We start from the raw sequence: 72,089 nt of genomic DNA on the forward strand, positions 1-72,089 counted from the left end.
CGCTTCTGTTGTACGGTCTACAAGGGTACGTAGATCACACATCCCCTCTCGTAGATGGACATCACCATGATAGGTCTTCGTGCGCGTAGGAAATTTTTTGTTTCCCATGCGACGTTCCCCAACAGTGGCATCATGAGCTAGGTTCATGCGTAGATGTCTTCTCGAGTAGAACACAAAAGTTTTTGTGGGCGGTGATGTGCGTTTTGCTGCCCTCCTTAGTCTTTTCTTGATTCCGTGGTATTGTTGGATCGAAGCGGCTCGGACCGACATTACTCGTACGCTTACGAGAGACTGGTTTCATCGCTACGAGTAACTCCGTTGCTCAAAGATGACTGGCGGGTGTTAGTTTCTCCAACTTTAGTTGAATCGGATTTGACCGAGGAGGTCCTTGGATTAGGTTAAATAGCAACTCATATATCTCGGTTGTGGTGTTTGCGTAAGTAAGATGCGATCCTACTAGATACCCATGGTCACCACGTAAAACATGCAACAACAAAATTAGAGGACGTCTAACTTGTTTTTGCAGGGTATGCTTGTGATGTGATATGGCCAACGATGTGATGTGATATATTGGATGTATGAGATGATCATGTTGTAATAGATAATATCGACTTGCACGTCAATGGTACGGCAACCGGCAGGAGCCATAGGGTTGTCTTTATACTAATGTTTGTGCTTGCAGATGCGTTTACTATTTTGCTAGGATGTAGCTTTAGTAGTAATAGCATGAGTAGCACGACAACCCCGATGGCGACACGTTGATGGAGATCATGGTGTGGCACCGGTGACAAGAAGATCGTGCCGGTGCTTTGGTGATGGAGATCAAGGAGCACGTGATGATGGCCATATCATGTCACTTATGAATTGCATGTGATGTTAATCCTTTTATGCACCTTATTTTGCTTAGAACGACGGTAGCATTATGAGGTAATCTCTCACTAAAATTTCAAGACGAAATTGTGTTCTCCCCGACTGAGCACCGTTGCTACAGTTCGTCGTTTCGAGACACCACGTGATGATCGGGTGTGATAGACTCAACGTTCACATACAACGAGTGCAAAACAGTTGCGCACAAGGAACACTCGGGTTAAGCTTGACGAGCCTAGCATGTGCAGACATGGCCTCGGAACACATGAGACCGAAAGGTCGATCATGAATCATATAGATGATATGATTAGCATAGGGATGCTTACCACTGAAACTATACTCAACTCACGTGATGATCGGACTTGAGCTAGTGTAAGTGGATCATGAACCACTCAAATGACTAGAGAGATGTACTTTTTGAGTGGGAGTTTAGCGAATAATTTGGTTAAGTTAAACTCTAATTATCTTGAACATAGTCCAAGTCCACTTTGAATATATTTGTGTTGTAGATCATGGCTCACACGACAGTCACCCTGAATTTTAATACGTTCCTAGAGAAAGCTAAGTTGAAAGATGATGGAAGCAACTTTGTAGACTGGGCTCGTAATCTTAAGCTAATCTTACAAGCTGGGAAGAAGGATTATGTCCTTAATGCTGCGCTAGGAGATGAACCACCCGCTACGGCTGATCAAGATGTTAAGAACGCTTGGTTAGCACGTAAGGAGGACTACTCAGTAGTTCAATGTGCAGTCTTGTATGGATTAGAACCGGGACTTCAACGACGCTTTGAGCGTCATGGAGCATTTGAGATGTTCCAGGAGTTGAAGATTATCTTTCAGAAGAACGCCCGGATCGAGAGGTATGAGATCTCCGATAAATTCTATGCTTGCAAGATGGAGGAGAACTAGTCTGTCAGTGAACATGTGCTCAAAATGTCTGGGTACTCAAACCGTCTAGCTGAGCTGGGGATTGAACTCCCGCAAGAGGCTATCACTGATAGAATCCTTCAATCACTGTCGCCAAGCTATAAAGGCTTTGTGTTGAACTACAACATGCAAGGGATGAACAAGTCACCCCGCGAGTTGTTTGCGATGCTGAAAGTCGCAGAGTATGAACTCCGTAAAGAACATCAAGTGTTGATGATGAATAAGACCACCAGTTTCAAGAGAAACGGCAAAGGCAAGAAGGGTAAATCAAAGAAGAGCGGCAAGCCTGTTGCCAATCCAATGAAGAAACCCAAAGCTGGACCTAAGCCTGAAACAGAGTGTTACTATTGCAAGGGTATGGGTCACTGGAAGCGCAATTGCCCCAAGTATCTGGTTGATAAGAAGGCGGCCAAAGAAAAATCAGGTATATTCGATATACATGTTATTGATGTGTACTTAACCGGCTCTCGTAGTAGTGCCTGGGTATTCGATACCGGTTCTGTTGCTCATATTTGCAACTCGAAACACGAACTGCGGAATAGACGAAGGCTGGCGAAAGATGAAGTGACGATGCGCGTAGGAAATGGTTCCAAGGTTGATGCAATCACCGTCGGCACAGTTTCACTTCAGTTACCATCAGGATTAGTTATGAACTTGAATCATTGTTATTTAGTGCCTGCGTTGAGCATGAACATTGTATCTGGATCTTGTTTATTGCGAGACGGTTACTCTTTTAAGTCAGAGAATAATGGTTGTTCTATTTCTATGAGTAACATCTTTTATGGTCATGCACCCAATGTGAGAGGATTGTTCATATTAAATCTTGATAGCGATACACACATACATAACATTGAGACCAAAATAGTTAGAGTTAACAATGATAGCGCCATATTTTTGTGGCACTGCCGCTTAGGTCATGTTGGTGTAAAGCGCATGAACAAACTCCATGCCGATGGACTTTTGGAGTCACTTGACTTTGATTCACTTGACACGTGCGAACCATGCCTCATGGGCAAGATGACTAAAACTCCGTTCTCCGGAACAATGGAGCGTGCAAGTGACTTGTTGGAAATCATACATACCGATGTGTGTGGTCCGATGAGCGTAGAGGCACGCGGCGGATATCGTTATTTTCTCACCTTCACTGATGATTTGAGTAGATATGGTTATGTTTACTTAATGAAGCACAAGTCTGAAACATTTGAAAAGTTCAAGCAATTTCAGAGTGAAGTTGAAAATCATCGTAACAAGAAGATCAAGTTCCTACGGTCTGATCGTGGGGGTGAATATCTGAGTTTCGAGTTTGGTGCTCACTTAAGACAATGTGGAATTGTTTCACAGTTGACACCGCCTGGAACACCACAGCGTAATGGTGTGTCTGAACGTCGTAATCGTACTTTATTAGAGATGGCGCGATCTATGATGTCTCTTACCGATTTGCCGTTATCGTTTTGGGGTTATGCATTAGAAACAGCTGCATTCACTTTAAATAGGGCACCATCAAAATCCGTTGAGACGACACCATACGAACTGTGGTATGGCAAAAGGCCAAAGTTGTCGTTTCTTAAAGTTTGGGGATGTGATGCTTATGTCAAAAAGCTTCAGCCTGAAAAGCTGGAACCCAAAGCGGAAAAGTGCATCTTCATAAGTTACCCAAAAGAGACAGTTGGGTACACCTTCTATCTCAAATCCGAGGGCAAAGTGTTTGTTGCTAAAAACGGAGCTTTTCTCAAGAAGGAGTTTCTCTCGAGAGAATTGAGTGGGAGGAAGATAGAACTTGACGAGGTTGTCGAACCTCTCATCCCTCTGGATGGTGGCGCAGGGCAAGGGGAAACCTCTGTCGTTGCGACGCCGGTTGAGGAGGAAATTAATGATGATGATCATGAAACTCCGGTTCAAGTTTCTGTCGAACCACGCAGGTCGACGAGACCACGTGCTGCTCCAGAGTGGTACGGTAATCCCGTCTTATCAATCATGTTGTTGGACAACAATGAACCTGCAAATTATGAAGAAGCAATGGTGGGCCCAGATTCCAACAAATGGCTAAAAGCCATGAAGTCCGAGATAGGATCCATGTATGAGAACAAAGTATGGACTTTGGAAGTACTGCCTGAGGGCCGCAAGGCTATTCAGAACAAATGGATCTTTAAGAGGAAGACGGACGCTGACGGCAATGTGACCGTTTATAAAGCTCGACTTGTGGCAAAGGGTTTTTCACAAGTTCAAGGAGTTGACTACGATGAGACATTCTCACCCGTAGCGATGCTTAAGTCCGTCAGAATCATGTTAGCAATAGCTGCATTTTTCGATTATGAAATCTAGCAGATCGATGTCAAAACGGCGTTCCTTAACGGTTTCCTTAAAGAAGAATTGTATATGATGCAACCCGAAGGTTTTGTCGATCCTAAGAATGCTAACAAGGTGTGCAAGCTCCAGCGATCCATTTATGGACTGGTGCAAGCATCTCGGAGTTGGAACAAACGCTTTGATGAGGTGATCAAAGCTTTTGGGTTTATACAAGTGGTTGGAGAATCTTGTATTTACAAGAAAGTGAGTGGGAGTTGTGTGGCGTTTCTAATATTATATGTGGATGACATATTGCTGATTGGAAACAACGTAGAGTTTTTGGAGAGCATAAAGGATTACTTGAATAAAAGTTTCTCTATGAAGGACCTAGGAGAAGCTGCTTACATTCTAGGCATTAAGATCTATAGGGATAGATCAAAACGCCTGATAGGAATTTCACAAAGCACATACCTTGATAAAGTTTTGAAGAGGTTCAAAATGGAACAGTCCAAGAAAGGGTTCTTGCCAGTTTTACAAGGTACGAGATTGAGTAAGACTCAGTGCCCAGCAACTGATGAGGATAGAGAGCATATGCGCACCATCCCCTATGCTTCAGCCATAGGTTCTATCATGTATGAAATGCTGTGCACTAGACCGGACGTTAGCCTGGCCATAAGTATGGCAGGTAGGTTCCAGAGTAATCCAGGAGTTGATCACTGGACGGCGGTCAAGAATATCCTGAAGTACCTGAAAAGGACTAAGGAGATGTTTCTCGAGTATGGAGGTGATGAAGAGCTCGTCGTAAAAGGTTACGTCGATGCAAGCTTTGACACAAATCCGGACGACTCTAAGTCGCAAACCGGATACGTATTTATTCTTAATGGGGTGCGGTAAGCTGGTGTAGTTCCAAGCAAAGCGTCGTAGCATATTCTACATGTGAAGCGGAGTACATGGCTGCCTCGGAGGCGGCTAAGGAGGGTGTCTAGATGAAGCAATTCATGACGGATCTTGGAGTGGTGCCAAGCGCACTGAATCCAATAACCTTGTTCTGTGACAACACGGGTGCCTTTGCCTTAGCAAAGGAACCACGGTTTCACAAGAAGTCCAGACACATCAAACGACGCTTCAACCTCATCCGCGACTACGTCGAAGGGGAGGACGTAAATATATGCAAAGTGCACACGGATCTGAATGTAGCAGACCCGCTGACTAAACCTCTTCCACGGGCAAAGCATGATCAACACCAGAACTGTATGGGTGTTAGATTTATTGCAATGTAATTCGTATGATGATGTGAGGGCTAGATTATTGACTCTAGTGCAAGTGGGAGACTGTTGGAATTATGCCCTAGAGACAATAATAAATATAGTTATTATTATAATTCCTGTATCAAGATAATTGTTTATTATCCATGCTATAATTGTATTGAATGAAGACTCATTTACATGTGTGGATACATAGACAAAACACTATCCCTAGCAAGCCTCTAGTTGGATAGCCAGTTGATCAAAGATAGTCAGTGTCTTCTGATTATGAACAAGGTGTTGTTGCTTGATAACTGGATCACGTCATTAGGAGAATCACGTGATGGACTAGACCCAAACTAATAGACGTAGCATGTTGATCGTGTCATTTTGTTGCTACTGTTTTTCTGCGTGTCAAGTATTTGTTCCTATGACCATGAGATCATATAACTCACTAACACCGGAGGAATACTTTGTGTGTATCAAACGTCGCAACATAACTGGGTGACTATAAAGAACTCTACAGGTATCTCCGAAGGTGTTTGTTGAGTTAGTATGGATCAAGACTGGGATTAGTCACTCCGTGTGACGGAGAGGTATCTCGGGGCCCACTCGGTAATACAACATCACACACAATCCTTGCAAGCAATGTGACTTAGTGTAAGTTGCAGGATCTTGTATTACGGAACGAGTAAAGAGACTTGCCGGTAAACGAGATTGAAATAGGTATGTGGATACTGACGATCGAATCTCGGGCAAGTAACATACCGAAGGACAAAGGGAATGACATAAGGGATTATATGAATCCTTGGAACTGAGGTTCAAACGATAAGATCTTCGTAGAATATGTAGGATCCAATATGGGCATCCAGGTCCCGCTATTGGATATTGACCGAGGAGTCTCTCGGGTCATGTCTACATAGTTCTCGAACCCGCAGGGTCTGCACACTTAAGGTTCGACGTTGTTTTATGCGTATTTGAGTTATATGGTTGGTTACCGAATGTTGTTCGGAGTCCCGGATGAGATCACGGACGTCGCGAGGGTTTCCGTAATGGTCCGGAAACGAAGATTGATATATAGGATGACCTCATTTGATTACCGGAAGGTTTTCGGAGTTACCGGGAATGTACCGGGAATGACGGATGGGTTCCGAGAGTTCACCGGGGGGGCAACCCACCCCGGGGAAGCCCATAGGCCTTGGGGTGGCACACCAGCCCTTAGTGGTCTGGTGGGACAGCCCAGGAAGGCCCTATGCGCCATAGGAAGAAAATCAAAGAGAAAAGAAAAAAAAGGAGGAGGTGGGAAAGGGAAGAAGGACTCCACCTTCCAAACCAAGTTGGATTCGGTTTGGAAGGGGAGACCTTCCCCCCTTGGCTCGGTCGGAACCTTAGGGGTCCTTGGACCCCAAGGCAAGGCTCCCCCTCTTCCCCCTATATATACGGAGGTTTTAGGGCTGATTTATGACGACTTTTCCACGGCAGCCCGTCCACATACCTCCATGGTTTTTCCTCTAGATCGCGTTTCTGCGGAGCTCGGGCGGAGCCCTGCTGAGACAAGATCATCACCAACCTCCGGAGCGCCGTCACGCTGCCGGAGAAATCTTCTACCTCTCCGTCTCTCTTGCTAGATCAAGAAGGCCGAGATCATCGTCGAGCTGTACGTGTGCTGAACGCGGAGGTGCCGTCCGTTCGACACTCGATCGTGGGACTGATCGCGGGACGGTTCGCGGGGCGGATCGAGGGACGTGAGGACGTTCCACTACATCAACCGCGTTCACTAACGCTTCTGCTGTACGGTCTACAAGGGTACGTAGATCACACATCCCCTCTCTTAGATGGACATCACCATGATAGGTCTTCGTGCGCGTAGGAAATTTTTTGTTTCCCATGCGACGTTCCCCTACATGATTAGGATGTGGAGACTGAACCTACGGTTAATTCTGATAACCCACACCCTAAGAGATATGATAAGAATGACTTCACTGCTAGGAAGCATGGTAAAGAAAGGGAGACATGAGTTCAGAGACCTATGCCCTTTCCTCCTAAGCCATCCAAGAAAAAGGATGATGAGGATTTTGATCGCTTAATTGAAATGATAAGACCCGTCTTTTTGCCGATGCGGTTAGTTGATATGCTCAAAATGTCTCCGTATGCCAAGTACATGAAAGATATCGTGACCAATAAACGAAAGATACCAGATCTTGAGATCTCCACCATGCTTGCCAATTACACTTTCAAAGGTGGAACTCCTAAGAAACTTGGTGATCTCGGAGTGACCACTATACCTTGCTCCATTAAAGGAAACTACGTAAAAACTTCCTTATGTGACCTTGGAGCCGGAGTTAGTGTTATGCCTCTCTCTCTTTATCGTAGACTTGAACTGGATAAGTTGACACCCACTAAAATTTCTCTGCAAAAGGCCGACAAATCAACTGCTTCCCCTGTTGGCATTTGCGAGGATGTGCCTGTTGTGGTTGCTAACACCACTATCTTAACAGACTTTGTTATCTTGGATATTCCCGAGGACGATGCCATGGCTGTCATCCTTGGAAGAACCTTTTTAAACACTTCAGGGGCTGTTATAGATTGCAACAAAGGCAATGTCACTTTCCATGTCAACGGTAACGAGCATATCGTGCACTTTCTGAAGAAACGATATCAAGTACATTGCATCAATGCTATCGAAAAAACTTCATCGATTCTTATTGGGAGCTTTGAATGCCCTATTCCTCATGTCAAGATGAAGTATGAATTGCTTGTTGGGGAGATACATATCCCCATTGAGGTGACTTAGTGTCTATTCGGAAATTCTCCGTTCTCTCTTGCGATTCAAGAAAGTTTTGTCATAAGGATTTGATCAACCCCATTGATGGATTTCTTTCGATGACCATGAAATGGATGAATCAAAGAGTCACATACCTCTGTTTTAAAGCTTTCACTTTCTTTTGCTTAGAAGAAAAATGATAGAATTAGTTTAGTTTTCCTCTTTTCTGTTTTAGCGTCCCGGAGAAAAATACCCCGAAAATAAAAGTTCTCCGATGGTCGTGAAAATCTAGTATGATTTTTTTCTGGAATATTTGAAAAATACTAGGACAGCGAGCTGGCCTGGGGGCCACCCCAGTGGGCCACAAGCCCTGTCACCGCGGGCTACCCCCCTGGCCACGGGGAGCAAGCTTGTGGGGCCCACAGGGGCCCTCTCCACTCACTCCAGCTCCCATCCTCTTCTTCTTCCTCCAGAAAAAATTGTTTCGCATCTCAAACCCGTGTTCTTGCTCATTTGGCTGTGATTTTCGATCTCCTTGCTCAAAGCATCATTCTTCGAACCGTTTTGGGGAAATTGCTCCTTGGTAAGTGACTCCTCCATAGGTCCAATTATTTTTTGCTCTAGTGCTTTATCCTTCACGTATTCTTGCTACCTTGGTGACCCTGTTCTTGAGCTTGAAATGTTGATTTTAGCTGGTCCCAAGTAGTTTTAGTGCGTGATACAGTCTCTAGGCACTAGTAGGAGTAGTTGCTACAAGTTGGGTTAATCCTTACTCACTTTTCTTTCGAAGTCTCTAAAAATTTCAGAATTTTTCAGAGCTAGAAAAGGAAAAAGATGAGGAGGTTCTTAAGAGGCTCTTCAAGCCGTACTCCCAAGGAGGATGATAAGAACCACCCCAAGTACGTGATTCCTCGAGTTACGGAAGTTCGAGCGTGCGAGTGGCCAAGTGATGAATTTTTGCGCGCCGCCGGGCTTGATGAAGACTTTTGTTACTTGGTGGAGAATGCAGGTGTTACCACGTTCGTTGAAGATAAGTGCTCACAATACCTCCTCCTCACCAATATTTTTGTTCAAAGCTTCAACTTTTATCCGAGGAAGAATCCTCCCATGGTTGAGTTCATGTTGTACGATATCCCCCAATGCATGACACTACAGGATTTTTGCAATGCATGCAAATTACCTTATGTTGGGGATATTCATGATCCTCGTCCACGGGACTTGGAGGATTTCGTAGGTACTATTGCTGTTGGAGAGGAGAGAGGAGTGTCTCGCGCTAGAATTGCTAGCATACATTTTCCTGTGCTTCGGTACTTCTCATTATTTGTGGGAAAATGTTTGATTGGCCGTGGGGAGGCTGGATCACTTAGTTCTCCAGACCTTGCGGTTTTGCACGAAGGCCTTTATAACACTAAGACTTATAGCCTAGGTGCTATAGTAGCTCAGCGGTTGAACACAAACCGTTCCAAAGGTGTCGTCTATGGAGGTATCTATGCTACTCGTCTTGCTAGACACTTTGAGATACCCATTAGACTTCGCGAGGAAGAAGAGATGCTTCTTCCCAAGAAATATCTGTATTTTGACAGCATGGTTCGCCATGATTTTCTGGATAGAGATGCTAGTAGACGGATGATTTATAACCTGGTATTTAGTCAGGGTACTCGAGATACTATTACTTTGCCTGCTCCTTCTTTGTTCGATCTTCATGCAGGCAGGTACATTATTATGCCTTCGGACATCTACGCGTATTGGGGCTTGGCCCAACCACAGGTGCCCGAGCCCGAGCCGCCAGTTGAGTACCAGACGCCAGTTTATCTGTGGGAGTCACAGGAGCTCACACAGCAGTGGCATTCACAGCCTGCTCCGGAGTATCCCGGAGCTGGTTATTTCCCGCCTTGGGAGTAGACCAAGCTAGGACAACAGCCTAAGCTTGGGGAGTACGTGTTCTCACCGATCTTACATTCATGCTTATGCGTTTACTTTGTTCGTCGGTGTTTACACTTTGCCACTGTATTATCCATGCTAGTTTATTTTCATTTTCTTGTTTTCTTGTTTTGTGTCCTTTTGAGAAAACCCAAAAATATTTTCCTTTCTTTTTTTTGCTTGTTGGGAGCTTTCCCGTGTAAATAGTTTTATTTTTCTTTGGGTCAAGGTAGAAGATATTGGTTACAATGTTTAGTGGCTCTTGCATGCATACCTGTTTAGCGTTCAAAGAGCCATATTACTTTGTCTTCTCCTTTGTGTTTGCCTGCAGATTCAGCTTAGTCCAATGCATGAGCACGCTTATTATTGTTCACATCATTCGATCGTGCAAGTGAAAGGCAATAATGATGATATATGACGAAGTGACTGAGACTGAAAAAGCTAGTATGAACTCTATCTATTTTGTTTTTGTAAATATGACTAGCTTGTCGTCCCAGATTCAGCTTTGTTGTGAAAGAACCATGTTTGCAATGACAACTTAGAGATCATAGTTTTTGATGCCATGCTTATTTAGCTAGGAGCTTATAATGGTTTGTCTTGAATGCCAACATAGATTTTGAGATGACTATGATATAGTATGATAGGATAGTATTCTCCTTTGAATGATTTAAGTGGCTTCACTTGGCGCATGTTCATGCATGTAGTTGAAACAAAATCAACATAGCCTCTATGATGTCCGTGTTCATGGTGATTTATATCCTGTTCATGCTTGCACTCCATGTTAGTCAAACTCATTGCATCTTGATGACTGTTGTCGCTCTCTAGTTTGTCGTTTCCCAGTCTTTTGCTAGACTTCACTTGTACTAAGCGGAACACTTCTTGTGCATCCACTTCCATAAACCCAAAAGTTTTTCCATGAGAGTCCACCATACCTACCTATTTTGCGGTATTTACCTGCCGTTCCAAGTAAATTTGTATGTGCCATTCTCTAAACCTTCAAGAAATAATCTGTTTTGCATGCCCGAACCGCTCATGTGGTGACAGGGGGCTATTGGTATCTTCCATGTTAGGCGTGTTATCCTCGACATGTGTTTATTCACTATCATTCACGAGAAAGGGGCCGATGATTGGAATGCCCAGTTCCACGCTTAAATCGAAAACGTAACTGTAAAACAAGACTCCCCTTGGATTGATGTTAGTATGGACGGTACCCGAGGATTCAGCTAGCTGTGGAGTGTGATTGATTGGTGGTGGGGGAGTTAAAACTTTACTTTTCTGTTTGGGAACCGCCTATAGTATGAGTAGCGTGGAAGATATTGAGAACTCTTGGTCATTGCGTTGACAATGAAAGCATGCCACCCAAAATTATCATCTCTGTTTTCAAAGCTTGAGCTCTGGCACCTCTGTAAATCAATGCTTCCCTCTGCGAAGGGCCTGTCTATTTATTTTCCTGTTGAGTCATCCTCTTCTTATATAAGCACCAATTAGAGAGCACCTCTGTCATTTTTATGCTTTGCTTTTGATTGATATTGAGTATGACTATGACTGGATCTTCGTTGCTATGAATTACAATTTTTAGTCAGCCCTTGATCTTTGAAAGTGATCTGCATTTATGTTTTGCGGTCTCAGAAAGAGCTAGTGAGATACCACCTATTCATATTGCTTCATGCTTGTTTTGATTGAATTGTTGGTATCTGAAACTCATTATTATTTGCTCGCTAGCTGATTATGCCATTGATGTTAGTTTACCGTGAGACCTTTGTGTCACTTGCTTATGTGGTTAACTTGTGATCTTGCTGAAATTCTGGTTACGAGTTAGACATGGTTGCAACAACAAGATCAAACAGAGTTTGTCAAGGTTTTTTTTCTTTCTCTCTCAGTTTGTCAACTAAGTTGCTTGAGGACAAGCAAGGTTTTAAGCTTGGGGGAGTTTGATATGTCTCCATCGTATCTACTTTTCCAAACTCTTTTGCCCTTGTTTTGGAGTCTAATTTGCATGATTTGAATGGAACTAACCCGGACTAACGCTGTTTTCAGCAAAATTGCCATGGTGTTGTTTTTGTGCAAAAATGAAAGTTCTCGGAACGTCTTGAAAATTTACGGAGATTTTTTCTGGAAAATATGAAAAATACCTGCGCAAAGATCCACCAGAGGGGGTGGGCCAGTGGGCCACAAGCCATGTTGTCGCGGCCACCCCCCCCCCCCCGGCCGCGGCAACCAAGCTTGTGGGGCCCACGTGGCTCTGCCGCCCCCAATCTGAGCTCTATAAATTCACTTTCGCCCAGAAAAAAATCAGAAGAGAAGATTTCGTCGCGTTTTCGATACGGAGGCACCGCCACGTCCTGTTCTTCATCTAGAGGACAGATCTGAAGTCCGTTTTGGGCTCCGGAGAGGGGAAATCGTCGCCATCGTCATTGATACGTCTCAAACGTATCTATAATTTTTTATGGTTTCATGCTCTTATCTTGCGTGGCGGTCGGGATCGCGCGATGGTTTATACCTACCAACCCTTCCCCTAGGAGTATGCGTTGAATGCTTTGTTTCGACTACTAATAAAACTTTTGCAACAAGTATATGAGTTCTTCATGACTAATGTTGAGTCCATGGTTTAGATGCACTTTCACCTTCCACCATCACTGTCTTCTTAGTGTCTTGCAACTTTCGCCGGTGCACAAACCCACCATTAGCCTCCCTCAAAACAGCCACCATACCTACCTACTATGGCATTTTCAAAGTCATTCCGAGATATATTGCCATGCAACTACCACAATGACTTGTGCCACCACTTCTACATTGCCATTGCATGATCATAAGATAGGTAGCATGATGTTTCCATTAATGTCTATGTCGTGCTAGATCATTGTCACGGTACACTACCGAAGGCATTCCATATAGAGTCATCGTTGCTCTAAGTTTTGAGTTGAAAGTGTGATGATCATCATTGATGGAGCATTGTCCCATGTGAGGAAATAAAAGAGGCCAAAGATGCCCACCAAAAAAAAGAGGCCAAAGAGCCCACCAAAAAAACGAGAGAAAAAGAGAGAAGGGACAATGCTACTATCCTTCCACACTTGTGCTTATTAAGATTGAGAGTCTCTCGTTTTGTCACCACCATATAGCTAGTGGGAAATTTTCATTATATAACTTGGCTTGTATATTCCAATGATAGGATTCCTCAAATTTGCCTTAGGTCTTCGTGAGCAAGCAAGTTGGATGCACACCCACTAGTTTTCTTTAAGAGCTTTCACATACTCTTAGCTCTAGTGCATCATTTGTATGGCAATCCCTACTCATTCACATTGATATCTATTGATGAGCATCTCCACAGCAAATTGATATGCCTAGTTAATCTGATCATCTTCTCCTTGTTTGTCTTGCAACCTCCACCACGCTCCACACCACTTATAGTGCTAAAACCATGGCTCACGCTCATGTATTGCGTGAGAGTTGAAAAGGTTTGAGAAAGTAAAGGTCTGAAAACAATTACTTGGCCAATACCGGGGTTGTGCATGATTTAAATTCGTTGTGCAATGATGATAGAGCATAGCCAGACTATATGCCTTTGTAGGGATAACTTTCTTTTGGCCTAGTTATTTTGGAAGTTCATGATTACCTTGCTAGTTTGCTTGAATTATTATTGTTTCCACGTCAATAGCAAACTATTGTTTTGAATCTAATGGATCTGAACATTCACGTCACATAAGAGGAGTTACAAAGGACATCTATGCTAGGTAGCATGAAAGCATCAAAAATTCATTCTTTATCACTTCCCTACTCGAGGACGAGCAGGAGTTAAGCTTGGGGATGCTTGATACGTCTCAAACGTATCTATAATTTTTGATGGTTTCATGCTGTTATCTTGTCATCTTTGGATGTTTTATGTACCTTTTATATATTTTTTGGGACTAACTTATTAATTCAGTGCCAAGTGCGAGTTCCTGTTTTTTCTGTGTTTTTGACTCTTTTCAGATCTGATTTTGGAACGGATTCCAAACGGAATAAAATCCCCGAAATAATTTTTTCTCGAACGGAAGAAGATCAAGGGGCTTGAGGGCCAAGCCAGGAGAGCTACAGGGGGCCCACAAGCCCCCTGGCCGCCACTAGGGGCGGCGGCTAGCAGGCTTGTGGCCTCCCTGGCGCCCCCCTGACCTAGCTCCTTCGCCTATATATTCCCAAAAATACAGAAAAAATCAGGGAATCCACGAAAACACTTTTCCGCCGCCGCAAGCTTCCGTTTCTGCGAGATCTCATCTGGAGACCCTTCCCGGTGCCCTACCGGAGGGACTTTGGAGTTGGAGGGCTTCTACATCAACATCATCGCCCCTCCAATGACTCGTGAGTAGTTCACTTCAGACCTACGGGTCCGTAGTTAGTAGCTAGATGGCTTCTTCTCTCTCTTGGATCTTCAATACAAAGTTCTCCATGATATTCATGGAGATCTATCCGATGTAATCCTCTTTGGCGGTGTGTTCGTCGAGATCAGATGAATTGTGGATTTGTGATCAGATTATCTATGATTTATATTTGAGTCTTTATTGATTTCTTATATGCATGATTTGATATCCTTGTAAGTCTCTCCGAGTCTTGGGTTTTGTTTGGCCAACTAGATCTATGATTCTTGCAATGGGAGAAGTGCTTGGTTTTGGGTTCTTACCGTGTGGTGACCTTTCCTAGTGATAATAGGAGCAGCAAGGCACACATCATGTAGTTGCCATCAAGGGCAACAAGGTGGGCTTTGTCCTAGATATGAGATTGTCCATCTACATCATGTCATCTTGCTTAAGGTGTTACTCTGTTCTTTTGGACTTAATACACTAGATGCATGCTGGATAGCGGTCGACGTGTGGAGTAATAGTAGTAGATGCAGAAAGTATCAGTCTACTTGTTTTGGACGTGATGCCTATAGATATAATCATTGACATATATGCATCACGACTTTGCGCGGTTCTATCAATTGCTCGACAGTAATTTGTTCACCCACCGTCTACTTGCTTTCATGAGAGAAGCCACTAGTAAACACTACGGCCGCCGGGTCTATTCACACCTATCATTTCCACTTCGCTTTTACTTCGCTTTGTTACTTTGTTGCTTTCAGTTCTCACTTGGCAAACAATCTATAAGGGATTGACAATCCCTTCATACCGTTGGGAGCAAGCTTTTTGTTTTTGTGCAGGCACTTGTGATACTCCTTCACTGTATCGATACCTTGGTTCTCAAAACTGAGGGAAATACTTACCACCGCTGCGCTACATCACCCTTTCCGCTTCGAGGGACCACCAACGCAAGGCTCCAAGGCCACGAGGAAATCCTTTGCATATTTGCCTAGGAAGTCCCTAAAGGCGTAGCCGTAGCAGAAGGATTCCTGGTGCCGTTGCTGAGGAGAATCAAGAGAAGAATAGTCTCCCGTCAGCACATGTTTCTGGCGCCGTTGGAAGGTCTTTTGTTGCAGTAGCGGTCATCATCAAGCTTCTTACCTCTCCAATTCCATGAAGCTCTACATCGTTCGTGAGTAATCTATTCGTAGGCTCGCTGGGCGGTGATGAGTAGGATGAGATCTATCATGTAATCGAGTTAGTTTTGACGGGGATTGATCCCTAGTATCCACTATGTTCTGAGATTGATGTTGCTACTACTTTGCCACGCTTAATGCTTGTCACTAGGGCCCGAGTGCCATGATTTCAGATCTGAAATTATTATGTTGTCACCAATATATGTGTGTTTTAGATCCGATATTGCAAGTTGTAGTTACCTACTATGTGCTATGACCCGGCAACCCCGGAGTGACAATAACCGGAACCACTCCCGGTGATGACCATAGTTTGAGGAGTTCATGTGTTCACCAAGTGCTAATGCGTTGTTCCGGTTCTTTATTAAAAGGAGAACCTTAATATCATGTAGTATCCTTTTCGACCCCGCTGCCACGGGAGGGATGGACAATAGATGTCATGCAAGTTCTTTTCCCTAAGCACGTATGACTACACAAGGAATGCATGCCTAAATCACATTGACGAACGGGAGCTAGCCACATATCTCTCCGTGTTATAACTGTTGCATGATGAATATCATCCAAACGAATCACCGACCCATTGCCTACGAGTTTGTCCCACTGCTGATGTTACTTGTTTTGCTCTGCTGCTACTGCTGTTACTACTGTCGCTTGCTCTGCTCTACTTGCTACTGTTGCTACTTGCTACCGCTGTCACTACTGTTGTTCCTTGCCACTGCTGTTACTCGTTACACTGCTGCTACCTGCTACAATTCTGGTTCGCTCGCCGTTGACGGGAACAGACAATTTCCGTCAACGGGCAACTTCTGGCGCCATTGATACGACCGTTAGAAATAGTCTGCCGTGTCAACAGATCGTTTCTAACACCGTTGTTATCATCCTACTTTGCTGCTGATACTTTGCTTGCAAATACTAATCTTTCAGGTGTGGTTCAATCTGACACATTCAGATGCTAATACCCGAGAGTATTCTCTCACCTCCTGACTGGCGTACCAACAAATATGGGTCGAATACTCTACCCTCGAAAACTGCCGCGAACCCACGCGCTGGTGGGCCGTCGACAACATTCTTCTAGTTTCGTTGCCGGGGAGTGCTAGCAGCATTCTTCTGGTGCCGTTGCAGGGGAAGGTATGTTTTCACAGTAGCAATACACACAAGGCATTCCTCCGGTGTCAGTGAGTTACATGATCTCATGGTCATAGGAATGAATACTTGACATGCAGAAAACAGTAGCAATAAACTGACACGATCATATGCTACGTTTATAGTTTGGGTGTTGTCCATCACATCATTCTCCTAATGATGTGATCCCATTATCAAGTGACAGCACTTGCCTATGTCCAGGAAACCTTGACCATCTTTGATCAACGAGCTAGTCAACTAGAGGCTCACTAGGGACAGTGTGTTGTCTATGTATCCACACATGTATTTGAGTGTCCAATCAATACAAGTCTAGCATGGATAATAAACGATTGTCATGAACAAGGAAACATAATAATAACCAATTTATTATTGCCTCTAGGGCATATTTCCAACAAGAATGAGGGGAGGCGGCCACCTCTGGGTGAGCCCTCCTCCTTGTCCGCACGGGCCTTAGGTGGGAGGAGCATCCAGGCCATCAGGGGCTGGTGTGCCACCTCTCAAAGCCCATGGGGACCTCCGGTGCAGGTGGACCCTTCCAAGTGGACCCCAGAACTTTTCCAGAACCTAAGTCCCAAAACCGGTAACCTTCCGCAACTCTTCCAAAACTCGAATACCAACTTCCCATATATTAGCCTTTACCTCCGGACCATTGCAAAGCTCCTCATCATGTCAGGGATCTCATCCGGGACTCCGAACAACCTTCGGTCACCAACATAATAACTCAACTATACTAGATCATCACCAAATGCTAAATGTGTAGACCCTGCGGGTTCGAGAACTATGCACACATGACCGAGACACATCTATGTTCAAAAACCTATAGCAGGACCTGGATGTCCATATTGGTTCCTACATATTCTACGAAGATCTTTATCGGTCGAACCACGATGTCAACGATTCAGCTAATCTCATATGCAGTTCCCTTTGTCCATCAGTATGTTACTTGCCAGAGATTCGATCGTCGCTATCTCCATACATAGTTCATTCTCGTTACCAACAAGTCTCTTTACTCATTCTGTAGTAAAAGATCCTGTGACTAACTCCTTAGTCGCATTGCTTGCACGCTTACTGTGATGTCGTATTACCGAGTGGGCCCCGAGACACCTCTCCATCACACGAATGACAAATCCTACTCGTGATCTGATACGTCCATTTTGCATCATGTTTTCATGTTGATATTTATCGCTTCTTGGGCTATTATTTCACTTCACGATACAATACTTATGCCTTTTCTCTCTTATTTTGCAAGGTTTACATGAAGAGGGGGAATGTCGGCAGCTGGAATTCTGGCCTGAACGTGGAGCAAAGTTGAGATGCCTATTCTCCGCAACTCCAAACGCCGTAAAAATCAACGAGGATTTTTTTCCTGATTTATAAAAAATACTGGGCCGAAGAAGCGCCAGAGGGGCGCCAGCAGGTGGCGACAAGCCTGCACGATGCGGCCACCTCCTAGGCCGCGCTAAGGGGGCTTGTGGGCAGCCTGCTGGCCCACTGGCCCCCTCTTCTGCTATATAAAGGGTTTCGTCTAGAAAAAATCAGGGAGGAGCTTTTTCGTGGATTCGCCGCCGCCACGAGGTGGAACTTGAGCAGAACCAATCTAGAGCTCCGGCAGGACGATCCTGCCGGGGAAATTTCCCTCCCGGAGGGGGAAATCGTCGCCATCGTCATCACCAACACTCCTCTCATCGAAGGGGACTCGTCACCATCAACATCTTCACCAGCACCATCTCATCTCCAAACCCTAGTTCATCTCTTGTAACCAATCTCCATCTCGGGACTCCGATTGGTACTTGTAAGGTTGCTAGTAGTGTTGATTACTCTTTGTAGTTGATGCTAGTTGGATTACTTGGTGGAAGAGTTTATGTTCAGATCCTTGATGCTACTCATTACCTCTCTAGTCATGAATATGATTATGCTTTGTGAGTAGTTACTTTTGTTCCTGGGGACATGGGATAAGTCATGCTAATAGTAGTCATGTGAATTTGGTATTCGTTCGGTAATTTGATATGTTGTATGTTGTTTTTCCTCTAGTAGTGTTATGTGAACGTCGACTACCTAACACTTCACCATTATTTGGGCCTAGAGGAAGGCATTGGGAAGTAGTAAGTAGATGATGGGTTGCTAGAGTGACAGAAGCTTAAACCCTAGTTTATGCGTTGCTTTGTAAGGGGTTGATTTGGATCCACTAGTTTAATGCTATGGTTAGAATTTGTCTTAATTCTTCTTTTGTAGTTGCGGATGCTTGCGAGAGGGGTTAATCATAAGTGGGATGCTTGTCCAAGTAAGGGCAGTACCCAAGTGCCGGTCCACCCACATATCAAACTATCAAAGTAACGAACGCGAATCATATGAACATGATGAAAACTAGCATGACGGAAATTCCCGTGTGTCCTCGGGAGCGTTTTTCCTCCTATAATACTTTGTCCAGGCTTGTCCCTTGCTACAAAAGGGATTGGGCCACGTTTCTGCATCGTTGCTACTTTTGTTACTTGTTGCTTGCTACGAATCATCTCACCACACAATCACTTGTTACTGACAATTTCAGTGCTTACAGATATTTCCTTGCTGAAAACCACTTGTCAGATCCTTCTGCTCCTCGTTTGGTTCGACACTCTTACTTATCGAAAGGACTAAGATTGATCCCCTATACTTGTGGGTCATAAAGACTCTTTTCTGGCGCCGTTGCCGGGGAGTGAAGCGCCTTTGGTAAGTGGAACTTGGTAAGGAAACATTCATATAGTGTGCTGAAATTTATTGTCACTTGTCACTATGGATACTAATCCTTTGAGGGTCTGGTTCGGGGTATCTTCACCTCGAACGGAAGCACAAAGAGTTGCTCCTCAACCTGCTGCACCTACTCAAAATATTTGCTTTGAATTTCCTTCGGGTATGCTTGAGAAACTGTTGGCTAATCCTTTTACAGGAGATGGAACATCACATCCAGACTTGCATCTAATCTGTGTAGATGAAGTTTGTGGTTTGTTTAAGCTTGCAGGTTTGCCCGAGGATGAGGTCAAGAAGAAGGTATTTCCTTTATCTTTGAAGGATAAGGAGTTGACATGGTATAGGCTATGTGATGATACTGGATCATGGGACTACAATCGGTTGAAATTGGAATTTCATCAAAAGTTTTATCCTATGCATTTAGTACATCGTGATCGGAATTATATTTATAATTTTTGGCCTCATGACAGAGAAAGCATCGCTCAAGATTGGGGGAGGCTTAAATCAATGCTATATTCATGCCCCAATCATGAGCTCTCGAGAGAAATTATCATTCAGAACTTCTATGCTCGGCTTTCTCATGATGATCGCACCATGCTTGACACTTCTTGTACCGGTTCTTTTATGAAGAGAGATATTGACTTCAAATGGAATTTATTGGAGAGAATTAAATGCAACTCTGAAGATTGGGAGCTTGGAGAAGGTAAGGAGTCAGGTATGAATTTCACATTTGATTGCGTTAAATCCTTTGTTGAGACAAATACTTTTTGTGACTTTAGCGCTAAGTATGGACTTGACTCTGAGATAGTAGCTTCATTGTGTGAATCATTTGCTGCTCATATTGACCTCCCCAAAGAGAAGTGGTTTAAATATCATCCTCCTTTAGAAGTCAATGTAGTTAAACCCACTCCAGTTGAAGAGAAAGTCATTGCCTATAATGATCCTGTGGTTCCCAGTGCTTACATTGAGAAACCACCTTTCCCTGTTAGGATAAAGGATCATTCTAAAACTTCAACTGTGATATGTAGAGGCTACATTAGAACACCTACACCCCCTGAGCAAATTAGAGTTGAACCTGGCATTGCTATTATCAAAGATCTTCTGTCTGACGATGTTGAGGGACATAATATTCACTTCTGTGAAGCTGCTGCTAGAATTGCTAAACCTCACGCTAGAGACAAACATAGGCGTGTTGTTGGCATGCCTGTGGTTTCTGTTAAGATAGGAGATCATTGCTATCATGGTTTATGTGATGTGGGTGCTAGTGTTAGTGCAATACCTCAATCCTTATACGATGAAATCAAAGATGAGATTGCACCTGTTGTGATAGAGCCTATTGATGTCACTATTCAGCTTGCCAATGGAGATACTATCTGCCCTGTGGGAATTGTTAGGGATGTTGAAGTCTTGTGTGGTAAAACGAAGTATCCTGCTGTTTCCTCGTTCTTGCCACCGCACAAGATAGCTTTTGTCCCATCATATTTGGTAGACCCTTCCTCAATACTGTCAATGCTCATATTGATTGTGAGAAGTAAACTGTCACTGTTGGCTTTGAAGGTGTGTCACATGAGTTCAATTTCTCCAAGTTTGGTAGACAACCTCATGAAAAGGAGTTGCCTAGTAGGGATGAGACTATTGCCTTAGCTTCTATTGCCGTGCCTCCTACTGATCCCTTAGAGCAATACTTGCTTGAGCATGAAAATGATATGCATCTGGATGAAAGGGATGAGATAGATAGAGTTGTCTTAGAACAATATCCTATCCTTAAGAATAATCTGCCTGTTGAAATGCTTGGGGATCCGCCCCCACCAAAGGGTGATCCTGTGTTCGAGCTTAAACAGTTGCCTGATACTCTTAAGTATGCTTATATTGATGAAAAAGAGATATATCATGTTATTATTAGTGCTAGCCTCTCAGAGCATGAATAAAAGAAGTTACTAAAAACTCTGAGAAAGCACCGTGCTGCTATTGGATATACTCTTGATGATCTTAAGGGCATTAGTCCCACTCTGTGCCAGCACAAGATAAAAACCGATCCTGATTTCAAACCAGTTGCTGATCATCAAAGGAGGTTGAATACTAAGATGAAAGAAGTAGTAAGAAAAGAAATACTAAAGCTCCTGGAAGCGGGTATTATCTATCATGTTGCTCATAGCGATTGGGTGAGTCCGGTGCATTGCGTCCCTAAGAAGGGAGGCATTACCGTTGTCCCTAATGATAAGGATGAATTGATCCCACATAGGATTATTACTGCCTATAGGGTGGTGATAGATTTTAGGAAATTTAATAAAGCCACTAGGAAAGATCATTACCCTTTGCCTTTTATCGACCAAATTCTAGAAAGGCTGTCTAAACACACACACTTTTGCTTTCTAGACGGTTATTCTGGTTTCTCCCAAATACCAGTTGCACAATCTGATCAGGAGAAAACCACTTTCACCTGCCCTTTCGGTACCTTTGCTTATAGACGTATGCCTTTTGGCTTATGTAATGCACCTGCCACCTTTCAAAGATGTATGATGGCTATATTCTCTGACTTTTGTGAAAAGATTGTCGAGGTTTTCATGGATGACTTTTCCGTTTACGGGTCTTCTTTTGATGATTGCCTCAGCAATCTTGATCGAGTCTTACAGAGATGTAAAGACACCAATCTTGTCTTGAATTGGGAGAAGTGCCACTTTATGGTTAATGAAGGCATCGTCTTAGGACATAAAATTTCTAAAAGAGGTATTGAAGTCGATAAGGCTAAGGTTGATGCAATTGAGAAAATGCCATACCCCACAGATATCAAAGGTATAAGAAGTTTCCTTGGTCATGCTGGTTTCTATAGAAGGTTCATTAAAGACTTGTCTAAGATTTCTAGGCCTCTTACCAATCTCTTGCAAAAGGATATTCCTTTTGTTTTTGACGATGATTGTGAGGAAGCCTTCGAAATACTTAAGAGGGCTTTGATAACTGCACCTATTGTTCAACCACCTGATTGGAACCTACCTTTTGAGATCATGTGTGATGCTAGCGATTATGCTGTTGGTGTTGTTCTAGGGCAAAGAGTCGATAAGAAGTTGAATGTTATTCACTACGCTAGTAAAACTCTAGACGGTGCCTAGAGAAACTATGCTACTACGGAGAAGGAATTTTTAGCAGTCGTGTTTGCATGTGAAAAGTTCAGGTCTTACATACTTGATTCCAAAGTCACTATTCACACTGATCATGCTGCTATTGTACGTCATGGAGAAGAAGGGCGCTAAATCTAGACTTATTAGATGGATTCTCTTGCTACAAGAATTTGATTTGCACGTTGTTGACAGGAAGGGTGTTGATAACCTACTAGCAGATAACTTGTCTAGGTTGGAGAATGTTCTTGATGACCCACAACCTATTGATGATAGCTTTCCCGATGAGCAATTGAATGTCATCAATGCTTCACGTAGTGCACCGTGGTATGCTGATTATGCAAACTATATCGTTGCCAAATATATACCACCTAGTTTCACGTACCAGCAAAAGAAGTTCTTCTTTGACTTGGGACACTACTTCTGGGATGATCCTCACCTTTATAAGGAAGGAGTAGATGGTGTTATTAGACGTTGTGTACCTGAACATGAATAGGGACAGATCCTACAGAAGTGTCACTCCGAGGCCTACGGAGGACACCATGCGGGAGATAGAACTGCACACAAGGTATTGCAATCAGGTTTCTATTGGCCCACTCTCTTCAAGGATGCCCGTAAGTTTGTCTTGTCTTGTGATGAATGTCAAAGAATAGGAAATATTAGCAAACGTCAAGAAATGCCTATGAACTATTCACTTGGCATTGAACCATTTGATGTCTGGGGCTTTGATTATATGGGACCTTTTCCAAAACCCAACGGGTATACTCATATCCTAGTTGTTGTTGATTACGTCACTAAGTGGGTAGAAGCTATCCCCACTAGTAGTGCTGATCACAACACCTCTATCAGGATGCTGAAAGAAGTTATCTTCCCTAGATTTGGAGTCCCTAGATATCTAATGACCGACGGTGGTTCACACTTCATTCATGGTGCTTTCCGTAAAACGCTTGCTAAGTACGATGTCAACCATAGAATTGCGTCTCCCTATCACCCTCAGTCCAGTGGTCAAGTAGAGCTAAGCAACAGAGAGATTAAACTAATTCTGCAAAAGACTATCAATAGGTCTAGAAAGAATTGGTCTAAGAAGCTCGATGATGCGTTGTGGGCTCATAGAACTGCTTATAAGAATCCCATGGGCATGTCTCCGTACAAAATGGTGTACGGTAAAGCATGTCATCTACCTCTTGAGCTAGAGCATAAAGCTTATTGGGCAATCAAAGAGCTCAACTTTGATTTCAAACTTGCCGGTGACAAGAGGTTATTTGATATTAGCTTGCTTGATGAATGGAGAACTCAGGCATATGAGAATGCCAAGTTGTTCAAAGAGAAGGTTAAAAGGTGGCATGATAAGAGGATACAAAAGCGTGAGTTCAATGTAGGTGATTATGTCTTGCTATATAACTCTCGTTTAAGATTCTTTGCAGGCAAGCTTCTCTCTAAATGGGAAGGTACCTATGTTGTTGAGGAAGTATATCATTCCGGTGCTATCAAGATCAACAACACGGAAGGTAATTGCCCGAGAGTTGTAAATGGGCAGAGAATCAAGCATTATATCTCAGGTACTCCCATAAATGTTGAAATCAATATTATCAATACCAAAACTCCGGAAGAATACCTAAGGGATATTTATCAGCCTGTTTCAGACTCCGAAAACAAAGAGGTATGTGATTCGGTAAGAAAACAGAGTCCAAAACTTCTCCAGTAGGAAATTTTCTCTGTTTTGGAATTTTTGAAAAAATACAAAAATTGGAAGTAGTCCGGAAAGTGCGCGAGGAGGCGACAAGCCTGCCCGGCGCGGGCCCACCCCCTGGCCGCGTCGGGAGGGCTTGTGGCCACCTCGTGCGCCTCCTCGACTCCGTTTTCGTGCGGGGTACTCCTTCTGGTCTGAAAAAAAATCATTATATATACCCCCGTTTGGTCTGACCCCTGCATCACGCAGATTTCCTCTATTTTCGTTTCGAGCCTGTTTTCTGCCGCAGATTTAGGGCAAGATGTCTTCTCAAGATTCAGAGGGGGAGAGCTTTGGGGCAGATTACCTTGCTAATCCAAAGGTCTATGGGGACTTGGATCCTTATGGCTGGACCACTGATGAGGAAGAAGATTATGATCCGAAGGGGAAGGAACAAACAAGTTCTGATGAAAAGGAGGCTCCTCTACCTCAACCTGGACACACGCATGTGGAGTTTAAGAAGTCGAGCCTCCCTGACTCAAGGAAGAAGCCTAGGGCTTTGTTTATCCCTTCTCGTTTCTTGCAGGAGAGTAAGCAGGAATTATGCCAAAGGGTGTTGAAGCTTGAAGAGGAAAATGATGGTCTGAGGGAGCAGAATTTTATGCTCAAGTGGAAATTAAACAAGCTCAAGACCGCTTCAACAACTCCACCACCATCACCTCCAAAGGAAGACAACTAAGCATGGGTATGGGCAATCCCCTTGGCTTGTGCCAAGCTTGGGGGAGTTGCCCCGGTATCGTATCACCATCACATCTTTTGCCTTTACCTTTGTTTTAGTTTTCCTTTTCAGTTTTCTCTTTCTCTAGTAGATTTAAAAGTCTTAGTGTTTTAGTCTTGAGTTTTGCTTTGTGTCACCCCCGATGTATTCGAGCTCGTGAGCCATATAATAAAGAGTTTCGTAGTTGAAGGGCTTTGCCTCTTGCCATGATCAAAAGAGTGAGAATAGAACAAAAGCATGAAAGATCATGTAATGATCTTATGGGAAGTGATAGCTTCACATATAAAAAGAATGATGCTTGAAACTTGTTGAGGGTAGGCAAACGTAGAACTTGGTCATGGTTGCAATTAATAGGAAGTGATAAAGAAGGAGAGGTTCACATATAAATATATCATCTCTGACACCATCTATGATTGTGAACACTCACTAAACTATTGCATGCCTAGAAGTAGATGTTGGACAAGGAAGACAACACAATGCATTGTGTTTGCTGGGTTCCGAACAATGTTATATGATTAGAGATCCCTTAGCATGTGACGATTGCTTCCACCTCATATTAGCCAAAACTCCCGCACCAAGTAGAGATACTACTTGTGCATCCATAAACCTTCAAACCAGTTTTGCCATGAGTGTCCACCATACCTACCTATGGATTGAATAAGATCCCTCAAGTAAGTTGTCATCGGTGCAAGCAATAAAAATTGCTCTCTAATATGTATGATCTATTAGTGTGTGGAAAATAAGCTTTGTACGAACCTGTGATGAGGAAGACATAAAAGCGACAGACTGCATAATAAAGTTCTTTATCTCAGGAGGCAATATAAAGTGACGTTCCTCCGCACTAAGAGGACACACATCCAAACCTCAAAAGCGCATGACAACCTCTGCTTCCCTCTGTGAAGGGCCTATCTTGTACCTTTACTTTTTGCCCTTGAAAGAGTCATGGTGATCTTCACCAATTCCTTATTTCGCCTTTATCTTGGCTAACGTCATATGCTTGGGAAAGATCTATATTCATATGTCAACTTGGAAGTAAGTATTCATGAATTATTATTGTTGACATTACCCTTGAGGTAAGTAGTTGGGAGGCAAAACTATAAGTCCCTACCTTTCTCTGTGTCCAGCTGAAACTTTGATCTCATGAGTACCACATGAGTTGTAGCAATTGTAGAGAACGAAAGAATGATTGAGTATGTGGATTTGCTTTACAAGCTCTTATTTGACTCTTTCTGATGTTGTGATAAATTGCAATTGCTTCAATGACTAAAGGCTATCGCTTGTTACTTCTCGGTAAGGTTCTTGATCCATGCTTTACTTTGTGAAGGAATTATCACTTTAGCATGAGAGATTATATGTTGGTATTGCTGTTCTGATCATGATCATGATGCATGCATGTTTGTATCTTGTTTTGTTGACACCTCTCTCCCTAAACATGTGGACATATTTATTGAGCTAGGCTTTCGCTTGAGGACAAGTGAGGTCTAAGCTTGGGGAGTTGATACGTCCATTTTGCATCATGTTTTCATGTTGATATTTATCGCTTCTTGGGCTATTATTTCACTTCACGGTACAATACTTATGCCTTTTCTCTCTTATTTTGCAAGGTTTACATGAAGAGGGAGAATGCCGGTAGCTGGAATTCTGGCCTGAAAGTGGAGCAAAGTTGAGATACCTATTCTGCGCAACTCCAAATGCCGTAAAAATCAACGAGGATTTTTTCCTGATTTATAAAAAATACTGGGCCGAAGAAGCGCCAGAGGGGCGCCAGCAGGTGGCCACAAGCCTGCACGGCGCGGCCACCCCCCAGGTCGCGCCAAGGGGGCTTGTGGGCAGCCTCCTGGCCCACTGCCCCCCTCTTCTGCTATATGAAGGGTTTCGTCCAGAAAAAAAATCAGGGGGGAGCTTTTTCGTGGATTCGCCGCCGCCACGAGGCGGAACTTGAGCAGAACCAATCTAGAGCTCCGACAGGACGATCCTGCCGGGGAAATTTCCCTCCTGGAGGGGGAAATCGTCGCCATCGTCATCACCAACACTCCTCTCATCGGAGGGGACTCGTCACCATCAACATCTTCATCAACACCATCTCATCCCCAAACTCTAGTTCATCTCTTGTAACCAATCTCCGTCTCGCGACTCCGATTGGTACTTGTAAGGTTGCTAGTAGTGTTGATTACTCTTTGTAGTTGATGCTAGTTGGATTACTTGGTGGAAGAGTTTATGTTCAGATCCTTGATGCTACTCATTACCTCTCTAGTCATGAATATGATTATGCTTTGTGAGTAGTTACTTTTGTTCCTGAGGACATGGGATAAGTCATGCTAATAGTAGTCATGTGAATTTGGTATTCGTTCGGTAATTTGATATGTTGTATGTTGTTTTTCCTCTAGTGGTGTTATGTGAACGTCGACTACGTAACACTTCACCATTATTTGGGCCTAGAGGAAGGCATTGGGAAGTAGTAAGTAGATGATGGGTTGCTAGAGCGACATAAGCTTAAACCCTAGTTTATGCGTTGCTTCATAAGGGATTGATTTGGATCCACTAGTTTAATGCTATGGTTAGACTTTGTCTTAATTCTTATTTCGTTGTTGCGGATGCTTGTGAGAGGGGTTAATAATAAGTGGGATGCTTGTCCAAGTAAGGGCAGTACCCAAGCGCCGGTCCACCCACATATCAAACTATCAAAGTAACGAACGTGAATCATATGAACATGATGAAAACTAGCATGACAGAAATTCCCGTGTGTCCTCGGGAGCGTTTTCCCTCCTATAAGACTTTGTCCAGGCTTGTCCCTTGCTACAAAAGGGATTGGGCCACTTTGCTGCACCGTTGCTACTTTTGTTACTTGTTGCTTGCTACGAATCATCTCACCACACAATCACTTGTTACCAACAATTTCAGTGCTTGCAGATATTTCCTTGCTGAAAACCACTTGTCAGATCATTCTGCTCCTTGTTTGGTTCGACACTCTTACTTATCGAAAGGACTAAGATTGATCCCCTATACTTGTGGGTCATCACGATCCATGCCAACTCAACATACACCCTTGGAGATAACTATAGAGCATCTTTATAATCACCCAGTTATGTTGTGACGTTTGATACACACAAGGCATTCCTCCGGTGTTAGTGAGTTGCATGATCTCATGGTCATAGGAATAGATACATTAACATGCATAAGGAAATAGCACTAAAATTGAAACAATCAAATTCTATGCTTACGATTTGGGTCTTGTCCATCACATCATTCTCCTAATGATGTGATCCCGTTATTAAATGAAAACTCATGTCTATGGCTAGGAAACCTTAGCCATCTTTGATCAACGAGCTAGTCGGGTAGAGGCTCACTAGGGACACTTTGTTGTCTATGTATCTACAATATTTGAGTTTATGATCAATGCAATTATATCATGGATAATAAACAATTATCATGAACAAGGTGAAAGCACAGTTGCTCCCTAGGGTGGTTTTGATAATTGATCACAACATATGCATCATTGGACTAATATGTTTATCAAAGTATATTTCAGAGAAGTTCAAAAGATGCATTGGCTAAAGGCTTATGTGGAGATGCCCCTTGATGCAAGAAAGGAATAAGATTGGCCCAAGCTTCAAGCTAGAAGACTCTTCATATTTGTGAAAAATCACTGTTGAGTCCATAGGAAAGCCAATACTATTAAAAGGGGTGAGGTATTAAAATGAACTGGTTGCTCAAGTGCTTAGAGATAGCCACCAAAAATACTCAGTCATTTTCCAACATAATCATTCTGTCCAAAGCCACATACACAAAATCGGTGCCACCAACTTTCTCAATTCGTCACTACCGATTTTCATCCCACACAGAACCCTAGCCATAGCCACCAAATCGGTGCAACTAAAACCATGTCGGTGCTACCGAGTTTAGGTGACAAACTTTTTGTTGCCTCGGTACACAAAATCGGAATTTCTGAGTTTGGGTATCGGTGTCACCGGGCTGTGTCATCTGACCGTTAGCCACCTTTTCGGCGTCACCGGGTTGTGTATGTTGGTTCCACCGAGATTCAAAAGTTGCTCCCCATGATTTGTGCACAATTAAGATTTTTTTGAAACAAGTGCACAAAATAGGATTGTTGCTCCCCATGATTTGTGCACAATTAAGATTTTTTTGATACAAGTGCACAAAATAGGATTGTTGCTCCCCCAAAATTAATAGAAAACACACAACAAGTGCAAGCAAGTATATAAGACAATAGGCATATCACTTGGACAAAACATATGGTTGAGCAACATGTAAAAGATGCAACTTAAGAATGGGCATAACCAAAATGATGTGTATGAGTCATGTCAAAGCACTTGAGAAGACTAAGATAAGGATGATCATTACTCATCAACATAGTATAGATGAATTGAGAAACAAAGTGCAAGACATATCCTTTCCACACACACACTACTAGCAAATGGGTTCACAAGCTTACTAATAAAAAATTAAGAACCAACGCTTGTGACAAACCATGGTGAAGATAGGAAATAATAATCTTGTCAAGAGGAGGGATACCAATCAAAATGGCAAAGCCCTCGCAAGACAAGCACGAGGAAAAAAAATCTTCACCACCAATGAGTGCATCAAGATGTAATGATATAAGATCCGCACTCAAGACAAATCCTTTCATGAAACCACCAAAAACTGAGGGAGAAAATGCAACGGTGGACGTGAAAGAAAATAGGATATAAATTAGATATGTAACTTCTATCATGTCTAAAAGGTCCTAGGTAGAATAAATCATGATGATATATATCCACAAAGACGGATGTACACACGAAACTGTTACAGGAAGGAACGAACAAGATATACAAAAGGAAGCCATAAACATACCAATAAGATCTTTGCTTGAAAGCATAGCACATGGCCTAATATTTTCTTATTGTACATAAATGAACTTCCAACTCACGAACATCAAAGACATCACAACTAGCAATAATACATCATTGTTGGGATGCTTTGAGAAAGGAAACAAGTACCACAAGAACGAATCAAGAAATTCATGCCATGATGCAACCTACGAAAGGTTGAATGCAAGAAGTGTATGCATGAAGTAGATACTTGTTACCGGGATAGCATATGGATTGATGTAGTAGATAGTGGTTCATCGATCATCCTAGCTTGGCTCCAATAAGTCCATGGTGTCAACACTTTCCTTGTAGGTGAGCCGAGCATCCAATGCATCTCCAATTGTTCCTAGAACAACAACACAAACAAAATGGTGCCCAAACTCATTGGGACCAAAGAGTTAGAAAACCAACAATACATATGACAAACTCCTCCACATAAATACATGCATATAGATATCAAATTGAATTTCATACACACTTTGGCCAATTTATGTTAAGGTGGAATATACCCTATATATCGGGTCAAAGAAAGAAAGCATGCAAAAGAAATTATATATGGTAAATATGCATGGTCAAGGCTTTCAAAAATCAAGTCAACACATAGTTGATAAGACACCAAAGACAAGGTATCAAGTGAGAATAAAATACCAAACGAAGAATTATCACTTGAAGGATACCAATTAAAAGATACATCAAGGGATGGGATATCCATTGACACATGCCAAATAAAAGGAAACAAGGTACCAATTGACGGAAAACAAACACGAGGTATCTAGTTTCCAAAAGAGATATAGGTTTCAAACAAACCAAACCTTCATCAATTTTTCATGATGGCACAAAGCATCATAAATAGAAAGACTTGCCTCCCATCAACACACACTTGATGGGGATCAATATATTTTATGATAAATGCATAAAGAGAGTGTTGTAAAGAAAATAGGATAGCTCCCCAAGAGATGTGCATTGTATAGAATTTGCATTTAAATACAAACTGCACAAGATGGGATCATCACTTTCTCTATACCTATAAAAACACTGGACATGTTCAAAAAGATCCACAAGAGGCAAGGAAGACAAACGATGCACAAAATCCTATGTAAAAGATGATTAGCAATTTCTACCACATGAAGGGAATACCAATTGTCAAAGGACAAGAAGTATTTGGAAATAATTCCCATTGGTAGATTGCAAATATATCCAACATCATCTTTACTCCTAAAACACAAGCAAATGACACTTGTAGAGCTAACATGCCACCTAGGAACAAGATAATTTACAATATCAACACTAAGTGGCAATATCTCAAATATACACATTTTCTGGGCTTGTAATATGCACATAGCATATTACTCCCCCATAATGTGATAACCCAATATTATTAACAAGTGGAAAATGAAAACCAACAAGAATGGACCATTTAGAATTTGAATTTCTCATGAGTAAGACATACCACATAGAGATTGGATAATCTTGAAATATCAATACTAACTGGTATTCCTCATGTATACACATTTATAGGACCGTGAGGTGCCCAAAGCACATCAATGAAATGCTATGCTTATGGTTTGGTCTTGTCCATCACATCATTCTCGTAATGATGTGACCCCGTTATCAAATGACAACTCATGTCTATGGTTAGGAAACCTTAATCATCTTTGATCAACGAACTAGTCTAGTAGAGGCTCAGTAAGGACACGGTATTGTTTATATATCAACACATGTATCTAAGTTTCCAGTCAATATAATTATAGCATGGATAATAAACGCTTATCATGAACAAGGAAATATGATAATAACCACTTTATTATTGTCTCTAGAGCATATTTCCAATATATACGGACGTGTCGGGGCGAGTCCACTGACAGTCCCCAAGAAGAAGGCAATTTGCCTCCTCCACAATCACAAACCCCAAAAATAGATACCCTACCTGATACAAACCCATGCATACTACATACTAGATCAGAGAAAAAGCATAAAAGCGCAATCCGGACATTGGACATGCATTTAGTTCATCCAAAAGGGCTAACAGAGTTCAAATCAACCTAAAACGAAATTAGATTAACTAAAATATAAACATAGATAAGGGTGCTGCCCGGAGTTCACCACTTCTTACCCGTGCCCTTGCCCTTGCGGTCGACGAAGCGACGGTCCATGTCTTCCAGGTAGGCGTGTGAAGCGGGAGGATCATTGTCATCATTCGTGGTGGTGGTGCTGCTCTCTTGAGGTGTAGCCGGAGAGGCGGCGAAGGAGTCGGCGTTGCTCCTTGGAGTGGGGGCAGCCTTGGCGGCGGTGAGCTCCCTCTCCCTCATAGGCGCTCAAACGCCTTCATCCCGAGGCGGAGCGCCTTCGTGCTCTTACGACAAGCGCCACACGTCATACTTCACCACAGTCAGTGAGCAACGCATGACTTCGCAGAGGAGCGCATCCTCCGGGTCGACGAGGACGGAGCATGCGTGCTGGCGGGGAGACTCAGGCTCCGTCGCCACCGCGTTGCTCGCCTCGGGCCACCTTCGCCTCCGACTCCAGCATGCGCATGCGCACATGAGTCGTGGACACAATCACCCACCACTCTCACGGGGGTGTAGCCGCCGGATGGAAAGGGGACATGCCCGCCCTGCTTCGAATCTAGAGCGGCGCGAAGTGGGTCGGGCGAGCTCGACCCACATTCCATCGACGTGACACGAAGGAGCCGGCGGATGCGGTGGAGCTTGGGCCTCCTCCGGTTCCAAGGCGCGAGCATGTGATGATGAGGCGAAGCACGAGCTCCTCCTCGTCCGACGCATGGCTATTAGATCTGAAGTCCTCCTTGACGAGGCCGTCCTAGTCTGTGGGATCCGGCTCGCTGCCAAATACAACGCCGGAGTGGGCCATGGAGGAGACGAGGGGATGGATTTAGAAGCAAGCGAAGAGGATGAGGGGAACATAGAGGACGAGTTGACTAAAAGAAGTGAGGGGTTTGATTAGGCTTCACCCGACGGGGTGGGTTTTTGTGAGGACATCGTTGGGCGCGACGCGAGTCCTAACAGGCCAATCACGCATGACGGGGCATGCCCAAACGTCCCTGTATCTTCCTCATATATGAGCCGATATGGAGAGTGCGAGTCAATCAGGGCGTTTGGGCCGGATATGGGTTGCTCGGCTCGGTAGCATTTTCTCGTTTGGGCACTCATTGGGCAGCCCGTCCAGGAGTTTGGGGCGGGTAGAGGGGGTGGGGTTTCCAGTTGTATATGTTCTTAAGTATTTCAAATTTGTTTAGAAACTAGTTAGATGATATTCGTCATAAGTTGAATGGGTCATATCCATGTGTGAGTTTACGCCATTCCTTCGGCAATATTCATATGTGATCATCACTATAATATGTGGACATGCAAGTGCTTATGACCTTCAATGCAGCTGTTTTTAGCTGTATAAAAACGGTTACACGGGTTCATTCAACTAGTTTGACTCGCGAGCCATTTGTATATTTTAAGATCGTTTTGTTTTAGACTCTGATAAATGCCACACGTGCGACACAAAGCAAGTCTGTCGTGATTCTTTTATGACAAATGTAGTCATGCGAGGATGATAGCTTTAGTTGTGAAGCTGTAAAAACGTAAAATTAGTGTTATTTTGGGCCACACGTGTGGCACTTATCATTTAGTGTTGGTACTTGATTTGAACTTTTGTTTTCATAGTACTATTTAATAAACGGTTTTGCTAGAACTCATCTAGCTAAGTTATAATTATGTCTCATTCATATTTTATAACCATCGAATGTGATACTTTAAGATGCATGTATGTTGATATGATTGTATCTGTTTTTATTTTTATGTGAATAAAATCAAATTATATCACATCTACTGTATATGAGTTGCACTCTCTTTAATAAAATGGCTGTGTGATGGACCGGGTATTCCCATTCTCGAAAACACATGGTGTATTTTTTTAAACTGCTAAATGGGGCATTTCACTTCAAGGCCAGACGGACCGCCCTCTCCAAATTTCGAGTTCCCGCTGGGCTGCCGATTCGAACGAAAAAAGAACTTCCAGACAAATTCAATTCCCCATCGCCATCTCACATCCCCATTCCCGACGCCACCGCCTCCGACGACGACTCCGGCGACGGCCGCATTTCCGGGGAGATATACGCATGGACTCTCCGACGCACATCCCCGCCGCCGCCGGATCCGGTGAGTCCCCTCCCTCTCCCTCTCTCTCTCTCCCTCTGCGCGCGCGCGATTTGATTCAGTTATCCAACGGGAATCTTGGTGGGCGGGGGACCTAGAACCTAGGTTATGCGTCTGCGTGCATCTCTGCCATTTTTAGCGCAACCAAATTTCCCTCGTTTTTACTTGGTCCAAGCCGCTGTTATTGTGGGTCCATCTGTTCGGCTTCACGCCATTCAGCGATGAATTCATGGGTAGTAATTCTAGATTTCTGATTTGGCACAGATTCTCCTCCACTACTTGAAACTTGTGACAAAGAGAATACCTATCAAGACCGCAACATTGTCTCCGATTGCCCGATGCTGCACAGGGAGGGTGCTGTCTCTACTAAAAGGAAAAAGAAGCCTGGGGGCTTCAACCTCAGGAAGAGCATAGCATGGAACCCTGCTTTCTTCACCGAAGAAGGTGCGGTAGTTCTTTTGCAGATCTTCATGCCAGACTGGGCTGGAGCTAACAGGTTTCATAAAGTTTGCAGGTGTTTTAGATAACATGGAGCTTTCTGTGCTCAGTGGCTCGCAAATGAAGGCAAACAGGAGCCCTGGCTCAGGGGTTGGTGGTATCACTTCCCCATTGTGTAGGTTTGGGAGATCTGGCAGTTCATTCGTACCGAAGGAAGTCGCGGAGAACTCTCATGGAAAATTGCTTGTAAAGTACCGAAGCGCCGAGAACAAGGGGAGGAAATTGTTTTCTCCTGCAAAAACTAATGAGTGGCATGAACAGAGAGAATTTCCGGTCAGTTCACCACTAAGCGCATAGTTCACTTGTGATAGTGGTGGACACTAATAATCATGCAATAACATTGCTCTTTCTGAAAAATCGCAGGGAAGTCAGGATAAGAAATCAGCACGAAGCATTCAAAATTCAATACCACGGTCACCAGCAGGATATCCATATCCTTTGTCAAGTTTTAAGATATTTGGACAACCCTCAGTTTTCTGTTACCAGCAGTAGGTTTAACTTATCACCAATACTGCAGCACATAATCTAAGCCTTGATAACTTTACATATTGTTAGTCTTAACTTAGTTATACACAGAAGAAGGTTCTCAACTCGAATGCTACAGGTCAAATGTCAAGAACACCAAAAAAGTCATTTCAACCTTCTATTCCTATGGTCCCTAGAAGTACCTCATCCACGGCAAATATTTCCAAATCAAACAGAAAGCTACCTCCAGGTATTTTTGTGTGTATGGTTTTTAAATGAAGCTGAGTTCTTGTGAACTCAGGGATTATTTTCACTTAACCTCCCAGTCTCTATTCAGCTTATTTTATTGCATTCTTGTATGTTAATACAACTGACTAGCTTATCATACTGCTAATTTTCAGTTAAGGTCGAGCACTCAAGTAGAGTCGAGGCACTCCAGCTTGAATCAAAGATTAAGCCTGCACCTTTGATTAAATCCTCTGGATCTACCACGGAGAAGGATATGGTGAGTGCTTGCACTAACTACCTTCTTAATATGGTCAAGTTTCTATGCACGACTGATATTTCAAGCAGAGTCAGTTTTATCCCTGAGTTTTCGTCACTCCATTAGATAAAACCAATGCTCAAAAATCATCCGATTCAGCGATTTATCGCTACTCGGGGGGTGATCGATACGATTATGCCTATCTTCCCCATTTGTCGTTTGGGCCGATTTATCACTCTGACAAGCGATTCATCTGGAATCTACTGGTAAATTGGCCTATTCATATCACTATGTTTGCAAAAACTATGTTTATTTGTGTTTTGGGGACTTTGTTACGCAATATGTACTGTTGTCCTACTTTGTTTGTCATTATACGAGGATTCAAAGGTTAGGAATCAAGGTAACACTTCTGTCCAATATTGTATTGGTGTTGAATATAGCATATTTTAGTATTGGGACCCTGGGATTTGCAAAAAATGACCGATTAATAGGTGGCCGATAAAATTGATTAATCGGCTGATTTCCGATTAATCTCTAATCCCGAGCTGACCGAGACGATAACGATAAGCGATATCCTCAACATTGGATAAAACAAAGTCTAATGTATGCTACTGAAAGTATTTGAAAACCATTGTTGATGCTTACAGTCTAAATTTTCGAACTGTAAGCAGTTCATTGTACATATATATTGTACTTCCTGATTTTAGAACCCATGGCTTTAGATTTACAAATCTTGATTTATGAAGTTTTCGACCATCTCAGATATTGTTTAATTAAGCATAACATCTTTTAAGTATACAATTTGATTAGTTTACTCATTTGAGGAAAAAAATCAGTTGAATATATCATCTGGCATTCAGCATGCTTGCAAGAGAAAACTGGCATCTAGACTAACATTTCAAATATAAACCTTACCTAAGGAGACAAAACTTAGGGCTGACCTGACTTTTTAGAATTTCAAGTGTTACATAATAAAGTTTGCATCAACATTTGGAAAATTTATCCACAGTCTTGTTTGCAGTAATGAAGCATACCTATTTCTTTCGCAGGCGCCTCTTGTTACAGCTACCCATGAAGAAGGGAATAGTTCTAGAAACTGTTCAAGTGTTTCAAGATATTCACAAAATAATCCTTCCAGTTTTGTTGGTGTCCCTGCACCAACTTTTGCTAAGCCATCAGCACTTCGCATGCCTTCACCTTCAATTGGTTTTTTCTCTCAGGTAGCCTGTTACGCTCTTTCATACCTAGGCCCTGTTTGGTTTCAATAAGTCAGGTGACTTAAAACTAATGATTTATAAGTCACGCCTGTTTGGTTGTCATGTGACTTATAAGTCACCTTTTCATGCAAAAGTGGGTGACTTATAAGTTTTAAGTTGGGGTGGAGCAACTTATGACTTATAAGTTGGGGTGACTTATAAGTTGGGTCTGTTTGGCAAAATAAGTCACTTTTTTCACTTTTCAACTTATAAGTTGGTGACTTATTTGGAACCAAACAGGGCCCTAGTCACATGTGGTGGTTTTACATCTACACCTGTTTCAGAATGTGCCTTTTTTCTCTATGGTCTAGTTCATTGGTGTTATTTATTTTTGTCTCTAATAGCGCGATTATTCTACATCTACTTTGAGTAATAAATAGATACGTGATTCTATGTGACGTTCTTGTTTGCATATCTCCAAACTTTGCAAACAACAACAACAACAACAACAACGACATCAACAAACCCTTTAGTCCCAAACAAGTTGGGGTAGGCTAGACTCATGGTTCGGGCACATGGATATTAAGCTTCCACGCACCCCTATCCATGGCTAGTTCTTTGTTGATACTCCAGTCCTTCAGATCTCTCTTTACGGACTCCTCCCATGTCAAATTCGGTCTACCCCAGTCTCTTTTGACATTATCAGCACGCTTTAGCCGTCCGCTATGCATTGGAGCTTCCGGAGGCTTGCGCTGAATATGCCAAACCATCTCAGACGATGTTGGACAAACTTCTCTTCAATCGGTGCTACCCCAACTCTTATCTCGTATATCTTCATTCCGAACTAGGTCCATTCTTGTGTGGCCACACATCCATCTCAACATGCGTATCTCCGTCACACCTAACTGCTGCACATGTCGCCTTTTAGTTGGCCAACACTCAGCACCATACAACATTGCGGGTCGAACCGCCGTCCTATAGAACTTGCTTTTTAGCTTTTGTGGCACTCTCTTGTCACAGAGAATACCAGAAGCTTAGCGCCACATCATCCATCCGACTTTGATTTGATGGTTCACATCTTCATCGATATCCCCATTCTTCTGCAACATTGACCCCAAATATCAAAAGGTGTCCTTCTGAGGCACCACCTGCCCATCAAGGCTAACCTCCTCCTCCTCATGCATAGTAGTACTGAAACCGCACCTCATGCACTTGGTTTTAGTTCTACTAGGTCTAAAACCTTTTGATTCCAAAGTTTGTCTCCATAGCTCTAACTTCCTATTGACCCCCGTCCGACTATCATCGACTAGCACCACATCATCCGCAAAGAGCATACACCATGGGATATCTCCTTATATATATCCCTTGTGACCTCATCCATCACCAAGGAAAAAAGATAAGGGTTCAAGGCTGACCCCTGGTGTAGTCCTATTTTAATGGGAAGTCATCAGTGTCGCCATCACTTGTTCGAACACTTGTCACAACATTATGGTACATGTCCTTTATGAGGGTAATGTACTTTGCTGGGACTTTGTGTTTCTTCAAGGCTCACCACATGACATTCCGTGGTATCTTATCATAGGCCTTCTCCAAGTCAATGAATACCATATGCATGTCCTTCTTTTGCTCCCTGTATCTCTCCATAAGTACCAAGAAAATGGCTTCCATGGTCGACCTGCCAGGCATGAAACCAAATTGTTTTTTGGTCACGCCTGTCATTCTTCTTAAGCGGTGCTCAATGACTCTCTCCCATAGCTTCATTGTATGGCTCATCAGCTTAATTCCACGGTAATTAGTACAACTCTGAACATCCCCCTTGTTCTTGAAGATTGATACTAATATACTCCGTCTCCATTCTTCTGGCATCTTGTTTGCCTGAAAAATGAGGTTGAAAAGTTTGGTTAGCCATACTATCGCTGTTCCCGAGGCCTCTCCACACCTCAATGGGGATACAATCAGGGCCCATCGCCTTGCCTTCTTTCATCCCTTTTAAAGCCTCCTTGACCTCCGATTCTCGGATTCGCCGCACAAAACTATCTTTTGGGTTTCATCTGCATAAGAGTGGCTGAGTTTTGACGTTGGCTCGCCCAAGCCTATCACAACCCTCCTCCTTTACCCGGGCTTGGGACTGACTATGTTGAGACAACATAGGCGGAGTTCAAGCTTTGCAAATTCGTTTCCTGCAAATGTATGAAAGATAGATAGTGCTGATATCCCAATTTTGTGGAAGATATCTCCTTTGAGAGTATACATTTGGAGTCCTTAGTTATTCTATATGGAGTTGTACATAATTGCATATGTAGCATATAGGCTGATATGGCAGTTGCTTGAAACAAGAGATGATCATGCTACAGATGCTACTTACAATTATTTCATAAAACAAAACTCAACCAATCAGGCGCTAGTACCTGGTAGCATTGTTTGTAGAAGAATGTCGGAGGCAGGCAGTCTGTGAAACAAGTTTTGTCCAACGGAGTTGATCCCTGGTGGGTGGGTTGGTGGCGCTCACACACCGCCCACCAACTGGGCAACGCTCAGTTCTCACTTATAATTCCATAGGCAGAACTTAACCATGCAGAGATGCTCAGTAGTTAGTACTGATTCGAATAGTGCCGTTTGGTTCAACTGTGAGAATGTGAAAGGCAATAGTTGTGCATGCTGTTGGTAAGTTCCTTGCCGCACGGATCCACCAAGTGAAGGCTGGGTCAATGTGGACGACTCGCTTGTTGCCAGTGTGGATGCCGTTCTTCGTAACCACCTGGGAATGTGATTGCAGCAGCCGGGTGCGTCGTTGAGAGATGTCATGTTACCGAGGAAGCTGAACCTCTGGCGTGCCTGGAGGGAGCTTGCGTTGGCGTGAGTCGCTCTGTTATGCCCATCAATATTTAAAGCGATTGCAGGCAGGTTGTCTCAGCTCTGAAGTATGGAGGTCAGGACATGTCGAGGCTGGGTGCTATTATAGTGATATTTGACGCGGAGTTTCATCGCTTCCTGATTCTCCTGATCAGAAGAGATCAAAACCTTGTAGCTCTTGAGATTGCTTCTGTGTGTCTGTCCGGTACTGGAGCCATGTGGAGTTCCCAGGTGCCGGACCAGATTGCTCCTGTTGTTGCTACAGACTGTATTCACTGAGATTGCTTCTGTGTGTCTGAATAATGATTTCTTTTGCCCTATAAATAAATAAATAACAATTATATGTCTGTAAGATAGTATGGATTTTCTTTCTCTTCTGAAATCTGTTGGCTTGCCTTTGTCACTTAAATTCTCATTTTCTTGAGATGTTTCTTTTGTGTTTGGTTGAAACTTTATTTCTTGAATATTGCCAAAACTTTACTGGTTGACTGTTCTTTTTTCAGAGAAAAGCTCTTGTGTCACATGACGATGCTACTCAAGGAAATACATCATCACTTGTAAAGCCTCCTAGATATAAGCAGCCTGAGCACCTAAAAAACAGACTCTATCAGGCTTCTGTGCTGAATGGTGATACCGCACAAGCAAATGCGAAGATCTGCTTTACTAGGAATACTTCATCACTTGTAAAGCCTCCTAGATATAAGCAGCCTGAGGATTCAAAAAGCAGACACAGTCTAACACCGCAGCTGCCAACCAATTGCCCTGCGGCTTCAAAGCCTCTTGTGCATCCTGTAACCAATCAGAGCACTCTTGACACTTTGGTCTCTTCATTACCTGTTCTAGAGCATGCTAATGTGTGTTCTGGGAAAGAATCCTTGTCAAAAGGTGCAATAACATGCTCAGCATATTCAAGAAATGCAAATAATCAACCAACACGGAAGGTTGATTGCTCGCCTGCTGGAAGTGGAGATACCACACCGCCATTGAGTTCAGAAAAGAAAGGCGCTTCCAGAAATGGTGTGCTAAATGCATATAGCGTTGCATCACATGTAGAAGAAATGGGCATTATCAACAGAACTGGACCTGATAAGGATTCCTACTCTCTTAGGGCTATTTGCTCCTCAACCAATGAGCATGGTGAGGATTCCTGTTCTCATGAAGCCATCGGCTCCTCAATGAACCCTATTGCTGCGATTAGATTGTCATCTTCTAGCATTTCTTCTCAAGTGTGCTCCCTTAATGATCTCAGTTGTCAAAGCAAGTCAGACAGTTGTGCTTGTTTAGCAATTGACTTGAAAAATTCTCTTGCCGGAGGAAAAATGGTCGCAGTTTCTTTGTCAAAAGACAATAGTTGCACTCCAGGTTCTGACTTCTTGCGAGAGTTTGATTCCTGCAATCAACAGAACGCTGAGTGTTCCACTCTAAAGAAATCAGTAGAATCTACAACTTCTGCGGATCAGGTGCCACAATGTGGTAATCCACTTGATACAGAACCAGCTTTATCTGACAGCACAACAGATTTGCATGGTTCTTTGTGTAGTGAAGCGGAGCCTAATTCAGCAGAAGAACCAAATACTGATGGTGGAGCGGAGTTTGGCTCAGGTAGTCCACCAATTGGCAATGAACTTCAGCAATTAATTGAGTGTGACCATGACCATGATTATAGGAGTACAGAATCTTCCCCTATACAAGTAGCAGCGCATGTGCCTTGTGCTGATTTTAGTGATTCGAAAGAAGTCTGCAAGACAGAAACTCATGGTTCATTGGCAATGGAAAGACGGCCTGCTTTGTTGGACGAACCCAATACTGAAGATGATATGGAGCTTGACTCGGATAGTCCACTGGTTGGCAAGGAAGAGCTGTTAGTAGAGTGTGAGAGTGACCATGATAATAGAAGTACAGAATGTTCCCCTATGGAACCAGCAGTACCTGCGCCTTGTATTGATTTTAGTGATTTAGAAGAAGTCACACTTGACTGTAAGACAGAAACACATGATTCTTTGGCAGTGGAAAGACGGTCTGCTTTATTGGAAGAACCAAATGCTGAGGATGATATGGATCTTGACACAAACGACTTGTCAGCTTTAGAGGATGCATCACGTATAGGGTATGCCTGCACCAAGTGTATCGAATGCATAAAGTTAAGTGGCTTCAATTGCATAGCGCATTGATTGTGTCTCGTTCTTTTCTTTTGCAGAAAGAACAAGGCAGTGCACAAGCCAGGCACAAATACCATCCTTAAAGATCATCTAAAACAACTGGTACCATTTTCGGAAGAATGGCTTGCTGCCATGGAGGCTTGTGGGGAGGTCAGTTTACTTGGATACCACTGCTTTTCAGACTTAGCATTTATATGAATTTGGTCCAGGTGATTATCTGAATTTTGTGTCCATGTGATGTTCTACATACAGCTATAATGTGCCAAATCTCTCCCCCCCTGAGCGACAAACATAATTCTTTAGTTTTCTAGTCCTGTCTCTGTATATTAGTTATGATGAATTTGATCAAGCATCTGCATGCCATATAACTGACAGTTACAAGTTTCTCCGAGTATATCACTATTTTCACCACAATGCTTTTACCTGACGGGTAAGTGAAATACATTTTAACAGGAAGTTCTGGAACAGAAGAGTGGAGCTGTGCAAAATTCTCCTACGGACAAAACTACCCCAGAACCAAGTCCGTGGTCACCGGTACGTTCCTACGTAATTGCAAATATGGAAATCATCTTCCCTACACATGCATCAAGTGGTGCTTTAATATTTCCTTACTCCTTAGATTTAGATGTATAGTTCTTATCAGAAGTTCCATCGTTTTCTTTTCTGAGGATGAGTCGATGCACTTTTCCTTGCATTCCTTATGACTTCGTTCAAGAGTTTATGCATGTGTCTTTTTGTAGGTTAAACGCAAAGCTCAAGATGTTGGTCCATTTGACTGTACCAAGTACTCCAAAAACGTTCGAACATCTGACACTCCTTAACCTGCACTTCACCTTCTCCATCAGAGAGCAGACACGCTGTACAAAGTCACGCAGAGCTCAGCTCGGAGTGCTGTCACTCCTGTGATCTACCACTTGATCTTTTGTCCAATCCAACAGCCTCGTTGAAGTGCTTTTGTTGTCCAATTCAACAATCTTATTTCGCTTAATCAACGCTGTTGATATCACACGCCACAAGCAATGCTTGTGTGGTAAATAAAGAGATAATTTCTTCTTCTATTTCTTCGGAATCCTCAGTTAGTAGCTAGCTACTAATCGGTGTTTGGACATTATGCCTGACAAGGTAAAATTTCTTACTATGTCTGAATGTAATAGAGCGGGCAACATTATGGGATGGAAGATTCATTCATACTACAGGGTAAAATTTCCTTACTGCCATTATGTGATGATGGTTGATGATAGTATGATAGTACAACAACAGCATTATGTATGTACTGGTGTCTGTCTCTTTGCGACTTTGTAATTGTCAAAACTTTTCCGGGAGGAGGGAGGGGTCTCTACTCTAGCTGATCGTCGTCGCCGCCGTCGCCGCCGACGAGGGGCCCGACCCGCCACTCGCTGCCATAGTAGGAGTTGGGCAGGCCGAGCCAGAACTTGAATGCCTCCGCTGCGCGCTTGCGCTCCCTCCGGCGGTCCTGCCTGGCCTGCGACGCGTGTTTGCTGGTGAACATCCTCGAGTGCATCTCGATGTATATCTTCTTGTACTTGGTCTTGTTGGGCGCGATGCCGTTCTCCTCCATGCACGCCACGATCTCCAGCGCCTTCTTGAAGAAGGCGCCGCGCACGCACACGTCCGCCAGCGCGTCCAGGAGCTCCTCGTCCGGCCTCAGCCCCGGCTTGCCGTTGCCGCTGCCGGCCTCGCACCGCTCCTTCACCTCGTTCCACAGCAGCAGCGCCTCCCCCGGCTTTCGGGCGACGGCGATCCCCTTGGCCAGGCTGCCGTAGGTCGCCACGTCCGGCTGCACGCCGCTCTCCTTCATCCTCTCCACCGTCTGCTTCGCCGTCTCTAGCATCCCCTGCTGGCAGTACCCCTCCACCAGCATGTTCCACGCCGGCCTGTCCACCGTCACCCTCGGGTCCTTCTCCATCTCCTCGAACACATTGTGCGCCACCTTGGGCTGCCCCGACGCCGCGAACGCCTTCATCAGCGTCGTGTAGCTGACCGTCGACGGCGCCACCCCCCGCGCCCGCATCTCGTTGAACAGGGCCAGCGCGCCGGCGCTGTCGTCCATCAGGACGCACCCGTCGATGAGGGTGTTGTACGTCACCACGTCCGCCTCGATGCCGGCGTCCGTCGTCATCTCCTCCAGGAGCTCCCTCGCCCTGCTCATCTGCAGCTGCTGGCAATACCCCTTGATGAGCACGTTGTACGTCACCCGGCTCGCCGGGACCCCCGCTCTCGCCATCTCGTCAAGCACGGCGTGCGCGCGCTCCATGTCGCCGGCCGCCGCGAGGGTCGACACCACCGTCGTGTACGTGACGTGGTCTGGCCGGCTCGCCGGCATCGTCTCCCCCTCTCGCCGCATGGCGCGCGCCATGGCCACCACGTCGTCCACGCGCCCGGCGTTCATGTACCCCTTCATCAGCGTGGTGTACACCCTCGAGTTGGGCGGGTACGTCCTCGACAGCAACGGCACCTCGCTGCCTTCCTCCGGCTTTGGCCCGACAATGTCCTCGAGCACGTCGCTGTGCTCGTCGACGACGATGACAGCAATGCCCTTCTCGTCGTTTCCTTCTACTGCGACATGCCTGAGCAGGAGGCAGACGTCGCTGCGGCCTTCCCGCATGGCCTGCACGATCCTCTCCGCCGTGGGGATGTCGCCGAAGCCGACGTAGGCGGCGACGAGGGAGTGGAAGGTGGTGGCGCAGGGGGCGATGCCGGAGGAGAGTATCCGCTCGAGCACGCGCGCGACGAGGTCCCGGCGCCCGGCGCGCGCGCACATCTTGATGGCGACGTTGTAGGTGAGGGCGTCAGGGGCGGCGCTGGGCCAGCTGCGCATCTCGTCGAACAGCTGGCGGAAGCGGCGGCAATCACCGGCGTCGGCGCAGGCGCTGAGCACGGCGTTGAACGCGGCCGTGTCGGGGAGCGCGAAGGACGGCGAGGCGGAGTCCGGAGCGCGACGGAGGTGGTGGAGGACGGCGTCGAAGAGGCGGAGCGCGTGGGCGGGGCGGAGACGGGAGATGGCGGCGGTGTAGGCGCGGCGGTCGGGGAGGAGGCCACGGCGGAGCATGGAGAGGAGGAGGGAGTAGGCGAGGTGGGCGCTGCCGGAACGGGCCGCGGCGGAGGCGGCGAGGGAGAGAGAGTTGGCGTCGAGGAGGTTGAGGCCGCCCTGGGCGCGGAGGCGGTGCAGCAGGCCCGCGGCGCGGGAGAAGCTGTGGGAGGACGTGGACCTGTAGGAGAGCTGGGCGAGCAGGCGGGAGGCCGCGGTGGGGGACTCCGGGAGGGAGGGGGAGGCGGCGAAGAGGCGGTAGGCGGCGTCCGTTTCTCCGGCGCGGAGGAGAGCAAGGAGGGCGTCATCGTCTTCGTGTGTAGTGGAGAGTGGTGGGGCGGGAGAAATGGACGAGTGGAGGGTGTGGTGGTTGCCCCGCGAAGTGGAGGAGGCGGTGGTGGGCGGCGAGAATGGCGGCGGGGCGGGGAAGGGGGCAGCCGGAGGGCCGGGCTGGGCTTGGAGGCGGGGCTTGCCGTGCCCGTGCAGCATGATGGATGCTCCGCTCCGCTCTGCTCTGCAGGAGTGGGGAGGAGAAGAGGAGAGGGAGAGGGAGGGGATGACGCTGACGTGTTAAACCCTGAGTGTCTCACACTCGAATGCAAAAAATCCTTTCCTCTTTTGTTTCTCCATGTGGAGCCTCTTCCAAATCGTGGCCGAAGCTGTACCAAGCTAGCCTCACTCGGCCTAGTATCATTCAGAGCCCATTGCTTCATGGACCGTGGGGCTGGGCTTACGGTGGAGCCGTGTACTCCTGTTTTTTTTTAAAAGACCGAAATAACTAATTAAAGATGTCGTTTGCAAATGTTTTTTTTTGCGACGAGTCCTTTGCAAATGTTAATCTCAAACTTCTCTGGTGATGACGAGTGATGCAGCCTATGTGCATCACTGTCGTCAGTACGGCTGCGTTTGCTACTTTGTTTTTCTACCATCTTTATAACATTTTACACTTGTATTATAACAGCCTACAACCAAATACATACGCAGGATTGTATTTTCATTGGGCTTCCTAGCCTCCATTTGGAATGTTGTTTTTCTCCCACCCCTGTTACCTGGCTGCCATAGCCCAGGCTTTCAAAAACACAAACTTTCAACAACAACAGACTTTCAGCAACACATAGTGCACTTTTAACAACATAAATTTTTAAATACACACATACAGACTTGAAAACAGCATAAACTGCACTTCCATACACATTGCACATGTATAAAATGAGCTAATTATTTTATTTATAGAACAGTACCACAACATAAACAAAAGATAATATTTTTGCATTCATCCATTTGAACATAATTCCGATAACTCATAGTGCTCAAAATCATCTGTTTAAATTACAAATTTATTGAGGCATACTTGTCTCGTCTCGTCCGCTGCTACATAACCAAAGTTAGGACTCGCAATTGTTCAATCATTATGCATTTAGACATAAAGTATTTTAGGTTGATTAATCCTCGACAATAGTTAAAGCAGTGAAGCAGCTTCAGGACAGAAGAATAATCCTTGAAAACAAGACATATCTGACCAGGCTAGCAAAGAGCATCTGGATAAGTAACAAGAGCAACATCTGCATAAGTAACAAGAGCTTGTCATAATTCAAGAAATTGCTATTAAATAATCATATCTTCCCGTTTGAAAGAAACTAACTAAAGGGAAGCATCCAAACTAACAAAATTAATGTAATACCCAACAAAGTAAAAATAAACTCATGTGAGAGGCCATGCACTCATACTCGCGTAAGACAAAGTACAAATGAAAGAAATCTATACGTAAATGTATTGGTCTATTTGAAGTCTGGACTGTCTCACAACAAATGATTTGAGGACGGTCAAATTTCAAGGCCCTATTCTGCTTATATATGCAGAATGATAGGATCCTCACTAAAAGAACCTAATCAACACACATCTTCTAAGACAGCTAGTGAAACTAGATGTGAGTCCATGGATGAGACTAGAGTCTCAAAGAACCTAATCAACACAGATCTTCTAAGACGCAGTATCAAAGCAAGGAAGGTTATTACATGTGTTATCCATCATCTGTAATTTGTCGTTACTGTTTGCTTCAACCTAATGATGCAGCAAAAACCTATTAAGCAGGACAATCTTGTGAGAAGTGAAATTGAAGAGTTACATAGGAAGGTTTGGCCTTACAATTAATGTCCTACTTATATTAGTTCAAAGAACTCAACATGCATAGAAGGCTCCTACTAACATTTTAACTTTTAAACTAACTGTGCAACAGGGAAGTCCAATTCACCAGGAAAACACGGAACTGTGTCGTAGATTAAACATCATGTCACAACAAAAAATGGAACCGAGCAGAAAGGTTTGGTGCACTGTCCTTTGTCAAAAACTTTAGTCAAATGATGGCACATTATCAGAAATAAGTTAAATTAACATGTTTTTGGTTCATATACATTGGGCCTTCAACTATGAACATGTTTCATGCAGTACTACATGTATGTATGTATAAGCAGATGCTCGCCGACCGCAATACTACATGTATGTAAACAATCAGGAATGCTGGGATGTAACGCCCAAGATGCGACCCTATCCTTAATTTGGCACGAGGGCCTCGTCAGGGATAGAAGCGCATCTCGTCGTTTCGCAAGAATGGATATCGTTACAAGTAAATGTACTGAAGAGAAGAGTATATAGAATTGGCTTACACTCGCCACAAGCTACATCAGAGTCACAACAGTACAATACATAATCATCATGAAGAAGAGCAGGGTCCGACTACGGACGAAAACAAACGAGAAAATAAAACGACATCCATCCTTGCTATCCCAGGCTGCCGGCCTGGAACCCATCCTAGATCGATGGTGACGAAGAAGAAGAAGAAGCAACTCCAAATGAACAATCAACGCGCTCGCGTCAAGTAACCTTTACCTGTACCTGCAACTGGTGTTGTAGTAATTTGTGAGCCACAGGGGACTCATCAATCTCATTTCCAAAGGTATCAAGACTAGCAAAGCTTAATGGGTGAGGTAAGGTTAAGTGGTGAGGCTGCAACAAGCGACTAAGCATTATATGAGGTGGCTAACTTACGAGTACAAGAATAAAGAGGGGGAAGATCTACGCATAACGGACGTGAACTACTGATGATCAAATGAATGATCCTGAACACCTACTTACATCAAACATAACCCCACCGTGTCCTCGATCGGAGAAGGAACTCACGAAAGACACACTCACAGTTACACACTCAGTTGGCATATTTTAATTAAGTTAACTTCAAGTTATCTAGAACCTGTGTTAAACAAAGTTTCCACGTTGCCACATAACCGCGGGCACGACTTTCCGAAAGATTTAACCCTGCAGGGATGATCCAACTAATCCATCACAAATTACCACAAGCCGCATAGAAATCCTCGATCACGAAGCTCGCGATCTCGTTGGACTCCTTAATGGAAAACCTCAACTCTGTGATTACCCAAAGCATCACCGGAATCCCGATGCACAAGACATTAGTCAAAGGTAAAACTAATCCTGCAAGGCCGCCCGACGTGTCGACGATCCCGATAGGAGCCGCGTATCTCGTTCTCAGGACACGACGGATAAGCACAACGTACAGTGGCCGGATAGACATCTCCCGAGTTGCCCCGGGTTGGCCCCGCAAACGGCTCTAGTTTTGGACCAGCACCATCAACAATGCCCCCTGTATTATGTAGAATTACTCCTCGGGTTCATGACGCCCTATGCTTTCAGTATTAACAAAATTATTATGTTGGGCAAATGCAGTACCAATGTTGGGCCTTGCCAGACCAGCTTTAATCTAAAACGAATTATCAAGGGGTCCCCATAACAACCCCGATCGTGTTAGGAGCGCTCAAATATGGAACATAACACCGGTAGCCGAAACTAAGGGGGCAAAGGTGGAACAAAACACCAGACTAGAAAGGCCAAGCCTTCCACCTTTTACCAAGTATATAGGTGCATTAATTTAAATAGCATTTAATAGGGTGATATAACAAGGAACCCATGTAATCACATGGAAGCAACTGCACCTGCAACTAGCAACTCTAACACATGGTTAAGCAAGCGGCAACATAGCCAAACAGTGGTTTGCTAGGTTGTGAACAGGTTGAAGGTTTTCATGGCAATGTTGAGAGGCTGATAGTTAACAGGTGGTAGGCAAGGAGACATAACGACATAAACGGTAAAACTAGCATGTCAATGATAGTAATGGTATCTGGGGAAATGGTCATCTTGCCTGAGATCCCGCTTGGAAGAAGAATGACTTCGTGGAGCAGACGCACCGATGTAGTCAAACGGGTCCTCACTTTCCGACACGCTTGCGGAACTCTATCGAGAAGAAGCAAACCGGAAACAAGCATCAACGCAGATATTCACCACGGCACATGCATGACAAAAATGCAATCCACATATGATGCATGATCAGTTGAATATATGCAAGACACGACATGTCAATTCATAACAATCAATACTACACATTAAGTGAAGTTCAATATGCAACGAGTTGCATATTGACGAAACTCCACATACAAGTTATTTAGTTCCTATCCCGATTAGATACACAACAGTATTAAATGTGGTTAAACATGGCAAGAGGTGAGGCGTAATTAAACTACCTAACTAGGCACTTTAAATGAGGTCGGAAATGACATATAGCACCCCCGAAACGACCTCACATGTTAATTTACAATTCTGTCCAGATCTGAACTAACACGTTTAAAAGTTAGTTGAACAGCAAAACAATTAGGTTCACGTGATTCTACGCGTCGTTACAAGAAATTTACACATAGAGAACATCTCCAACGGAGCTACGGATCAAAACATACAAGCACCGCAAGATATGATGACATGAATGCAAATTGTGTGCAACGACAGTCACAAGCATTTAAAAACACACAACCAACAAGATATTATGAAACTACACGATATTCTAAGCAAGTTTCATATAGAACACGATCAAAACGGAGCAACGGTTCAACAACTACAAGCTAAACAAGAAATCACTACAATCTACCAAAATCAGCCACATATCATTTTCTACACCCCACAACTACGAGCTACACAAATCCAATATACTCAACCAAGGCATGAGGCGGTAGAGGGAAAGATGCACTACAAAATACAACCAACAACACTTAGCATGGAAGCATGGATCACTAGGAAAAGAAGTCACAAAATGGCTTCTCACACACAGTTTCAGACTTAGAGAAAAACACAGTTTATGAATGTGCAGTTTTCGATTTGAAGGCACATTGACAGCAGCAAAACCATAAGCTACAGGACTCCAAATGGCATGAAAATTGACAGCATGCTAGAGAATCCTAAAGTCTACAACTATCTCCATTGCACCAACCTCAAAAGAGCTATAGATCACGAGATAAACTCATGCAAAGACAGCAACAAAATATAACATATCTCAGACTTAAATTTTTCCAGCAACTCCAAATCAGCATTATTTCCTAGCATGTTGAGAACAAGCAAACCACACTTAAACATGGATTTCTATTGCAAGCAAAAATACCAGAGGCTAGCCTACACATCCAAGGGCATATCTCTAGTTGACAACTCCTTCATATCGTGCACGGATTAAAACCCACAAAAAAAATAAACAAAGTGCAACATGGCAAAATATCACGCGAACTAACTTGCTCAAAATCTAAAACTAAATGCATAGTTAAATTCTGTAGATTTTTCTACCCCGAAAACATATATAGCATGAGGGGTTGTAAAATAAAAACAACGCCACACGTATATGCGGGAATATATCCTAAACACGGTAAAATAAACTAGCGGCAGAATCCTACATGCAAAAATACAAACAACCACTCTAAAATACATGGCAAGAGGTCCCTAAAAACATGAACATTTTACATACGGGATTTGAGCAAACCGGACACGCACTAAATAAACACGGGACGATTAACCTATTGGGACAGCATGCAAAACTAGGCATTCGGCAGGTCAAACTATGTCAAACATACATGCAAGTTGCAAATTCGTAATCTACATGAAATTCTACACGAGATACATATACAACTCGCTCCGATCCGACATACGAAATAAAAACTACGGACGTTTAATATCTAGCATTTAATCCTGAAAAGGAAATAAAGCCTAAAACCTAAAAGAATCACTAACGGGCCGAATAGGGGCATGCGCAACATATTATTCAACGCCTAGGGCGGGGGATAGAGGAATGGGGCTGCTCACCTAGTGGACCAAGGCCCAGGAGAGGAGGAGGCAGCTGGCGGTCGGTGCTGGGCCGAAGGGGGAGGCGCGGGACCTGGGCCACGGGGAAGAGCCGACTGGAGCGCGCGAGCTGGGCCGAGGGCGTCCTGGCACGTCCCACCTGGCGCCAGCAGCTGGAGGCCCACGGGAGGAGCCTCGTCTCCCTCTCGTCGTGAGCTGCAGCGAGGAGCCGAGGCCATGGCGCGCAGGCCAGAGGTCGAGGGCGAGGCACGAAGGACGCCGGGGAACGCGGGGATGCCGGATCTGGGTCTGCGCCGGCCGGATCTGGCGAGGGGCGCTGCCGGCTTTGCTCCGACGAGCACATGCGGCGGCGGCCCAGAGCTCTGCGAAGGAGAAGAAGACGGTGAGGATGAGGCAGGTAGGGAGAGGGAGAGGAAGGAGAGAGGAAGGGGCGGTGGTCCTGCGGCTGCCGCTCTGGCGAGCTGGTGCTGCTCCAGCGACGGGAGACAGGGGAACATGGTGCGGCACGGGAGGTGGGGCTGGGAGGCACGGAGGTGCTCGGGAGGGCTGGCCGAAGGCACGGCTCGGGCAGGCGGCGGCGGATCCGGGCCCGACGGGCCTCAGATGGGCTCGGGCGGGCCCGCGACGGCTGGGAGGAGGAGGCTGGCAGCTGGAGGGTAGGTGGGACGCGGATTTCGAGAGGATTAGGGTTTCTGTCCAAAAATGGCTTGGGAGGCCTATTTATAACAATGGGGGGGGGGCTAGGTTTATCAGAATTTCGCCCCGGTTTCAACCGCGCGGTCGGAATCGAACAATTCAGAACGCGGGACGGGCTAAGTGGCCGTGTAGAGTAGGTTAACTGGAGAAGAGAGGAAAACGGGCGCCCGACAACGTGATTTTAAAACATAAAAAAAACGTCCGACGGTAGACCGAATACGGTGCCGCTACGGTCGACCGTTCGGGTACCAGACGGACTCCGATTGCGAGGAAAATTGGCAGGCGGCCTACCTATATCTAAACAATACCGCACGTCAAGTTTCAACCCAATCAGAGAAAGTTTTATACACATTTTTAAAAACAAGGTTTTGACGATGCCGCGGGCGCGTGCGTGTGTGGTCGGGCTCAGAACGGGCAACGATGAGAACCGGCAACTAACAACGGATGCAAGTTTGAAAACTGGCGGCAACGGAAATCCGATGCAATGCGGATGATGCGCATGATGCGATGATGATGCGACAAATAAAAATAACCACACGACGAAAACAGAAAGAAAATGGGAATCTTGTGGAATGTCGGTCTCGGGCTGTCACAACTCTCCTACACTACAAGAGGATCTCGACCTGAGATCCAAGAATGAAAGGGGAAGAAGATGAGAAAAGCAAAAGGTAAAACTTAATTGCTTCTTAGACAACGAGTGAAACCAACGATCCTTGAAGGTTGCAAAGATAGGAAGAATGATATGAGAAACAAGGAAGAATTCACGGAAAATTTCGGCAGCACTTCGATAGGAAAAGGGGACAAAAATTCGATAAGATAGGAAAACTAGACAAGATTCATAACAAACAACTAAATAGAACAAGGGAACACCATGATCTTGATAGAACACCATGATTGACCCAAATGAGCAACATCACCACAACTCTGGAACAAGAGAATATAAACTAGATCTTGGAAGAAATGAACGAAGAAGAAATTGAGAACTACTACCACAAAATCTTGAAGAACACCTTGAGACAAAGAATTGATATCATGAGCCACTCCAGAATAAGAATTCAGATCACTATGAACAAGAATAAGAATTATGTTATGCTTATCCTTCATCAAGTTTAATTGATGACAAGCAACAGATTTAGCATACCACTTATTCTGCTTGAAAGAAACTTGAAGAGAGAGATATATATGCACCACAAGAAGCATAATTGAAGGAAGCACCGGTAAGAATTGGATTGAATGGGGATATCGAGAACGAATGAAGATACATGGGAACGAAAAGATCATGATGAACATGAAGATTTAGAACAAACGGGGATATAATAAATGAATGGAGAACATGAGAATGGAGAGATCTTGATCCATCTGAGAGAAAAACTTAAACAAACACCGGAATAAATGAGAGACGAACGAAGAGACAACAATTGAGAAGAATTGAGGATGAAAGATGAAAGCTGAGAACGAAGAATCTTCTGAAATGATGGCATTTGGAGGATCGAGAATGAAAACAATTCAGAAATGCACCGGATAGCAAGAAAGGGATTACTCATGATTGAAAACAAATTCAAGATGATAACTCCAAGCTGAAATGACGAATATCCAAGAGAATGGACCAAGATTTGAGAGAAACACCCCTTCGGTCTTCAAAGGAGAGAATGATGAGAAGAACGCCACCAAGAATTACTGAGACACTCGGAATAACGAAGAATGAAAGTTTGAGCCAAATATGAGAATTAATTCGAATATATCTTGGAGAAGAGATATGAATGACGAAATTCATACTTACGTCATAGTTGAAAAGAATTAGAGATCTCCGGAAAAGATTACAAGAGTCAGATAAGATCCTGGAAAAGAACCTGTGGGTTATGGGCCCACTCAAAGAAACCACCGTTGAAAACAATTGAATAGAAAGAGAGATTGCACCGGTACAAATGGAAACTTGATGAGGTGAGGCCCTTAAAATAATTTAAAGGATTGAAAAACAAGAACTACTGAGATAACTTCAACGCTCCGGATAGAAAAGAGAGGAATGAATAACAAGATAGGCTGATAAAAATTATCAACATGGGAAAGAATTTACAAGGATGAAAGGATATGATGAACACGGATAGCTGAATTGAATTCACCGAAGAAGAGAACAAAATGAAGAAATGATGAACTTGAACTCCTAAGAATCTTCACAAGGAATCACCGGCTACAACAGGAAGAAGATATAGCGGAAGCATCACTGACTATAAAGGCACTTGGATGATGACTGAAACATTGAAGAAAAGGGTGGGAGGGCGGGGAAAAACAAAGACACTTGGGGCAGATGAGATGAACTCCAGAAGAAAAGAGAGATTGATCTTGCAAAATTGGAGAGGATAGAATTCAGTGAAGAGAAGCACACCGGTTGGAAAATAATTGATATGACAACTCTGGTTGACAAGAATTGAAAAGACGACTTGATTTGAGCAAAAGAATTAATTAGCATTCCCATAGAAATATGAGAACCGCTCTTGGAAGACCTGAAATCACCACTTGACATCGAAGCAACTTGAATTACCATATTCCAACAAAACAAAGGCTGCGGCTTATGAAACAAGCCAGAACAAATTCATGAGGGAGATTTCGTCCGATATTTTCGTGGACAGGGTCGCACGGGCTCGATCCTTACAGTAGCCATCGTGTGCAAGGCAGTGCACACGACATAAGAAGCGTCCCCGAGTCGTAGCAAGCTACATGGACTCTTTAAGACACAAAGAGAACCGCTGTAAGTCGACCGTGAACAAATGAATCCACTAGATGTTGAACCCCAACCTAACATCATGCATTTGTTGGAAGATTGTCCTATAAGCAACTACTTGAATTCCTACCTAAGAACTCCCGAAATTTCTGGTCATGCAATCTGGTCCATGGGTACAAGGAGTAATATAACACTCAACTCCTATAATAACCCATCCAGTGTATCACATCCGTCAACACATAACCAGAATCTCGGACCCTCATCTATTTCAGACACTCGTAATTGCAACGATACAAAGTATGGCGATACATTCGGAACTCTCTGCACCAGTACTGGGGAAGCCGGACTCCTCTCGCCACTACTAGTATTGAAGCAATTTCTAACATCCCTCGTTCTGAGATACTAAGAAATCTGAATGATAGCGATGTGCTCAAGAATCCCCTGGAGCTCAACTCCCCGGAAGAAATCAAGTGAGACAGGAGGCACCAAGACAGAACTCCGTCACCTCAACATCATATAGATTCCAAAAATATCTACGTGATCCTATTTTTTTTGAGTGAGAAGAGGAATAGAGTTAAATTATTATGTCAAGATTCCTCACGAAAGCATAGAATAGGAGAATAAAGATTCCTACTCACCGATATATAACTAGACTCAAAGCAGTTTTTCACTAGACTCGACTCGGCCAAGTTCGATCAATCAAGGGGCTCCTAGGTCAGTACTGCTCTGATACCAACTTGTAACGCCCAAGATGCGACCCTATCCTTAATTTGGCACGAGGGCCTCGTCAGGGATAGAAGCGCATCTCGTCGTTTCGCAAAAATGGATATCGTTACAAGTACATGTACTGAAGAGAAGAGTATATGGAATTGGCTTACACTCACCACAAGCTAGAGCAGAGTCACATCAGTACAATACATAATCATCATGAAGAAGAGCAGGGTCCGACTACAGACAAAAACAAACGAGAAAATAAAACGACATCCATCCTTGCTATCCCAGGCTGTCGGCCTAGAACCCATCCTAGATCGATGAAGAAGAAGAAGAAGAAGCAACTCCAAATGAACAATCAACGCGCTCGCGTCAAGTAACCTTTACCTGTACCTGCAACTGGTGTTGTTGTAATATGTGAGCCACAGGGGACTCATCAATCTCATTTCCAAAGGTATCAAGACCAGCAAAGCTTAATGAGTGAGGTAAGGTTAGGTGGTGAGGCTGCAACAAGCGACTAAGCATTATATGAGGTGGCTAACTTACGAGTACAAGAATAAAGAGGGGGAAGATCTACGCATAACGGACGTGAACTACTGATGATTAAATGAATGATCCTGAACACCTACTTACGTCAAACATAACCCCACCGTGTCCTCGATCGGAGAAGGAACTCACGAAAGAGACAGTCACGGTTACGCACTCAGTTGGCATATTTTAATTAAGTTAACTTCAAGTTATCTAGAACCAGTGTTAAACAAAGTTTCCACATTGCCACATAACCGCGGGCACGACTTTCCGAAAGATTTAACCCTGCAGGGATGATCCAACTAATCCATCACAAATTACCACAAGCCGCATAGAAATCCTCGATCACGAAGCTCGCAATCTCGTTGGACTCCTTAGTGGAAAACCTCAACTCTAAGATTACCCAAAGCATCACCGGAATCCCGATGCACAAGACATTCGTCAAAGGTAAAACTAATCCAGCAAGGCCGCCCGGCGTGTCGACGATCCCGATAGGAGCTGCGTATCTCGTTCTCAGGACACGACGGATAAACACAGTGTACGGTGGCCTGATAGACATCTCCCGAGTTGCCCCGGGTTGGCCCCGCAAACGGCTCTAGTTTTGGACAAGCACCATCAGCACTGCCCCCCCGTATTATGTAGAATTACTCCTCGGGTTCATGACGCCCTATGCTTTCAGTATTAACAAAATTATTATGTTGGGAAAATGCAGTACCAATGTTGGGCCTTGCCAGACCAGCTTGAATCTAATTTTTTTTATTAAGGAGGTCCCCATAACAACCCCGATCGTGTTAGGAGCGCTCAAATATGGAACATAACACCGGTAGCCGAAACTAAGGGGGCAAAGGTGGAACAAAACACCAGGCTAGAAAGGCCAAGCCTTCCACCTTTTACCAAGTATATAGGTGCATTAATTTAAATATCATTTAATAGGGTGATATAACAAGGAACCCATGTAATCACATGGAAGCAACTGCACCTGCAACTAGCAACGCTAACACATGGTTAAGCAAGCGGCAACATAGCCAAACAGTGGTTTGCTAGGTTGTGAACATGTTGAAGGTTTTCATGGCAATGTTGAGAGGCTGATAGTTAACAGGTGGTAGGCAACGAGACATAACGACATAAACGGTAAAACTAGCATGGCAATGATAGTAATGGTATCTGGGAAATGGTCATCTTGCCTGAGATCCCGCTTGGAAGAAGAATGACTCCGTGAAGCAGACGCACCGATGTAGTCGAGCGGGTCCTCACTTTTCGACATGCTTGCGGAACTCTATCGAGACGAAGCAAAACCGAAAACAAGCACCAACAAGGATATTCACCACAAGACATGCATGACAAAAATGCAATCCACATATGATGCATGATCAGCTGAATATATGCAAGACACGACATGTCAATTCACAACAATCAATACTACACATTAAGTGAAGTTCAATATGCAACGAGTTGCATATTGACGAAACTCCGCATACGAGTTATTTAGTTCTATCCCGATTAGATACACGACAGTATTAAATGTGGTTAAACATGGCAAGAGGTGAGGCGTAATTAAACTACCTAACTAGGCACTTTAAATGAGGTCAGAAATGACATATAGCACCCCCGAAACGACCTCACATATTAATTTACAATTCTGTCCAGATCTGAACTAACACGTTTAAAAGTTTGTTGAACAGCAAAACAATTAGGTTCACGTGATTCTACGCGTCGTTACAAGCAATTTACACATAGAGAACATCTCCAACGGAGCTACGGATCAAAAGATACAAGCACCGCAAGATATGATGGCATGAATGCAAAATGTATGCAACGACAGTCGCAAGCATTTAAAAACACACAACCAACAAGATATTATGAAACTACACGAGATTTTAAGCAAGTTTCATATAGGACATGATCAAAATGGAGCAACGGTTCAACAACTACGGGGTAAACAAGAAATCACTACAATCTGCCAAAATCAGCCACATAGCATTTTCTACACCCCACAACTACGAGCTACACAAATCCAATATACTCTACCAAGGCATGAGGCGGTAGAGGGAAAGATGCAGTACAAAATACATCCAACAACACTTAGCATGGAAGCATGGATCACTAGGAAAAGAAGTCACAAAATGGCTTCTCACACACAGTTTCAGACTTAGAGAAAAACACAGTTTATGAAAGTGCAGTTTTCGATCTGAAGACACATTGACAGCAGCAACACCATAAGCTACATGACTCCAAACGGCATCAAAATTGACAACATGCTAGAGAATCCTAAAGTCTACAACTAACTCCATTGCACCAACCTCAAAAGAGCTATAGATCACCAGATAAACTCATGCAAAGACAACAACAAAATATAACAAATCTCAGACTTAGAAATATTTCAGCAACTCCAAATCAGCACTATTTTCTAGGATGTTGAGAACAAGCAAACCACACCTAAACATGGATTTCTATTGCAAGCAAAAATACCAGAGGCTAGCCTACACATCCAAGGGCATATCTCTAGTTGACAACTCCTTCATATCGTGCATGGATGAAAACCCATAAAAAATAAACAAAGGACAACATGGCAAAATATCACGCGAACTAACTTGCACAAAATCTAAAACTAAATGCACAGTTAAATTCTATGGATTTTTCTACCCCAAAAACATATATAACATGAGGGGTTGCAAAATAAAAACAACGCCACACGTATATGCGGGAATATGTCCTAAACATGGTAAAATAAACTAGCGATGGAATCCTACAGGCAAAAATACAAACAACCACTCTAAAATACATGGCAAGAGGTCTCTAAAAACATGAACATTTTACATACGGGATTTGAGCAAACCGGACACGCACTAAATAAATACGGGACGATTAACCTATTGGGACAACACGCAAAACTAGGCATTCGACACATCAAACTATGTCAAACATGCATGCAAGTTGCAAATTCGTAATCTACGCGAAATTCTACACGAGATACATATACAACTCGCTCCGATCCGACATACGGATTAAAAACTACGGACGTTTAATATTTAGCATTTAATCCTAAAAAAGAAATAAATCCTAAAACCTTAAAGAATCACTAACGGGCCGAATAGGGGCATGCACAACATATGATTCAACGCCTAGGGCGGGGGATAGAGGAAGGGGGCTGCTCACCTAGTGGACCAAGGCCCAGGAGAGGAGGAGGCAGCTCGCGGTCGGTGCTGGGCCGAAGGGGGAGGCGCGGGACCTGTGCCGCGGGGAAGAGCTCGCTGGAGTGGCGAGATGGGCCGCGAGCATCCTGGCGCGTCCCACCTAGTTCGAGCAGCTGGAGGCCCACGGGAGGAGCCTCGTCTCCCTCCCGTCGTGAGCTGCAGCGAGGAGCCGAGGCCATGGCGCGCAGGCCAGAGGTCGAGGGCGAGGCACGAAGGACGCTAGGGAACGCGGGGATGTCGGATCTGGTGAGGGGCGCTGCCGGCCTCGCTCCGGCGAGCACATGCGGCGGCGGCCGAGAGCTCTGCGAAGGAGAAGAAGACGGTGAGGACGAGGCAGGTAGGAAGAGGGAGAGGAAGGAGAGAGGAAGGGGCGGTGGTCCTGCGGCTGCCGCTCCGGCGACGGGAGACCGGGGAACGCGGTGCGGTGCGGGAGGCGGAGCCGGGAGGCAGGGAGGCGCTCGGAAGGGCTTGCCGGAGGCACGGCTCGGGTAGGCGGCGGCAGATCCGGGCCCGGCGGGCCTCAGATGGGCTCGGCAGCCCCGCGGCGGCTGGGAGGAGGAGGCTGGCGGCTGGAGAGTAGGTGGGGCACGTATTTCGAGGGGATTAGGGTTTGTGTCAAAAAATGGCTTGGGAGGCCTATTTATAACAATGGGGGGGGCTAAGTTGCCGGTTTATCAGAATTTCGCCCCGGTTTCAACCGCGCGGTCGGAATGGAACAATTCCGAACGCGGGACGGGCTCAGTGGCCGTGTAGGGTAGGTTAGCCGGAGAAGTGAGGAAGACGAGCACCCGGCAACACGATTTTAAAACATAAAAAAAACGTCCGACGGTAGACCGAATACGGTGGCGCCACAATCGACCGTTCGGGTACCAGACGGATTCCGATTGCGACGAAAATTGGCAGGCGGCCTACCTATATCTAAACAAGACCGCACATCAAGTTTCAATCCAATTAGAAAAGTTTTATACACACTTTTAAAAACAAGGTTTTGACGATGCCGCGGACGCGTGCATGTGTGGTCGGGCTCAGAACGGGCAATGACGAGAACCGACAACTAACAACGGATGCAAGTTTGAAAACTGGCGACAACGGAATGCCGATGCAATGCGGATGATGCGCCAGTTGCGATGATGATGCGACAAATAAAAATAACCACACGACGAAAACGGAAAGAAAAGGGGAATCTTCTGGAACGTCGGTCTCAGGCTATCACATGGGAGGACTACATGAAAGAAATCTATACCTCTTCATTTCTCACTCACAATCTCTGCAAATTACAAGCCACTAGCGAATCCGACAAGCCATCAACCTCCTGCTATTTGTAAATAAAATGAAAGAGCAGGGCATATAGGGGGGAGAAGAGAAAGGAAGGGGAGAAACCATCATCAACTTCAACATTTGAATGAATTTAACATGGGCTGGCTAAGAGCAACTCTAGCAGACCCCATATCCCGTCCCGACCCGTAAAATATGTGTTAAAATGCGGGTCGGAACGAAAAAACCTGCCCGATCAAACCCCGCATCCCGCCCCGACCCGTAAATATTTTTGATGATTTTTGTTTTCAAGATGGGAGAAAGGGAGGGTGGTGTTGCACGTGTGATTTATTTGCGAGATTGAATTTCGAAATGTAACACCTCTTGAATCCAACATCCAAATTACGGATTGTTTTCTTTGTTGCATTTCTTGCATCAAGATTTTTAACAATAAACCCTGTTCTGACAACTAACTAATTAACTTGTGCTCCCTTCGTACAATGCGGCAAGTGTTGTAAAGGCAACCTTGTCAAAGGAGGTGCTGTCTTGCCTCATAGTTACAGATACATCTATTATAAAATATATATGTATCAAACACATTTTAAAATGTTAAGATATTTCAAATAATAATTTCGCGTGTACCTTCAACATTCTATGCTTGCACATGAAAAATGATAAAAACAATTTTTTTATGTTATGTATAAAAAAGATAAAAAGAATAGTTATAATCAAGCATCGGAAAGTCGCAAAAAATGTCCTTTTTCATCAAAACTTTATGCATGAACATATAATGTTTGGATGTACACGCGAATTTTTTTTCTTGATTTTTTTTAATAAAGTATGTATTTAGACAATAAGAGCAACTCCAACTGTCCGATTCAAACGAACGGCGTTTTTGTTCGTTTTTTGTCCATTTAGATCGGTCCGACGGACAACAACATCCGCTTCCGCGTTTGGGTCGGCGCATGTGTCCAACGTTGACGAGACTCATTTTGACCGTGCGTAAAAAAATTACAAACATTTCCGAAAAGAAAATCAAACAAAAAATAAACATTAAAGGCGGACACGAAGGCCGGCGAAAGTCCAAGCATCCCATTATATTAATTGAACATTAAAAAAACTAAATTACGCGCTACCCTAAGCGTCCTCGTCGTCGGCATCGGGACCGGTGAGGTCGATCTCAACAACGACGTTGATGTCGGGGGAGGGCTGTGCCAGCACGGGTAGTGCTGATGGTGACGGTAGCGTAGCATGGGCGCGCTCATTCACAAGGCGCAGCGTCCTCCTATGCTCGAGGTCGCAGCGCGCGGGGATAGACGACGGGGGACTTGCCCTCGTTCTGGGCGGAGCCGACCATGGCTGCTGGCTAGAGTTTGGTCGCCAACGAGGGAGCAGAGAGGTGGCGAGGTGGCGAGATGGGGACGGGGTCTGAAAGCAGATGAGGCTGAACCCCACCGCACGCTCGGATTAAAATAGGCTGACGGCGGTTGCTGACGCGTGGGCCCGCAGAGGGTGGCGGTAATTAATTAAGTTGATCCGGGTAGTTGGACAACTGATGGGTGTGGATGAGACGGACACCGAGAGGGCGCACGAGTCCGCTTCCTGTCCGCGTTGACGCATTTCAGTTTCAAATTTGGGCCGGAAATTGGTCGACGCGGACACAAAGCGGACGCGCTTTGACAATGGATCCGCGCGTTGGGTCATCACATTTGTTCGTCGAACCCAAACGGACGACGATAAATGAAATGGATCGCTCCATTGAAGTTGACATGTATACATCTACACCTATGAGCCAAAGTAAATTTCTCATATTATATTGAGTAATTTGTACTCCCTATGAGACACAACATATGCTTCACGCGTAACTTGTATTTTCCGATGGAACCTGTACATTGTAAGTGACACAAGATGTGCCATCGATGCAACCTCGTGGTGGCCAAACGGGGTTGTGCCTCCCTCGGTGTAATTTTTTTACTGTATATATTAAGGGCATCTTCAAAGCGTACTATATGATACAAACGTGTTTTGTCATCAAATATGGGTTTGTATCGGTCCGTTAATCAATTCAGGCGTATTTTTTCTCCTAAATCCAAGACAATATTGGAGGGGTGTAGAAGTCCAAATAACAACTATGTAGAATCCAGACACTTCAACAACCATGATGATGATGATGATGATGCAAATGAAGAAGGGATTGCAATGGCCACCTCTTCCCCAACCATGGTGCTTTCTTCGACTCCCCCAACGAGGACCTCATCCCCATCAAGTGCCTCATGGTTAAGTCTACCAACAAGGTAACCTTAAACATTAAAACTACATATGAAACAAAATAAGTGAATCTACACTCTAAAGTTTGTTTATATACATCCGTATGTGGTTCTTAATGAAATCTCTAAAAAGATTTGTATTTAGGAACACATGAAGTATATATGTACGAAGAGGGTGGTGTCATGTTCAAATTCCTAATGCACAACTTTAATGCTACACACGATGCATATGCATGCCTAAATATGTCGAGTGCGACAGAAAAGGGTTCATGACATAAACGTAAGGTGTTGGCCACTATACTATGTACCGGAGGACGGAATCCTATAAACATATGACGTGACTCAAACTTTGTAACACATTTAGCCATGCCTGACTCAGCGTAAGACAACCAAGAGAATCTATACCTTAATTTGGTCAAACCAGCACCTCTTGTTGGCGGTCAAGAGGGATATAGACCGTTCAGGCCTATGAGTTGGCGTGTCGTTGAAGATCGGTTGCGAGGGACTACAAGAACACCATCACCTGCATGTGACCAAATGTATATAGGAAAAGGATGGTCCAATGTTTAAATACACAATGCATAAAACTATGATGTGGCATGCACCTGGCTCACAAACTGAACGCCCCCCTTATGTATACTAGCTAGCAGGTTACGCCCGTATGGTGCTCCCCTCTCTCTCTCACACACACACTCACACACGCACACGCACACGCACACGCACACAAATACGCACACGCACACACGCACACACTTCGGGTCTACGAAACACATGCACTCATAATTTGGTCGGGCATGTACAACATGACCTACCATAACATGGACCGAGGGATTCTATGTTGGTCAAACTAGCAGTCTTGTTATCGCTCAAAAAGGGATAAACAACACGGGCCGGCCCATAGATGGACGCGTCATCGATAACCACACGAGAGATGCCATAACACCAGTACCACCTGCTTGCGTGTATATATGAAGAGGTGGTATGCTATGTATTTCAAATAGCCAATGTGCAACTTTGACGTGGAGCCTACCTCACGAATCAGACAACACTCTGGAAGCTAGGTAATTAAGGATGACACACGTAGGGTGTTGTTCCAACCACCACTTCAAGTGCGTGGGAGGGAAGTAATCATGAGAATACGTGAGCTCCAAGTTTGCTCAGACATGTCACCATGACCCACCATAATACGAACCAAGACGAATATTCATGTTCAAGTACCCCTCTCATTGTCGGTCAAAGGGATCACATATAGACCCTAAGGGCCCAACGATAGGTGTGTCGTCAAAAGCCGCACAATGGATACATGGTCGATCAGAAGACGATTGCCACTTGCATGTAGCCCAATTATATGTATGGGTGACGTGATGTGTTCAAATCCCCATTGCCGCACAACTGTGATGTGGCACCAACTAGTTGATTTTTTTATTTCAACATATGGTGTACCTTTTCATTGGTTTCAATAATATTTGTTGTTTCAACATATAATATGCATGAATTTTATTTTAGAGCGGTTTGTTGCATTACTTCTTGAGAAACTATTGGAGGCACACGCCAAAATTATCTAAGTTTGCCATGGCTATCCTTTTGACCCACAACAAGAAGGGTTGACCTTGTACGACCGACTCCTCTTGGTCTATGTTACGATAGGTCATGGTGGCGTGCATGCGAGACCAAAGTTTGAGGATTTGCGTTGGTTTCCCTCCCGTCGGCCCAAAGGGGAGGGGGGGGGGGAATCGACACCCTATGTCTTGAACTTAGCTTGCCTCCAAAAGTTTGTCCAAAATTAATGTAACAAACCGTCTTGAAATAAAATTCATCCACATTATATGTTGGAACAATAGATCTTATTGAAATCAATAAAACACACGCCATATGTTGAAATAAAAAATTCCAAAACAACAAATAAGATAAAATCATTCTCAATATTTTCAAAACAAGGACCTCAAGATTTATTTAGTCGGATTGACATATCACTACAAGCATTTAGTGCTAAATGCGTGTAGTGATCATATCACACCACCTAAATGAACCTTGAGATCTAGCAAGTCCCCACCCAGTCACCCATCCTTGGACTACTCCAGCCACATCACACTTAACTTCTTTGTTTCATTTGAATCGGTTAGGGGTTGGGAAGATGCACCTTGCTAATAAGGGTTGCCTCCTAGCATTTGTAAGGCATGTCCTAATGATCACCTCTTGGGACCAGCTACGTATGGCACATGTTTTTGGTAGTACTAGAAACCATGTGCAATGGTGGCATGCATGCATGACCAACATTTGTAGGGACTGATGATGATGTCTCGCTCATGCTCGATGGCGCGATGCCACTCTTGCTCTCCGGCATGCTCCATATCGTTCTCCTTGTCTAGGAGGTTGATGACGGGGCCGATGCTTCGACGAGAAACCGATTGGGAGAGTGGCGGGAGACCGATTGGGGGAGTGGTGGGAGAAGCATGTCTGGATAGAACACCATTTTAACATAGAATGGATAACTTAGGAAAGAAGGAAGCTCGAGATACCATGACATGTGTGCACGCAATGCTTAGACATGTACGGGTGCCAAGCGATTGTCTACAACTGCTTTAATTTATTTGTGGTTTGTTTGACATTTTTATACATTAATTAAGTTTTTTAGGCATTTAATGTGCATAATTTAAATTTGAACTACAAGCACATGCTCCATGGAACCAAAATGGGTTGAAAAATCATATTTGTGTCCTTGGGTCCATGTTTAGGTCTCATGCAAGGAATGTGAATGGATTACAAACATCTTGGCGTCATGACTAGCCCGCAAACATTGAGAATCTAGGTTTTTAAATTACTGTAAATCCAAAACTCGTCTCAAATTCATGAAAGTTACCCCACTGTCATGACACGGCCCATATACGACGTCGTAATTTTTTGACCAATTTGAGACAAGTTTTGGGACAAGCCTCTTACAAACCGGAGCTTCTCACAAGAAGCCTCGCGGTTTTGGTAGAGAACATGTCACCTTTGTGGGCAAAACAACAATCATCGCATCCTCTTGCCTTGATTTTTTTTATACATGCAACAAAGACCAATATGAGTGTCGTGCTAAAATATGGAATTATTCAGGGCTCGTTTGGCTCTTTTTATACATTAATTGAGTTTACTAGACACTTAATGTGCATAATTTAAATTTGAACTACAAGCACATGCTCCAGGGCACCAAAATGGGTGGAAAATTCATTTTTGTCTCATTGGGCCCCTGTTTAGGTCCCATGCAATGAGTGTGAATGAATTACGAAGCTCTCGGGATCGTGACTAGGCCGTAAACATTAAGAATCTTAGTTTATAATTCGTCGTAAATCCAAAACTCGTCTGAAATCATGAAACTTACCCCAGTGTCATGCCATGTCATATATATGTCGTGGTAAAAAAATTGATCAATTTGGGACACGTATTGGTACGAGCCTCTTACAAACTATAACTTCTCAAAAGAAGCCTCGTGATTTCTACACGGAACATGTCACCTTTGTCGGTGAAATAACATTCAATGCATTCTCTCGCCTGGATTTTTTATACATTGAACCAAGACTAATACGAGTGGCGTGCTAAAATATGGAATTATCCAGGGCTCATTTGGACCTTTTTATACATTAATTGAGTTTCCTAGGCATTTAATATCCATAATTCAAATTTGAACTAAAAGCACATGCTCTAGTGCACCAAAATGTGTTAAAAAATTATTCTTATGTCCTTGGGTGCTTGCTTAGGTCCCATGCAACAAATGTGAATGAATACGAAACATTTAGTGGCGGCTCGGACACAAACATTGAGAATCTTGGTTTTGAATTCCCGTAAATACAAAAGTTGTATGAAATTCATGAAAATTATCCCGGTGTCATTACACAACACATATAGGCCGTGGTACCATATGTTTTCCAATTTGAGAAGGAACACACATTAACAAGGAGTGTAGAAATTTTGGACTAAATAGTTGCCACATTAATATCGCAAACGGTTGTATTACGTGAATCGTGTGCATTGCGATAACCATTTACGTGGTGCCACGTGTCCCACTTTTTTTACTTGATAGGGGTGTCGTGTGAGCGGCTATTTGATGAAAGTACACATGCGAGAAGTCTTTCGTGCAGGCTCGACGGGACGCGTGCGAGCTGTCCGCCATGCAGGTGTTGGAAATATGCCCTAGAGGCAATAATAAATTGTTTATTATTATATTTCCTTGTTTACGATAATCGTTTATTATCCATGCTAGAATTGTATTGATTGGAAACTCAAATACATGTGTGGATACATAGACAAACACACTATCCCTAGTGAGCCTCTGATAGACTAGCTCGTTGATAAAAATGGTGAAGGTTTCCTAACCATAGACATGAGATGTCATTTGATAACGGGATCACATCATTAGGAGAATGATGTGATGGACAAGACCCAACTATGAACGTAGCATATGGTCGTGTCAGTTTATTGCTACTATTTTGTGCATGTCAAGTATGTGGTCCTTGACCATGAGATCATGCAACTCCCGGACACCGGAGGAATGCCTTGTGTCTATGAAATGTCACAATGTTACTGGGTGACTATAAAGGTACTCTACATGTATCTCCAAGGGTGTCTATTGGGTTGGCGTGAATCAAGACTGGAATTTTTCACTCCGTGTGACGGAGAGGTATTTGAGGGCCCACTCGATAATACAACATCACAACAAGCTTGCAAGCAATGTGACTAAGGAGTTAGTAATGGGATATTGTATTACGAGACGAGTAAAGAGACCTGCCAGTAACGAGATTGAACTAGGTATGGAGATACCGGCGATCGAATCTCGGGCAAGTAACATACTGATGGACAAAGGGAACAACATACGGGATTAACTGAATCCTTGACATATAGGTTCGATCGATAAAGATCTCCATAGAATATGTAGGAGCCAATATGTGCGTCCAGGTCCCACTATTGGTTATTGACCAGAGAGTGTCTCGGTCATGTGTGCATAGTTCTTAAACCAGCAGGGTCTGCACACTTAAGGTTCGGTGACGTTTCGGTATAGTTGAGTTATGTATGTTGGTGACCGAAGGTTGTTCAGAGTCCCGAATGAGATCCCAGACATCACGAGGAGTTCCAGAATGGTCCGCAAATGAAGATTTATATATAGGAAAAAGGTATTCGGGTTTCGAAAAAGTTTCGGGCATTACCGGTAGTATACTGGGAGTGACGAATGGGTACCCGCGTCCACGAGGGAGGGGGGCATCTACCCTGTGGGGCCACATGGGCCTAGGAGGTGGCGCACCAGCCCCTGATGGGCTGGGCACTCAGCCCCTATGGGCCTATGCGCCAAGACGGAAGAGAGGGGAGGAGTCCTAATTGGAGGAGGGCTCCCCCACGCCCTAGCTCCTAGTTGGAGGTGGACTTCTCCACCTTGGGGCGGCCGACCAACCCTAGGGGAAATCCTAGGGCACCACCCCTTACCCCTGCCTCCTATATATAGTGGAGGGGAGAGAGGGCAGGAGCACCCTAATCTAAGGCACAACCCCCTCCCTCCCTCTAGTTCGTTCCATCTCTAGTTCGGTTCGGCAGTGCACGACGAAGCCCTGCCGGATCAGCTCCACCACCATCACCGCCATCTACCTACCCACCCTCGCTTGTTGGATCAAGGAGGTGGATATCATCATCGAGCTATACGTGTGTTGAACGTGGAGGTGCTGTCCATTCAGCACTAGATCGGGATGGATTGTGATGGGATCGCGGGAGGGATCGTGATGGGATCGTGGGACGGACTGCGATTTGAATTGCAAAGATGTTCGACTACATCAAGCGCGTTATATACGCTTCCGCTTAGTGATCTACAAGGGTATGTGGATCCAATCTCTCCTCTTGTAGATGGTCATCACCATGGATAGATCTTGTATGTGCGTAGGAATTTTTTTTGTTTCCCATGCAACGTTCCCCAACAGCAGGCTCGATGGGACACATGAGAGTTGTTTGCCACGCAGGCTCGACGAGGCACATGAGAACTGTCACCCTCACAAGTTCAACGGGACGCGTGCGAGCAGTCTGCTGTGCAGGCTCATCGGAAAGTGAGATTTTGACCTCCATGCTCCCAACTTCTGAATTAATGGCGGCCGACGCACTGTTTATCATACAGTTAATGCGCGTGAACAGAGGGACTAGTTTTCTTGTGATCCCATTGCCCCGCTCAACGTAAGCATTGTTTTGTTCATGGCTTGCCGAGAACATGACTTTTCACCTATTTTTGACTTGTATACATGTACCTACGAACGAAATAATAGAATGACAATTTCGCTCGAACAAATGATAATAATTGTCTTACATTTTTAGGGTAATTAAAAATGCCACATGCGGCAACTCCCCAAAGACACAGGGGCAAAAGAAGAAGGAATACATAGAAGAAGGAAGACAAAGACAACGATCTGGGCTGCTCCTCTCTAATTCTTGATGGATTGTTGGGCGAAGTTCCTTAATCTACTTCTTTATCACCATGACGACCTCCATATCCTCTTGCCTCTCCTCCACCATCTTCAACATTGCTGCCATGGCGTAGGATTTTTGCTAGAAAGCGTTGATGCTCTCCTTGACGTACGCATGAAGTTCCTTGGCATGAGCCACAAATTCCTTTAGCAGCCTCTCGTGCTGGATGTGGAGCTTCGCCAAGTCTTCAAAAGTTCCTCGGTGAGGTCTTTTAGCTTCTTGGCCGAGGAAATTTTATTCTCATGTAGTTTCTTTGAAGCGGATGTCATCTCCTTCTGCTCGTGACGCTCTTTGCGGAGCTTTTCCTTCTTGCCCTTAAGTTTCACGATGAAACCGATCGCCTTGTTAAGCAAGGCATTGCTCTTTTCCAGCAGCTTCACCAAGCCATCAATCATCTCCTCCTTCTTATCAAGCTTAGCATGCATGTCATCGCTGGCTTAGGAATCTAACACTACCAGCTCGTCGAGTTCGCCACCAAGGCGAACGCGTTTGTGAGAGCCCTCGCTTTTGTGTGAAAGATCTTTCAAGGCCTCCGCAGTGCAACCGGACATCTCTGCTGCACAAACACGGCGAGACTAGAGGTCTCTAGCGCTTCCGCAGGGCGAAGGCGGGACCTCTCTCTTTCTTCCGCGGCCTTGGCCTTTCTTGCCTCGTTATATCTCGACCCAGAACTGCGCCTACCGTCCATGGGAGACCAAGGAATGACTAACAAGAAATACCCATTTTTTTGGTCATTAGGAGGGGAATGTGGAGTAATTTTAAAGTAGGTGTTTCTATCGCCTATTAGTAAACAATTTCTAGGTTGGAACACGTTTAGGTTTGGTAGATTTGAACTGATTTGCAATAAATTAAAGCATGGTAATCTGGAATGTGACGGTAAACAAGCTCAAAATTTATTGATGGGTTTGGTTCCAAAGTCCGAAACGGTTTATGGTTTTACAAACCATGTGGGATGGCGTACGTGGGCCCGCGTTATTGGTTGTGTACGTGTCTGACCACTATCACACACGATCCACACATCCTCAACGTGCCTGATGGATGGGTCAGCGCGCCTCCCACGGACGCGGGACGGTTGACAAGAACTGGCTTTATAAAAGAGATAAATGCTCAAAGAGACGTTCGTACTTCATATAAGTTAGGATCCAAGTTTTGTCACTTTTTCATATTATTAGTGACTTAGAATTGTGAAGAGGAAAATGAGAGAGATGAGAGAATGATGGGATAGTTGTTTCATTGATTAAAGATTGGGGTATTTATACCCACATTAATTACAAGGCGGTTACAAGGGAGGCAGTTGCCAAAACATGGGCACCAACATAGCATGGATTTATATTTAATTAGCTTAGTTAATTAATTCCTAACAAAAATTTTCATCGTATCTACTTTTCCTAATGCTTTTGCTCTTGTTTTAGACTCTAATTTGCATGATTTGAATGAAACTAACTTGGACTGACGCTGTTTTCAGCAGAACTACCATGGTGTTATTTTTGTGTAGAAATAAAAGTTCTCAGAATGGAACGAAACTTTTTGGAGATTTTTTCTGGAATATATGAAAAACACTGGAACCAAGACCCACCAGAGTAGAGGCCACATGCGCCCACTAAACATCAGGGCGCGTCACGCACCCCTAGCACGACCTGGTGTCTAGTGGGCCCATGTGGCTCTGCTGACCCTAATTCCAATGCTATAAAATCCTATTTTCAAAGAAAAAATAGAGAGGCAGTTTCATCACATTTCACGATACGGAGCCGCCGCCACCTCCTGTTCTTCATCGGGAGGGCTAATCTAGAGTCCGTTTGGGGCTCCGGAGAGGGGAATCTTCGGTCTTCGTCATCATCAACCCTCCTCCATCGCCAATTCAATGATGCTCTCCACTGGGAGTGAGTAATCCCTTCGTAGGCTTGCTGGTCGGTGAAGAGCTGAATGAGATTCATCATGTAATTGAGTTAGTTTTGTTAGGGATTGATCCCTAGTATCCACTATGTTCGGAGATAGATGTTGCTATGACTTTGCTACGCTTAATGCTTGTCACTAGGGCCCGAGTGCCATGATTTCAGATCTGAACCGTTTATGTTTTCACCATTATATCTATGTTCTCGATCCGATCTTGCAAGTTATATGCACCTACTACGTGTTAGGATCCGCATACCCAAAAGTGACAATAATTGGGATTCTTTCAGGTGATTACCATAGTATGAGGAGTTCATGTATTCACTATGTGTTAATGCTTTGTTCCGGTTCTCTATTAAAAGGAGCCTTAATATCCCTTTGTTTCCTTATGGACCCCACTTCCACGGGAGGGTAGGACAAAAGATGTCATGCAATTTCTTTTCTATAAGCACGTATGACTATTTAGGAGTACATGCCTACATTATATCTATGAACGGGAGCTAGTTCTGGGTCACCCTATGTTGTGACTATTATATGATGAATATTATCCAGCAATATCACCGATACAATGCCTATGAGTTTTCCACATATTGTGCTTGCTAAGTTACTACTCTTGCTACTGCTGTTACAACTGCTACAAAACTGCTATCACTGTTACCATTACTGTTGCTACTGTTACCACTTCTATCAAAACTATCATATAACCGTGCTACTAATCACTGTGCTGCGGATACTAAATCTCCAAGTGTGGTTGAATTGACAATTCAGCTTATAATACCTACAAATATTTTTTCGCTCCCCTGGTGTCGAATCTATAAATATGGGTTGAATACTTTACCCTCGAAAACTATAGCGATCCCATATACTTGTGGGTTATCAAGAACATTTTTGGCGCCGTTGGCGGGGAGCATAGCTATATTTGCTGAGTCACTTGGGATATCTATTTATTGATCACTATGAATAATTTGAAAGATCCAAGAACCAAGATTGTTCCCTCTAAGATGAGGGGAGGTAAGGAACTACCATCTAGCTCTACACTTGATTCACCCTTTGTTTTGAATAGATTTGCAACACCACCACCACATGGTATTAATCCTGATATGTCGCAAGTAATTGATGATGCTACCTCTGCTATAATTGATGCTTATGATGATGCTAGTACCTTGCTTGATGATACTGTGCCACTAGGTGAATTTCTTGATGAACAACTTGCTAGAGCTAAAGAAATTGAGCATATTGAAACTGTTGATACTATTGAAACCGATGAAGTCTTTGCCACTAAAAATATTGAAATACCTTTTAGACACGATTATCCTAGAACTGAAATGCCTGAAATACCTGAAGGTTATGTTATGGATGAAGAAATTGCTAGAGACTTTCTTGCTTGTGAGGATAGAAAAGATCTTAAGAAACTACTATGCAAGTTGAAAGAAAAATCTTTGAATGCTAGAATGAAATATGATCCTAAGTTTGCTACTTCACCTATCTTTGTTAC

At 44.1% G+C, this 72,089-nt stretch overlaps 2 protein-coding genes across 2 annotated transcripts; one reads left to right on the plus strand and one right to left on the minus strand.

The window, feature by feature from the left end:
• Positions 1 to 33,798: 33,798 nt before the first annotated feature.
• LOC123395926 lies at positions 33,799 to 42,898 on the plus strand. The gene is made up of 11 exons (XM_045090950.1): positions 33,799 to 33,977; positions 34,239 to 34,418; positions 34,489 to 34,745; positions 34,836 to 34,903; positions 35,045 to 35,187; positions 35,339 to 35,442; positions 36,471 to 36,641; positions 39,974 to 41,577; positions 41,668 to 41,779; positions 42,083 to 42,163; positions 42,370 to 42,898. The coding sequence occupies exons 1-11, from the start codon at positions 33,938 to 33,940 to the stop codon at positions 42,448 to 42,450; spliced, it is 2,841 nt and encodes a 946-aa protein (XP_044946885.1). The 5' UTR covers positions 33,799 to 33,937; the 3' UTR covers positions 42,451 to 42,898.
• Positions 42,821 to 45,262, minus strand: LOC123395927 (pentatricopeptide repeat-containing protein At3g09650, chloroplastic). The gene has a single exon (XM_045090951.1). It carries the CDS (start codon positions 45,165 to 45,167, stop codon positions 42,966 to 42,968), a length of 2,202 nt encoding a protein of 733 aa, XP_044946886.1. The 5' UTR covers positions 45,168 to 45,262; the 3' UTR covers positions 42,821 to 42,965.
• Between the last annotated feature and the right edge of the window lie 26,827 nt (positions 45,263 to 72,089).

The sequence above is a fragment of the Hordeum vulgare genome, chromosome 5H, assembly GCF_904849725.1.
Source record: "Hordeum vulgare subsp. vulgare chromosome 5H, MorexV3_pseudomolecules_assembly, whole genome shotgun sequence".
In the NCBI taxonomy this organism is placed as follows: domain Eukaryota; kingdom Viridiplantae; phylum Streptophyta; class Magnoliopsida; order Poales; family Poaceae; genus Hordeum; species Hordeum vulgare.

Coding starts and splice junctions, on each gene's coding strand:
- LOC123395926 (XM_045090950.1), top strand. CDS start 33,938: ATGGACTCTCCGACGCACATCCCCGCCGCCGCCGGATCCG. Junction 33,978..34,238: donor CCCCGCCGCCGCCGGATCCG/GTGAGTCCCCTC, acceptor GATTTGGCACAG/ATTCTCCTCCACTACTTGAA. Junction 35,443..36,470: donor CTACCACGGAGAAGGATATG/GTGAGTGCTTGC, acceptor TTTCTTTCGCAG/GCGCCTCTTGTTACAGCTAC.
- LOC123395927 (XM_045090951.1), bottom strand. CDS start 45,167: ATGCTGCACGGGCACGGCAAGCCCCGCCTCCAAGCCCAGCCCGGCCCT.